The sequence below is a fragment of the Cuculus canorus genome, chromosome 2, assembly GCF_017976375.1.
Source record: "Cuculus canorus isolate bCucCan1 chromosome 2, bCucCan1.pri, whole genome shotgun sequence".
In the NCBI taxonomy this organism is placed as follows: domain Eukaryota; kingdom Metazoa; phylum Chordata; class Aves; order Cuculiformes; family Cuculidae; genus Cuculus; species Cuculus canorus.
Genome location: NC_071402.1, coordinates 50,072,629 through 50,144,717, shown reverse-complemented (window position 1 = coordinate 50,144,717; position 72,089 = coordinate 50,072,629). Strand labels below are relative to the sequence as shown.

Genomic DNA, 72,089 nt, shown 5'->3' with positions numbered 1-72,089 from the left:
TCACTGTCTGCTCCTAAACTGGGGGTTGAGACCCACATATGGCATTGACATCAAGAGTCAAAAAAATGCACGTTAACTGCAGAACAAGTAGAACCTTAAAAAAAAAAATTAAAAAGCATAATGACAAGATTGTTATTTTCCCCATCTTATTCAAAATTAGCTAATTAGGAATTTTCTTCTTCATTTTGTTACACATTCAAACCTCAGAGCAAGACATTACTCAGGCTGGCTCATGAGACTCCTGCTGGGTCTCTGTCCCTCAAACCAAGGAGAACTGGTAAGAACCTCGGGTACTCATGTTGGGCAGAAAAAAGCTCTTCCTTACTTCTTCACTGAGCTTCCCCTGAAGAAGGCTCCTTGCTGTCAGCCCTCTAGGTGGCTCAGGTATCCTTTACAACCAAAGCTCACCACAACAGCTCTGATGGAGGGGAAAAAAACACCTGAAAATATGACAACGCCCATGTTTGCTTATTGCTTGTGGGTAAATGATTGTGAGCCATGGGAGGAATAGAGAACTGGCATGGATGGGGGAACAACATCATAAGACCAACAGGTTACTATGCAAAATAATGACTTAATAGACAATGCCTGTAAGCATTCATTGTATTAATTAACTGCAACTAATCAGTTTCAGCTACAAGGAAGATTTTCATTCTTTTAGAAATGGCAAGTGTTCAGTGAGCCATGAAGCAGCTGAATGTAGAAAATCCTAGCTCAGAAAATCATAACTGCAAGAAAAGAGTGTTGCTGTTAGCTCTTCTTTTTCAGGAGAAAAGGAGCTGACATAACAAGACACGACATTTCCCACTCAGAAAATATGCATGCTCAGGCAAGCTGGAGGACTGTGTAAAGCAGGCAGCTGTAGAGAGATGAGTAAATCACATCCATTCAGAGATAAAACAACTCTCTTTTTTTTCCTTATTTTTTTTTACATAGGGTAGTCTAATGTGGAAACTGCCAATTCTTCTCCTTTCACTACTTCTTTGATGTTCATTTGCTTTAAAAATTTTCCCCTGTGATGAACAACAGAGACTGGGAGTATTTGCAAGCTCAGCAGCAAAGAAGAAGGAACTGAGGATTTGTTGCTCAAAATGAATGCTTGAAAATGACTGTCTACAGTCATTCCCTTCTGTTTGCTTCACTGTTACAGAATGAAGGGAAGCAAACAAAGTATGATGACAATAGCTGTAATAATAACTTGTTAATGTTTACAAAACTTCTATTGAAGGATTGTAAGCTGCAATGTATCACTCTGAAAGGGATACAGAAGAAGACATTTATTTTCTCAAAGCCCACTTCTTTTTACTTATACTTTATGATGGCAACTGATGACTTCTGATGGTAAATTTTGACACTGAAAATAGCCGTAAATGCACCTCAACCAGTACCTTGTTCGTGAGGGTGGGATGCTTTGGCAGGAGTGCAAGAACAGAGTCAGAATATTACAAGACAGTAATATTCCCTCCAGACACAAACCGTTGCACATGTTTCACATGACAAACAGACAGCACAACCCGCTCCTTCAGAAGTCAGCCACCCTGGGGACCCTCCTTCAAGGAGATGTTTCTTCCCCGAAGGAGAAAGGTGCGTGGAGGCACTAGATGGCACTGGAAGCCCTGCGGTTTGGATGCTTTTAGGGTTAGTTTGTGCTGTAAGCGCCATCTGGTGGTGTTGATGACTTCTTCTTGAAAAATCTGGTGATGTGATCCTGTCACGAGCATCCACTACTCTTCACGTTTTTCAATAAGTATACGTAACTAGATATCAGAATACGATATCATGGAGTTTTTCTAAACTGAATAGTATCTCCCTTCCTTTCTTGTTATACTTTTGGAAAGGAGCTCAATATGAAAACTATGTCTCCATTCTGATTTTTGGCTAAAAACATTTAATCAGTTTGGCTTAAAGAAAGGTGAGCGTGTGCTGCCAAATGCAATCCTACTGCTGGATCTAAGAATCTCTGTCCTTTTCTCTATAGGTCTTTGGCTTCTCCTCCTTCGTGCATCCTCCTGAAAATTCAAATGAATAGGTAAAACAAAACAGAGAGTTGGACATGGGAGGCAAGAGCACGAAGATCAAACAAACAAAATCACACATACATATCGTCGTCCACCACCATTCTCCCTCAAAAAAAGAGAGATATAGCAAAGCACTTGTCCTTTGCAATATTCCCCAAAGTCAGTAAAACTATCCAATCATCCTTCAACATGCTACACAAGAACACTGACCACACAGCAAGGTTGCTAGCAAGGGTTTTCTTCTATGCAGTTTTGTTGCAAACCTACTCATTTCTGACTCCTTTCTTAGCTTGTTTAGCCTGAAATTTTTTAGTAACAAATAACATCTTATTTTACACCCATAGAATATTCCTGCCAGATAGAAAAGTATATAATTTATGCATGTAAAACTGTAGATTCTGCTTTACCATTTCCGGCACGGCATCTCTTGCTGGGTTGAAGGCAGTAACAGGTATACATTGATCTTTCCCAAAGCAGGCGTATGTTTCACATTTTGAAAGACTTTTACACTGCTGTAAAGTCTGAGGAGGACTTCATTTCAGTCTTGCTCGTGTTGAGGCTGACAGAAAATTCCCTTTCACTTCTTTAGAAGCATACGACAGTTTTTGTCTTTTGCTCCTATCCTTATAAATTGATGCAGAAACAAGAAATTGCCAAAGAAGTGTGACAAGGAGGAGTAGCTCAGGCCCTGGGATCTGGTGGGTGACTGGTGCTGGGATAGCAGCTGCCTAAAGTACTGCAGACCCTGGCTACAGATAGGGCAGGAGACTCTACTGGTTTGCCTTGAAAGGCAGAAAGGCTAACTTGTTCTTCCTGGGATTACCAGCAGTGGCACACCCAAGACAAAACTCACACTACACTTGTGTAACTTGCCAACAATTCATTTACACTGTTATCATCCTACATCCCATTGCCTGGGGGCAGGGATGGAGGGGGATGGCAGGTACATGCCAGGACATACGGTGGGCAGTGCTGCAAATTGCCTGACCAAGTAGGGTAGCCAGGGGAATTCAGAACGGAGCATGAAACGGTTGACCTACCTAAAAATGAATCCTCTCGCACACATAATAAAGACAAAATTTGCATTAGAAATCCATACAGCTGTTTGGAAAGGGGAACGTTGCCCTCAGGGACAAATCCACTCCCTAACACCCAGCCTTAGCGGCTCCCTCATGCCTGGCCAAGATCCTCCCCCTCATGAGGAAGAATCCTCCCCCCGAGGCGCAATAAGCAGCAGTGGAGCAATCCCGAGGAGGCTGCTTTATTAAATTAAATGTCCTCGTGGGAGGATGCAATTCAGGGGTTTGGGGTTTTTTCCTTTTTTTCTTTTCTTTTTTTTTCCCCAAACGAACCTTCCTTCTCAGAGAATAAAAGAGACTGCTGCTTTTGTGTGTGCAGAATTCAAACCGAACTTTGTCGCTTTGTTCTTTTTTTTAAAGTCAAGCTTGCACAAAAGTAGCAGGCTTCCAAAATCACGTTGTCTCTTCCTTCAGATCTGTTTACTCACTCCAAGTTCATCATTAGGATAGAGTAATGTGGATCCATGTTTTAGCAGGACTTGCCAGCGAAAACAATGAGTGTCCTGCTTAAATTAATACCACAACACGTCCCATAGAAAATGAATAAAATAAATCAAGCCAAGTCAGTTTCATTTAGGCCAAATGTGGGAGTTTTGCCTTGAAGTAAAAACATAGGAATTTGGTCTTGTTCGATTCTAAAAGAAATGAATTTAAGAAATATATCCTAAATAATCAAGACAAGCAAATGTTTTTTACATAAGTAACCAGGATTATATCCTTGAAATACAAATGGGGATTCTTCACAATTTTATTATCAGGTTTTCCATACAAAATACTCAGCAGAAACTCTCAAATCCAATATTCTTCTTTACTTTTTATAGTCGGCATTGTTTTTATTCCAGTCTGTGTAAGCCCTTTAACAACACACTCCTTTTGCCTGTACTATTTTTTGTATGTTGATGACAAGACCACAAATATAAAACATCTTTGTAGAAGTCCCTTAGAAGGTCTGTATTTTCATAGGGTAAGTGCATGCCTCACTTGGTGGATCTGCCAGTTACTTAAATGTTGTTCTCTTTACTGGCCAGATGCAAACGGTATAGTACATTTATGGTCTGAAAAATTATTCTAAAAATACTAACATGGGACTTGGTCACTTAGTGACTTAATAACAAACATTATTTGTTTAAGTTTTCTTTAAAAGATGTTTTTCTAACCTCGTGTAGTAGTAATTCAGAATAGGATATAAAGGCCAAGCTATATTGTCTCAGTATTTTATTGGTGACACCATACACAAACAAAAGCAGAAAGTCGGCTCACGATGCGCCTATGCAGCTTCAGTGGTAAGACTTCACACTATAGCCTGCATGGGTATGGACACCATCATGGTCACTTCTAGACTGCATTTTAAGCTCAGGTCCCAGTCCATGCTTAAACTCAAATTTGTTTTATTTCAAAATAATTTGAATATTAACACCCAAAATGCAGAAGCTTTAAATAAGCAGAGATTTGGAGCCACATTGTTTCTTAGCACAGATTTAAGCATGCACCAACCCATAGGCTACGTTAACTCATGTCAAGTTATCTGCCTCTTATCACCATGCAGCAAAATTACGTGGTCAACACAATGCAGGCAAGTCAGGCTAGGAGCCTTCTGGAAAGGCTGGTGTCTGCAACGAGACACTATCGGATATGTAGGCTGATGAACCGTACTTTAGGGCTAGAACTGCAGACGCACAGATGAGAAAATACGTTTAGTTTCAGGCAGATTTCTATCTCGTGTTCCACCAAGAAAGGGAGATGCACCCTATTTGACCCAGAATTTCTTGGTTCTTTGTAGAACAAATGAAATTTCTGCCTCTATCTGAGGTTAGACATAGCAAAAATGTACTTCAGTTAGAAAACTGACATGTGAATGTTCCTGATTGTGGCACAGGGAGCAGATCTGTTATAAGTTCCATTTTTATCCTATGGCAATTCCACCTCTGCAAGACAGTCCCTGTCATAAGATCATATTTCTTGGAGGACAGAAAAGATATTCAGGATATCAGAAGGGCATGCCAATCTTCTTTAGCCTGGAGAAGAGTAGGCTGAGAGGAGACCTTATTGCTCTCTACAGCTACCTAAAAGGAGGTTGCAGAGAGGTTGGTGTTGGTGTCTTCTCCTGAGTGACAGGTGATAGAACAAGAGGGAATGGCCTCAAGCTGCATCAGGGGAAGTTTAGATTGGATAGTAGGAAAAATTTCTTCACTGCAGGGGTTATCAAATTCTGGAACAGCTGCCCAGGGAGGTGGAGGAGTCGCCATCCCTGGAGATGTTTAAAAGGCGGGTAGATGAGGTGTTTGGGGACATGATTTAGTAGTAGACAGGCATGGGTGGAGTTGATGATCTCAAAAGTCTTTTCCAACCTAATGATCCTATGATTAATTCTTTGTAGATCTTGAAGATGCTGAGCAAAATGGCAATACTCATTCTGAGCAGAGAGAGTGCATCAACAACAGACAGACAGCGTGAACACATCTTCCTACCAAACAGTACTTGCGGTCTGTGTTGTACCATCTTGCAGCTACATTGTTCGGACATTTTGCTGTTAGGAAGGGTTTGTTTTCATCTAATTATCTTCAAGGCTTTCTTTATAACGCAGCTTCGTATAGAGCAACTTCATGATCTACCCAGCTGGGAGAGCTGTGCAAGTAAAACTGGCACTGCAGTATAGACTGGAAAAAATGAAGGGCAAGGTTAGAGGTCAGACCTCATCTACTCATACCATACAGAGCTCTAATTCAGATAAGTAAGGTCACTGATGCAGACTGGGCTTTAAATTACTTGGGCTTTAAATGACTTGCTAGAAAGAAAATTAATATCAGGAAAATAAAAAGAATTTAAAAGTTCTTGACTCTCCAGCTCTGCTAAGACCCACAAGCTCTTTCTCATGCCCTCCTCCAAACAAAAAATGCACCTTAACTTTCTTTGGCATGCAGAAATTCTTACCCATATGAGACTCCAGACTTGCCTCTCTGGCCTCTTAGGGTGTAAACACCTTTTCTGAAAAGAAGAAAAAGGTCAGATTTGTTAAAGACTTCACCACTCTACTCATGACTACCAGGCTGTTGCAATGTAATGACTCCAGGAGATAGGTCTACAGTCCTAGTGTTAAGGAATGCAATTTGAGCCTTTGCCGGCACAGACATGTCACTGATGCTACTAAAACAAAACTTGAGCTAAAATTTATTTCAAGTCTTTACTTGCTTGCTATGGAAAGTTTGCTGGCAGCTGTTGTCATCATTAGCCTTGTGGCGATGTTTTTTTCTGAAGTGTCTTGTGTCTTATTGAAGCTTAATGCTTGTTAAGTTGGGAGGGGACTTTGGGTGATCTGCCAACAGCAGACAATAAAGTGTTCTTTCTCCTGTTGTAACAGAGTCGTAAGTTTTGGTTTATGGATAATGGCAGCTACACACAGTAAATTAAAACACACACAAAAAAAGAGGAAAACATGAGTTTTTTTCTCTAAGTAGTCCATTTAGCCCATTACAGGCCCCCCTAGGGTTTTAAAAGCAATTGTAAAAACACCCTAATTTTTCACCATTAACTATTTTATTTTCCTAGTAGGTTAAGAGTGTGCATTTTCATGGCTACATCTCCCCCAAAAGACCTCAGCTTTATAAGGTTTAAGTTGGATTCCTATCACCCCACTTTGCCATGGCTCCCCAGACCAGCAGTAAAATCTGTCATCTGGAGAACACCTCCTCCTCCCTGCCTAGTTCTCTACAAAGGAGATGAAATTTATCACCAGCTTGTACGCTGTCCTCTGATTTTGCCTACTCATATATTGCTTGGATGGATGGTGGTCTAGCCACTAAATATAAGTCAGATACATCATCTTTATCCTGTAAACTGACAGAGAGCTGAATCTCAAAGTGTGCCAGGAAGCCCAGGAAAGAGCCATGGAAGCAAATCCTGCACCCCAAAGCAGACTCAAGTACCTTGGCCCCACACAGTGAATGAAGCCTGCACACACGTCTTAGGGAGCTCTGTCAGGGCCATGGGATCCACTACAGGACATCAGGTAACTCGTTAGCATAAAACACCAGAACCGTTGAAGTCCACTGGCTTCTGCACAGAGGCCCTCTAACATGCCATGTAAGCTGACTCGAAGGTCCTGTATCACCCTACACAGTCATACAACAGCCCCAGACTCTTAGGTTTAAGTTTAGGTACATTATCATAAAACAGGTCTAAGTGAAGGCTAATCAGATTAAGATAATTAAAAAGCTAACAGGCACCTTCAGGAAAAAGAAAAAAGACTAGAAGTCCAAGAAAGGAGTAGCAGAGTAGCATACTTTGCTCTTTGATTGTGGTTTTCCTTGTTTGCTCAAGCTGCCGGAGCCCTTGAAGTTACCTGAAGCAAGTATGGCCAGGGATTGACTGGCATTGTTTAAGCAGCATGGGGAAATTAAACTACAAAAGAAATCAGTAAGATTTGTGTGATTTAACACAGAGCTCTGTGGGTAGGTTCTGGGATGGAGATGAAGTTTAAATGGGGGATTCAGTTCATTACAGTGACTCTGGCTCCTCAGGGCAACATTGGGCCTGCCACTTCATTTCTCTCTGTCTTTCCTCTTCCTTCATATACTGATGACACACGGATGCCTAACACTTTTCTGCCTCATCTCCTGGAAAAGGGAACTCCTCAGGCTGTGAGCTGCTGGCAGCTGTAAGGCCACCAGCACAGCTTATCGCGACTCTAACAACAGCACGGAGGCACGTGGCACTTCTATGTCACCACACAAGCAACACACAACAAGGTTTGTTGCCCCTGCCATTGTGCAGGTAGAAAGACAGTAGGCAATAACCACTTTCTGCATGCTTAACAGTTTAAACGAGATAATTGCCATGCATAACTTAAACCTTATGGGTAATTTGGGAAAGCGGAATTAATTAACAATCCTGGCACTTAGTCTTGATTCTACTGCTTGTGTGTATTAGAAAACATATAAACATTATGGAAGTGTTCTATTTGTCATGCTGTGTAAAAAATCAGGGAAAGTACTACTGAATAGGGAGCCGACATCTTTCCTCACACATGCTCTGCATTAAGCAATCATCTCTCCCAGCAGGAATCTGAGGCAACAGCATTCCTGTTAGCTGTCTTCCAGTTACGGGGGGCAAAAATCACAGAAATAAAATTCCACTTGTTATGCATCTATCTGCCTTTCCTAAGCAGCCACTGCAAGTAACTCGCTCAATTTAACTCTGGAATCCTAGACAGAGCCAGAAGACAGCTCAGCCTCCCCGAGGTCACTCACCTGGGAGCCTTTTGCCAGGTTCTCAGCACTTGTGTCTTTTCCTTACTTTCTTTCATAGTGTTTGTATGTCTTTTGATCTTCCTGCATGATAAAGCCAGATAACCTAATTTTTAAAAAAAATAAAAGAAAGAAAATAAACAGAAAAGACAATTTAGCATTCATAAAAACAATCTCATTGGAATTTCTCTGGAGGGCTTGTAGTCTGACCTTGCAGAGTCAAACTACTCAGGCTAACAAAAGCGTCCTTCTGCCTGTTCTGACCCAAACATTTACATAAAAGCAGGTTTCTCTCTTTATTTTTTCCCAGCATCAGGATTTTTTGGGAAGTATTTCACACATCAATTTGTACTTTGGTACTGAGATGGCTAACCTCCTTGATGGAAGTGCAGAGGTCTCAGCAGAGCTGAGTGATTCCTCGAAATACAGGTAAGGTAATGGCTGCTCAAAATTAGGCAATTGCCAGGTTCTCAGGGGCAAAACTTTACAAAAAAAGCAGTCTAAATATCTGTCCCAAGGCAGATACTATGTCCTTTTGCTTTTGAAGTGTCTCTAAAGCTCAGGTTGCTTTCCTCTGGTACTGGAGCTCTGTAAGGAGCAGTAGCATATGGATTTCAAACATCAGTCACTGCTGAAAGACAATGAACAAAGGGCCATGCAAAAGGGAGGAAAGAACTCAGAGCCAAATTCTCTCAGGTCACATAGCAGGTGAGATGACACTAGTTCAGGCTGTTTACTTGTCCAAACGAGGCCCTGCTGCCATCTGCCCACATATTTCTATCTTTCTGGTGGTGTTGTCACAGCAAGTCCTTCATTCTTTTGACAAAACGCCACCTGAACTATTGTATGTGTATTGATTTGGTTGATTTGCTGCCTGTGTAACTCAGAGCATCATTAATCTGATACAGAGAGCACTGCTTGAAAGGCTTTGACTGAGTACAATATCAAGTGTCACCCTAGGCTTTAGAGAACAAAAAGTACAGATAGCACTAACAAAAGGGCTACATTCACCCTGGGTTAACCCTTCCAACCTTCCTAACAATTGCCATAAGGAGATTATTCTGAAGTTGTAGCAGAGGAAAATCTGAAGCAGAACAGAAACTGGAAGAAGTTGCTTGGATAAAGGTGTTTACCTGATTCTTTACGCATGCTGCTCTTCAGAAAATGACTATGCAGGCTGCCTCTGACCAGTATTGGTGAACTACTTCATAAGCAGCTGGGTAGCAATATAAACACCCTGGGAGTGAATATATTTAGAGTAAGTAGGAGCAGGCATGTACTTTCATGAGAAGAAAACTTTTGAACTAAAATCTAAATAGTCTGTGTTCTTGCCCAAACTCCTTCCCCCTTTCTGCACCCTGATTCATACCTCCACTGCCATGTCAGCTGTTATCCCTGCTGTTTCTGTGCCCTCCTTCCTGTTCACACTCCGAATACTACCAGTGGTGTCGCCTGCTGCCTTCTCCAACTCTGGTCTCAACAACACTTGTCAACAACTACAGCACATAGTGCTGCTGTAGAGGCTGCTCCAAATGCTTTGGAGAGCACTTTGCAATCCCCTGTGGGATTTTCAGTGCTGTCTATGCACCCTCTGTACCTACAACACATATATATGCATCCACAAGAAGAGGTGAACTATTTTGTTAAGCTAGCTGAAAAAAAAGTGGATGCCAAGCCTCCAAGTGCAATAGGACTGTCATAAAAGCAAAATAAAACATGGCCCCCTGTCCAGCTTTCCTGTTCGTGGTCACTCTTGACATCCCTCACCCCTAGGGGCTCAAACTAAGCATTATGACAGTAACTCCCATGGTTTTACTGAAGCTAAATATTATTTCAATTCTGAGTAGAATCATAAAATCACAGAATAGTTACAGTTGGAAGGGACCTTAAAGATCACCTAGTTCCAACACCCTGCCATGGGCAGGGACACCTCCCACTAGACCAGGCTTCCCAAGGCCCCATCCAACCTGGCCTTGAACAGCTCCAGGGATGCGGCACCCACAACTTCCCTTGGCAATATATTCCAGTGTCTCACCACTCTCATGGTGAAGAAATTCTTCCTAATGTCTAGTCTAAATCTGCCCCTCTCCAGTTTATACCTGTTCCCCCTTGTCCTACCAACACAAGCCTTTATGAATAGTCCCCTCCCCAGCTTTCCTGTAGCCCCTTCAGGTACTGGAAGGTCGCTATAAGATCTCCTCTGAGCTTTCTCTTCTCCAGGCTGAAGAGGCCCAACTCTCTCAGCCTGTCCTCATAGGGAAGGTGCTCCAGCCCTCTGATCATCTTTGTAGCTCTACTCTGGACCCATTCCAACAGCTTCATATTCTTTTTTCTTTGAGGATTCCAGAGCTGGACACAGTATTCCAGATGAGGTCTCACAAGAGATGAATAAAGGGGCAGAATCACTTCTCTCGACCTGCTGGCCATGCTTCTTTTGATGCAGCCCAGGATACGGTTGGCCTTCTGGGCTGTGAGCGCACATTGCCGGTTCATGTTGAGCTTCTCATCGACCAGCACTCTCAAGTTCTTCTCTGCAGGGCAGCTCTCATTCACATCATCTTCCATTGTGTACTGAAAACAGAGATTGTCCCAACCCAGGTGAAGAACCTTACACTTGGCCTTGTTCAACCTCATGAGGTCCTCACAGGCCCACTTCTCCAGTCTGTCCAGGTCCTTCTAGATGACATCCCATCCTTCCAGTGGCAACTACACCACTCAGCTTGGTGTCATCTGCAAACTTGCTGAGGGTGCACTCAATCTCGCAATGTTAATATCATTAAAGATATTAAACAGCACTGGTCCCAGTACAGACCCCTGAGGGACACCACTCATCACAACTTCCATCCGGAGTTAGAGCCATTGACCACTACTTTTTGAATATGACCATCCAGCCAGTTTCTTATCCACTGTACCACCCACCCATCAAATCCATATCTCTCCAATGTAGAGAGAAGGATGTTGTGAGGACCGTGTCAAAGGCTTTACAGAAGTCCAGATAGATCACATCCGTCGGTTTACCCATGTCCACTGCTGCAGTTACCCCATCATAGAAAGCCACTAAGTTGGCTATACAGGATTTGCCCCTGGTGAAGCCATGCTGGCTGCCATTAATCACTTCCATGTCCTCCATGTGCTTTAGCACAGCTTCTAGGAGGATCTGCTCTATGACCTTCCCAGGCACAGAGGTGAGGCTGACAGGTCGGTAATTCTGGTGTCATTTAAAAGAAACTTTGCAAGGCAACTAAATATGGCAAATTTTGTTCCACTGATAAAGTTCTTGTTATTTTAAGAAGGACATTTCAAAACAAGTGGCAGAGGCTGGGGCAGACCCTGTCTAGATTATAAGCCAACAGGGTAGTGGGGAACCAGTGCATGCTTGAGCTTTCACCTTCTTTCACAGTCCAGGGATGGGTCATACATGGTCTAGAAACTTCCAAAAAGGAAAGAGGGGAAATGGAAGTTCTCGGTTTTTAAACCAATTCCAGTACTAGCTGAAATCAACTCCATTGTGCCACAAAATTCACTGAGACCAGAATATCTTTTCATGGTCTTGGTTTTCTTAATTCCTCTGGCTTAGCATTATGAATGGCTATGACTGATGCAAAAAGAAAAAAAGAAGAAAAAGAAAAGAATAAAAAAGAAAACAGGAAAGAATAAAAAATAGAGAAAAGAGAAAAAGAAGAAAGAAGAAAAAAGAAAAAGGAAAAAGAAAAAAAAAAGAAAAAAGGAAAAAGGAAAAAGGAAAAAAGAAAAATACTATTTTCCAAAGAAAAAACAGCTGATATTACTGATGACCCAGGTAGAGTACCTATGACAAAAAACAGCTTCTCTCTGTTTCTTACTGATGTTAAGAAAAGAACCTGGAGATTAGCCATTGATAAATGGTTTATATTTCCTCAAAGGTAAGTTTCCCGTTTTATGCTACAATTCAAACAATTGAGCCTATGTCATATTGTCAGTAACGCGTGACAATAGTTTCCTGTAACAAATAGGCCATGTTCCCGTATGCACATTCCACTTGCATTAATCCTTGTACTGCTTTGTGTTTAAAATATGAGGCAGGTATGATTGGAAAAACAACAAAGGTATCATCTGTGCAATAAGTATATAAGTGTGACGAATTCTTAGAAACCAGCATTGCTGACACGAGGCTGTTCCAGGGCTTCTCAGTATGTAGGGAAGATTGGACCTTAACACTGTAAAAAATTTAGACACAAAATACCTCATGTGTGCTGACAAAACTCAGGAGCTGAGGGTTTAGCCCCTGCTGCTGCAGTGAAGAAAGTTAAAATAGTAGATTGCTTCTGCTAAGGAGACATAACCCTTCCCTCCCCTCCACTCTCACCCCAAAATAGCCACCATCCATCTATTTCCTTGGTTCTTTACTGAGCAGCGGCTAAGTGTCTGGCTGCACAGGGGAGAGAGCAATTGTCTGCATGGGCAACAAGCATTCCCTGTCCTTTCCAGTGCAGCAATTTAGGCAGCAGGATCCTTGCCAACCCAGTTTATAAAACAAGGAAACCTATTTCATTCCTCGGTTCTGTGTGTACCCTCACAGAATAGATAAGGGGCAATTCTTTGTAGAATCTTAAAATACAAACCCTGAAAGTGTAACAAATGAATGAAAGGAGAAAGCACAACAGGACAAATTTTTCCCTCACCTACACTGGGATCATCCATGTCCGGTTGGAAAATAATTTTATGCACTACATTCATCAAGTACTTTGTACCTTAATGCATAACAAGGAAATATGCTTAAATGGTAGCAGAGCCTAGATCAATACCTCAGATGTGGTTTAACAGCTTATACTTTTATTTTGGTGCCTTTTAAAGCATAATGCAAATATCAGTCCCTAAAATTTGTTCTTAGAACTAATCATATTCCTGTATGTGCTTGGATATGAGTCAAGAATGAACTACAGACCTGAGTGTCAGAAAAAAAAATATATGACCTGAGGTACATATGTGCTGTTTGTTCACTATCCCATACGTACTTTAAATTGCCTGGGATGGCGAAGGTGCTCTCTCAGATTTTCATTTAGTCGGCAGGTTTTCATTTACTGAATTCTAAAGGGGTTTGTTAGACAGTATTCTTTGCTGCCCTTGAGGTTCCCATTTGCCACCATTTTACAGAGCACACTGCCTGATCCTGACTGTGTGAGTCAGCCCAGTTATAAGAAGGTGGGTGGAGACTGTGTTTGGGCCAGCAAAGGAGAGTGATGGTTGTTACCCAGTTAGTTTTGGCTCAAAACAGAATATCAGAGTGGGATGGTGGGTTTTTTTCCTTATAAACGTAGTTTTGCTAATTCTAGAGGGTGCATCGCTTTTATTTTTTCTCAGTGTTGGGCCAAAGAAAGCATGGCTTCACCAGTGTGTGTTCTGATTTTGCATTTCTAGGAAAGCTGGACTATTCATAAAGGGGATAGGACGAGGGAGGATGGGTATAAACTGGAGAGTGGCAGATTTATACTAGACATTAGGAAGAATTTCTTCACCATGAGAGTGGTGAGGCACTTGGGTTGCCAAGGGAAGCTATGGCTGCCCCATCCCTGGAGGTGTTCAAGGCCAGGTTGGATGGGACCTTGCGCAGCCTGATCCAATGGGATCTCCCTGCCCATGGCAGAGAGGTTGGAACTAGATGATCTTTAAGGTCCCTTCCAACCCAAACTAGTCTACGATTCTATAATTCTAGATGCTTACATACAAAGAAAATCACATTGCTGATTTGCAAATAGAAACACTCAAGGCCTCCACACCGCACAAGTAGATCCATCTTTATTACTCTAGATCAAATTCCAATTATTTTACTTTCTAAAAAGCACCTGTTAAAATACGATTTATACCCTGAAGACAAAAATACTGGGAGAACTTGCACAAGGAATGGTAAGAAAGTCCCTTCTAGACACCTGAATTACATAGTTATGCAATTCATTTGCACAGTTTAGATGTACAAGGACCCGTTTTAGAGGAGATGCTCCAGGTGAGACTTGCTGACATTCCTACTTACTTTGTGCAAAGCATGGAAGAACACAGATGAATTTCACACACGGGATATGAGCAACTTACAGTAGATTAATTTAGGTCTCAGCTATACAATGTAAACACTGCCGAACAGACTGGGGAATTCCACCAGAGTTCAGTAGCCAGTCCATTTTGAAAGTAGGGTACACTTACACTTGCTACAAGTGTTTGTTCAGCAGTGACTAGGGCAAAGTAGTTAGACTGCTGTTAACTCACACCTTAGCTTACTTCTCTCTAATCTGATGAAAGATGAGATTTTAAACTGATTGCACTGAGCCAATCCAAAAAGTTGTCTGATCACTCAAGTTCACATTCAAACTAGACTTCCTGGCTGAGCTTACTTGATTAGGGATGGAAAACAATGTAAGTGGAGGCAGATGAATTTGGTCTAGCTTAACTGGATGATTTAAAAATCTCTTTTACACTGAAATTCTGTAGTATCTGTTTTCTCAGACAGAGTGATTCAGAATCCTGACAAGCCATCAGATGGATTCTGGTCTTGCTTCAAGTGAAGGCTCAGATAAAGGTGACCTGAGCCATGAAGTCCTGACACAACTGCCTTCTGTCAGTGTTTACAGAAGTACCAGAAAAAATACATTTTCCTTAAGGCAAATTCCCACTTCCCTTGGAGTTTTCAGAAGCTGGTAAGTACTTAGGGAAACAACAATAGCTACATTGTGTCTGTATTGTACTACTTCTTTTGATCACTGGAGCATTGAAAATACTGTGGTGTTATGCACAGCACCGTAACCACAGTGCAAAAAGTAACTTGACCGGCATCATGTAATGAAGAATCACTTCAAAGTTTAAAACTTTCCTGTGCAGGTGAAGAGTTTATGTTTTAGCTATACAGCTTTCCTGAGGGAGTAAAATAAAACTAACACAAAAGACACTGTTAAATCACAGTTACCTTTTCCATGTTTGTTTGTTTGTTTTCCATTGATCTCATTTCTTCAGTGATAAACAATTACAGAATGAGGAAAATGTATTGTGTCGTTTCTAGAATTAGTCCAGCAATGCATTTACATTGTAGTATTAAGTCCGTTATACAGTTTCCTCACGGAATTAAGGACCGAACATCGTTCATATCATATTAAATAAGGTTTTGGTTACCATGCATGTGCTAGTTTCCCAAAAGTCAGAACTCTTTCATATACTGAAAAGATCTGAATATGTGTCCCCTCAGTCATACCGTCATGGATGGCTTTGTTTTAAAATGAAATATAGGTTTTGCTTAAAAAAATAAACCTGTGGGCCTATCATATTTGCCTGTCCTGCCAAGTTTTGCCACTACTTCAGCTACCCTAACATAGGGGTTTTGGCGCTCTACTATTATGATAATTTAATAATTTTGGTTTTAAAGTGTCTTTTGATAAAGGACAAAATTTTTTAACCAGATTATGTCACTGATGTCTTCCAATAAGAAAGAATGCTTTCATTGGCGCAATTGGGAGACAATGGCAAACTTGGTTTTGGGGTAAATCACGAAGGGGAGTGACAGCCTCTTTGTCATTCATCAGTCAGGCCTCTAGCTGGATGTCTCAGAGGACAGAAGCTCTCCAGAGAGGTGTGTCGGGGAAAGGTACTACCACACCTTTTCCGTCTTCCTACTGCTCTTTCCCACCCTCTGCCAGAAGCTACCTCTTCCTGGGATTGTCTAGAATCATAGAATCACAAAACTGACTGGGTGGAAAAGACCTTCGAGATCATCAAGTCCAACCATATCTGTCCACTACTAAACCATATCCTCGAGCATTTCCTCCACCTGTCTTTTAAATACCTCCAGGAATGGTGACTCTGTCACCTCCCTGGGCAGCCTGTTCCAGTGCCTGAAAACCCTTTCAGTGAAGAAATTTTTCCTAATGTCCAATCTGAAACTCCTCCGGCACAATTGAGGCCACTTCCTCTTGACTTGGAAAGTAGTTAATCTATATTTCAAACAAGATAAAGAAAAAATATTGAGTGAGTCATGAAAACAATCCCCTCTGTTCACCCATCTCAATAATGCTGCCACACTAGTGCGAACATTTTCCTTTTAAAGCCCTGAGAGAGATGACAACAAGTTAAGCAATGGGATATTAGTTGAACATGAACATGAGCCAGCAGTGTGCCCATGTGGCCAAGAAGGAATGGCATCTTGGCTTGTATCAGAAACGGTGTGACCAGCAGAAGCAGGGGAGTGATTCTACCCCTGCACTCAGCATTGGTGAGGCTGCACCTCAAATACTGTGTTCAGTACGGGCCCCTCACTACAAGAAAGACTTTGAGGTCCTGGAGTGTGTCCAGAGAAGAGCAGCGAACCTGGTGAAAGAAGAACAAGTCTTACAAGGAGCGGCTGAGGGAAATGGGGTTGTTCAGCATAGATAAGAGGAGGCTGAGAGGAGAACTTATCACTGCCTACAACTGCCTGAAAGGAGGTTGTAGAGATGTGGATGTTGGTCTCTTCTCCCAAGTGATGGATGATAGGACGAGAGGAATTGGCCTCAAGTGGCACCAGGAAAGATTCAGATTGGACATTAGGATAAACTTCTTCACTGAAAGGTTTTTCAGGCACTGGCAAAGGCTGCCCAGGGAGGTGGTTGAGTCCCCATCCCTGGAGGTAATTAAAAGACAGCCAGAGGAAGTGCTTAGAGATATGATTTAGTAGAGGCCAGGTACAGTTGGACTTCATGATCTCTAAGGTCTTTTCAAACCTGGGGATTCTATGATTCTATGATTAGTAGCCCTTAACAAATTACTGTCATTTAGCCTTAGAAGCACTGTCACTAAGGAAGAAAAATAACTAAATACAATGAAGGGCATTTAATTAAAACTGTTCCTACATTTCCTCTTTTCTGACATGTAACACAGTACCTCAACACGTTTCAAGACAAAAGGACACATCCAACACGTGGTGTTACTTGGCAGGCAAGAGGCATGATGGAAAAACCCTACAATGCAGCTAGGGAGTCTGCCACTTAATGGGTTTGTCTGAGCACAAGGCAATGTTAAGCAGTATGATTTCCTGCTTATTGCAATGAGATGCTGCTAGACCTCTCCCACAGAACCAAATTCACCAGAGGTAGATGGTCACAGGATTACAGCTGGCTAGTGATCTGCTGGATGATGCGCTGAACTGACACACGCATACTTCCCGTTCAGGTTGCAGGCTGAAGTTCAAAGCTGGACTTCAAGGCTTGATGGCTCTCTGTCTTGATCTGCTGCTGTTACCATTCAATTTCCAGAAAGGATTCTCAGGTTACAATAAAGCATGGTCCTGTATTCTGTATACTGACTAGTACCAGAGGGGAAATGGCTGCTTAAGTTTATCTTTCCCTCTTGTTTCAAAAAGCAAGTAGCTCCCATAACAGCTCAAGCCAGAAATATATAAAGGAATGATAATTTTTTTCAAAAGATTATTTGATCATTTTATCATACAAGAAAGGGATCATAAGAGGATTAAAAATCTGACTTCAGTAAAGTCATTAGCAAGGCTCCTTCTGATTTCAGAAGTTCAGAATTTTACCTGAAAGATACTGACTGCAAAAGTCTGCTTTTCTTGTGAAAATCTGGAATCTACATTTACTTTCATCTAGTGTTTTCCCAATACTCCTCTGCTCTTGCTGTTTCTAGGTACCTGAGAGAGTACTGGAAGGGGAAATACTGCTACCAAAAAAACACTGAATGAAGCAACAGAACATAAAAGCGGCTAGGTTTCTCTTATGTGCTGAATTCTGAAGATGCTTAATAACAAAGTGGCATTTTAAATTTCTAGCAAAAAAAAATCACTTGCTAACATCAGAGAGAGTTGGGGTTGTTCAGCCTGGAGAAGAGAAGGCTCCAAGGAGACCTTAGAGCAACCTTCCAGTACCTGAAGAGGGCCTACAAGAAAGCTGGGGAGGGACTGTTTACAAAGGCTGTTAGTGATAGGACTAGGGGCAATGGCTATAAATGAGAGAGGGGCAGATCTAGACTAGACATAAGGAAGAATTTCTTCACTATGAGAGGCACTAGCACAGGTTGCCCAGGGAAGCTGTAGATGCCTCATCCCTGCAGATGTTCAAGACCAGGTTGCATGTGGCCTTGGGCAGCCTGATCTAAAGGGACATGTCCCCACCCATCGCAAGGGGGTTGGACCTGGATGATCTTTAAGGTCCCTTCAAACCCAAATTGTTCTATGATTCTATGATCAGATTTCAAACCAAGTATATATTTTCTCATTAATACTCAAAGAATCGGAAAACAATAACTACATATTCATTTTATAAAACAGACCTAGTGAATAATCTTTGAAAAATTTTGTGAGTCTTTCTTTAGTAACAGCTTGATTTAAACTATTATTGCATTTAGCAGTATGAAACAGAAAGAGAAACCTAACATGCTAGAACATTTCAGCAAGCCTCCTGCAATAGAAAACTTTAGCTCTGGAATATAACTATCTGGTGTATTAGTAAAACAGCAGATAGATGACGAATAGAGAATTTACACTGATTTTTCCAAGGTCTTTGACAAAGTATTGCAGAAGAGGCTGTAAGTACAAGCTAAATCACCACGAGGTGGGAAAAGTAGTTCTCATGTTTAAAAAAACTGAAGAGGTAGAAGATAAAATGGAGAAATAAAATCTCCAGTTTCAGCATAGGAGAAGGTAACAGTAAGGTCCCTTATATCCCATGTTTCCATGTCTGCCCGCAGGAATCCTGTTGCTTAATACAGTATTATCTGAAAAAGAAGACAAATAACAGCAAAATATTTGTTATACAGGCCCCTAAACAATTACAGCAATGCCACTGCTGGTTACTGCTTTTAACTCTCTTTACAGCAAATATTCGTTCTTCTACAAAGATTAACCTCCTCAAAAAAGGCAAAGTATTCCTAACTATCTGTAAGAGGATAAGCTGCAATGCTTCATAATAGTAATTCCAACCTGGTCAAATACAGACGGTAGATAAGAAGAAAATTCAATGACAAGAACCATTGGTATTTCAGCCTGTGGCAGTTTTTTCTGAAATAAATAATTACCAATCACTCTCCATACAGAAGAGTGCTGGAAAAGACTATTTGTAGGGAGGACTTCTTTGAATTAGGCAGAAATGGAGGTTCCAGCCATTTGGGCAGTCTCGTTCCAGAGTAATCATTCCAACTGTAATTGTTTGAGGTGCTTCAGCAACTTTCTGTATATCTTTTCTTTCCCTCCTCCTCTCTGAAAGCGGAAGGGAATGTTGAAATTTCCTAGGAATTAATTCTTCTCTTACATTGCCTCACAACATTCTTGTAGCATTACAGCCCATGAGTAGACCTCTGCACACCCAGAAGCACACAAAACTGATTTCCCACCTTGAACTTCTGAACTGGACCAACCGTTAAAGACAGTTTAGTGAATTGTGGAGGAAGAGGTAGACTGATACCAAGAAGAAAACATTTCAAGGTTTTTTTCTCTCAGAGAAAAATTGCCGAGCTAGTGATAGTTCTCTTGTAATATTTTTTTATGTCTTGCCAGTGCCCAGCCCTGCTGTCTCAGCTGAGGTAAATGAGAAATTGTCATAATCAGAAAATTAGTTGCACCAAATTCTAAACCTGTTCTTGCTCAGAAAAGCATGAAAAATGCTTTAGGCTGCATCCTTTGGCTCATTTGGAGTCATTTTTCTCTAGCAAGCCTCTAGGTCAGAAATTAAACGCTGCTACCTCTCTTCCCTATTCAAGGTAGGACTTGGCCTGTTTTTCAGTTTGCCCTTTATGAACCAACAGTCTCCTTGTCCTCACACTGCTACACAACCAGTCAAGAGGAGAGAGATATTACCTAACTCTGATAGGGGTGTGGGGGCATGTGTGTTATCTGTTTGTGAAAGTACTAAGCAGCTTTTGATAGCTACGGGGAGGTATGTTGTAAACTTTCTGTAATGAATACTTGTAGACATGAATGTTTGTGCATACCTTCACTATAAGAACAAGTTGAAGCCTGCACCATTTAGATTGTCTTACTTTTAAGAATTGCACCTCCCTGAGCCTTTTCTGCTGAAGAAGATTTTATATGATCATTGTATAAAATGGAAGAGTTCACAGAAAAGCATTATGTGACTTTTCTTGACAGATGCTGGAGATGACAAACAACGTATAATTTATTCTTAATTGGAAAAGCACTTAATAAGAGGTTTGGTTTGAAAGAGTGTTCATCTGTAAGATCCCTTTATTGCAAATTACATTTGAAATACGAGAGGATTTGGTACTTCAGATAATTATATTGTCTTCTTTAGGAGGAAAAGCAATCTGTCTCACAGAGAACTCCAAGCAGGTCTGATACTACCATGTTAACTTCTGCAGTACATGTATTTTTAGAACCGTCATGAGTTACAAGGCTGAGAACAACAGTCAAGTGATGTTCCAAGAATATATTGATACATACAATGACTTCTTTGTCCTATACCTTTGCTTTTTTACTTATGAAAGTAAATATGTAACTTATGGAAGCGAATATAAAAGCACAACTTAAGGTCTCAGCCCTGCCAGCAACCCTGTATGAGAAACTGCTACCGATGAGAAGCCTCTACTGAACCTGTAAGGTCTGTACATGGTGGGTTTGATTTAGGTGAGTGAGAGGCTGGAGAGGATAAAAAGTATTTAAACTTTTCTTTAAGTAATCAAGATAAAGGAAGAGATAGTAAAGATCCCTTTTAAGCCTCTACTTTTCAGCCTCCATTAAACAGTTAAGTGGCAAGCCTAATGTCTTTTAAAGGCCCACCATTCACTATAAGACTCCATGTTTAATCCATAGGAAAGTTATCAAGAAAGCTTATCTAAAAACAGTCAAAATTTTCTTTGCTCAGCCCTGGTGCTGCCATGATGACCACAGGATGCAGGACAAAATTTCAGGCAGTGTCTTTCATGAGATCAGCTGACATTGCTGGAAGGAGTAGACAAGCTTTGAAGAACATGCACTCCTTAAGTTTATCATGTGAACAGAACCTTCTCCACATTGTATAGTCTAACAGTTTTTTTGGGTGGTAATTTACCAGATATGTAGTTTATCCCATGATGTGACACTCATAAAAAGATTGTAGGCAGACATAGTACATTCACATTGGACAGGAATTTACAGTTCAAGATGTAGTGCTTGTGGAAAGGGCCCGGAAGTCTTTAAAAATTTTATACAGCACCAAGACTGTGGCACATCCAGAACCCAATGCCTCCGTCACATTTGGCATTGGTGCCCGACTATTGAGTTAAGCCTACTGAATCACCCAAACCACTTCCTGCAGCGGACTTTTTGTAAATCTCTTATCCAAGTACTGACCAAGCCCAGCCCTGCTAAGCTGTGTGAAATCATAGCCTAAGGTGGCGTGACTGCAAGCATAAACAGCGTACATCTGTCATTTCAGCTCAGTTAGTAATCCAGTTGCCTTTTCCAGAAATAAGTGTTCGTTTCAAGGCTGTCATAAGATGTGCTTTTATAGGAAGGGTTACTCCCATGTAGCAAAATAATCTGAGTAGAGTATATTTAAAAATCAGCATTTCTTCTTTTATGTATTCTGGTCAATGATGAAAAAACTGCCCATGTTGCACAATGCTGATTGAAATTGATGGTAACTTCTTGTTCTGATCACTAGTTGTCCAGTAACTATTATTAAAATGGGTAAGTAAGAAAAAAAGATATAAAAAATTGATAAATTATGTCACTGTGGGACCATTTTATGAACAAGCAAGGTTCTTAAAGTTATGCAGAGCCTTTCACAACATTTAATAGAGCCAACTTTTTCAAGTCTGAATGTTTAAATTTAGATGCCTAGATAAAAACTAAAGAAACCTGTCTAAGCATAAGTTTAGCAGACTGAGTGTATGTACCCATGATCAGATTTCCATAAGTGTTAAGCTTCTACAGCTCCTACTGATCTTCCTCAACATCTCTGACAATCTCAGCAGGAGATCTGAAAATTATGGTCTGTATTTGTATGTAAAAAAAGAAAAAAGATGTAAGTTTACACAGATGCGGGCTTCTGTCAGGGCATATCTTGATCTCTGCCTACATCTTGAATAACTATGACATATGGACTGATGTGCAAGTATTCTTGCCCCCCAGGTATGAATAAGAAGTAGCGCAGCTGCTGCTGAAGCCCATGTACTATTGTAACAGGGCAGTTGCTGTACCCTTCAAAGAAGCAGGATGTTGCCTCACAAGTAGTTCCTCATGGTTATGGAAGCATGTCCCATGCACTCCATGTTCTCTGACCTGTTTCACCTTGAAATATCCTGTGCAGCAATTCAGGGTGAGTTTGCACTGACCTAGGGCTCCTCTGAATTCACAAGATGGGTATTCCATGTGCAAGCTCCCAGTGTCCCATCTCCCACCTGTAACAAAGCTATGCTGAATCCTATTACATATGGTAGGTATAAAGACAGAGCAGGTCTGGAAATGAATCTGAATTAATCATAATTTGGGTGGGGTTTTTTTAGCTGGTCATAGTAAATGTTTGGTGTTATTTGTTAATAACGAGTCTGTATCGTTTGTGTTGTTAAAAAAAAAGGTCTTTTCTTTCCTGTTTCTCTTTGTGCTTATGCTCGGTAAGACCTCTAGCCCAGTGCATCTGCATATAAAATGAAAGAAAATTTATAACAATAAGATCTTGCTACACTTAACAAGGATGCATCACTCCCCCACCCCTCAGTAAATTATTTTGCTGGAGGCTACATCATTCTCTCTGAGTAGTATATTGGGAGTTGACAGAGGCGTGAATAATTCACCGTGTATGAAGCCTCCCGAGCTGAGCTGAGCTGCAGCATGTTGGGCTGTCCTTTGATGCAGACTGGTTGGGCAGGTTCCTGGGCGCCCCAGGAACCGGTCTGACGGGCCTGTTATGCCAACAAATTCTGGTATGATTCCATGCTCGCCAGAATGCAGAAACCTGCCCAGCCAGTTAAATGAAAGGCATATTAGGTTATCCATTGCACATTGTATATATCTTAGGTGCAGCAGATCTCCTCTCGGCATTCTCTAGTGTGGTCCACAGTGGCTTCCTCATCTTAGTTACACTTGAGGTTTATAGCTGGAGGGGAAGTCAATAGTAAATATTTATCACCCCGATCAAGAACAGAACTTTTCACAATTCAAACAGAAGGGTGAGTTTTGAAAGTCTTTCTTTAAAATTAATTTAAGATAACCTTATACAAAAATTTCTCTTATGCTTGAAGTGGTGTAATGGCTATCTCCTTAACGTGTCTGAGTACTGCCAGTCTCCATGGCACGTATTGACAGTATTTTTGTGAGTGTAGCTTTTTGACCTTCTGTGTGCAGCTCAACACCATCTGCTCTGTCTGCAAGAGTATTTACCGGAGAGGCAGTTCAATGAACTAAGCACAGGAGTGAGAGAAAGAAGCTCCGCTGCCAATGACTTGGTGTTTTGAGTAGGTCATTTTATTACTGCCTGTTGGTCTTGTCTTTTATACAATGTTTTTATAATCCCTGTCTCATAAAAACATTGTTGTGACAAGGCGTAGTGCCATTACAGCAAGATGTGTGGTTACTAATTCTTGCCAGACTAACTTTTTTAATTGCTCAGTTTTATAGAGTGAGTTAATTAAGCCTTGATTTACATAGTCAGAATTGGCTTCACGGTAAGATAGGAAATGTACTTGTCATTCTTACTCTTTTTTTTTTAATATACTTCTTAGAAATTTACCAGTTTAGAATGAGTAACAGGTTGGGATGGTAACAAAAAGTAGTCATAATCATAAAGAATAGGCAGACCTGGAAGTTGAACCTATACCTGCAACTGAATCCATTCACAGGTTCTGTGTCAAATAAGAAAAATTAAACAGTGTGAAAACAAAAGCTGTGGAATCTGGTAACTGATTAACTACTGGAGCACTGAAGTACTTGCTGAGCTGAATAGAAAGGAATGAAGACAGGTTTTGTCATGCCTGTTAGGACAAAATAACTCTTTAACTCAAGTAAATGTGAATCTTCTCAACATCTCTGTAACTACATTTTTTAAAACCTTCACATAGCTACTTCCATCTCCCTGGAAATCTTAATTTTACCTGTATTTAAGTGAAAAAAACTGCTGTTCTCTTTCATGATGTAAAAGAAAATAAATCAGAGTCCCCAGTGGGCATAAACCACTAGATACAAAATATCTACAGAGGATTATGCAAGGCTTTATAGTAGTCACACAACAGGAAGCTTCAATTATGAAGTTCTTTATTGCCAGCTATTTCCAAAGTTGATGCAAAATTGAACATTATCATTCTTTTCTGGTGCCCATACAAAGGCCTCCTGTGTACCTTAAAGACTCAATGAATAGCAGATTGAAATGACCTTTTCATTAGCAGCACCGTATCTCTGTAAAACTTTTTCTTCAAAATATGGGAAAATGGCAGAAAACATAGGAAAAGTTTTGTACTCTCACAGAAGCTAAAAATATTCATCAGGAAAAAATGTTTAATTTTTATCATCTCTGTTGATTTTGCTATCAAACAGGAAAGAAAAACTCATTAAAGAATACACCATTTTCAAAAGAAAAATCTATAGGTGCCGGAACTGTTTGGTTTGCACAGCAACTCTCTGTAGAGCCTGTAAAATGCTACAAGAGAGCTTGCATTTCTACAGCTACAGGATTTTAACACAGCACATTCTTAAAATTCAAACCAAAGAAATCAGGTTTTCAAAATACTGTTTGCCACCCTCTTTCCAGTTTATGTGTTCTGTTCTATTTGGGTTTTCCTCAGCAGCTTTTTTTTAAGAGGTAGGAAGGGCCGGGACCACTATTTGGGATTTTTTTTCCAGAAAAAAAGGTAAGTAAATTATTATTTCCTATATGTGTTTCTCTTCTGCTTGTTTTCCTGTTCTGAATTCTTGTCATTCACTACAGCAAAAGGTAGGTGGCATAATTTTGTACACAGACCTGTAAACTTTTACTTCAGTCTTCCAAGCCTGAAACAACCTTCCAAGGCTGACATAAATATGCATAACTATTCAGACTACTCTTGTTAACCTGAGAAATATCCGTAGGAGCAAAATATTTCCACATACAGGTAACACAAATAGGTGCTGCTTCTTAGAGTCTGGGGACCAGGAACAGTACGCTGCAGTCCTGCAACAGCATCCCTCAGGCTGAGGGTATTTTTTATTTCATCAAAGCTCTCTAAGAGACCGGAGAGTTCCAGTTGAATAAATCCTGTCTGGTTTTTACAGATGAGGAGCAGTGAAAACACTTCAAAGACGAGGGTTTCTTAAAGTGAACAATGCTACTGGCAGCAGGGAATTTGATCTTGGCTCCATTTCAAAAGTGGCTACGCAAGCAGCTTGAGAAGAATCAAATTCAGCTAGTGGGGGTGATGGAGTGGCTCCTCCCTATTTTTCCACAGAAAGAACTACCTGTGCCAGACAGCAGTGGTGTGCTTTGTGGACCCTCCCAGCTGTAAGAAATCATACCATTCAGAGGACTGACAGTTTCTGCACTCCCAGTTCAAATCCCGTCTAGGTAGCAGCTGAACTAGGTCACCTGCTCTTATTTGCTGCATCTGAAGTTCGGCTCCTTTGATATCCTTATTGGTAACTGCAACATAAAGTTCATTAAGTCAACATGACCAGAGAGCTATACAATATATTTATCCTTTGATGCAGTCTCGTAAGTCCAGGAGGTTGTAAGCATGCTGGCCATGCATGTATGTGTGCAATCTACTAAATCTCACATGAATTAACAAAAACCTCACTATTTTACATACACATATATATGTGTATATTTATTTATACATACAGAAAAAGAGTGATATATTTAGTACTGTGTTTAAAGCAATTAAAATATTTAAACTGGACTTCCCCAGTGTAATTCAAAGTTGGGTTTAATCTATACATCTGAATTTGATGTAATAGAATTAAAAAAATGTAAGCTTCCTGCTAATAAACCCTGTTCTGTATACATAAGTCACCTCCTGCTACCTCAACAGTTAGAAACTGCTGCAGCCTCTGTACTACCCCCTAAAAAAGGGGTGAGGGAAATTCAAGGCTATCTTTTTATTTTATCTGTACTGTAACACTGCAGTACTCTTACAGCAGAAGTTCAGTCATTAGTTGGTTTGCTGGTAAATAGCCCAGTCATCAAGAAGGAAGGTATTACCAACAAAGCATGAGTGAAAATCAACAGCTTCCCATACAACTGCTAAAATTAAACATTTCAGACCAGCCAGGACTAAGATGGGCTAGAATTAAATTAGATTTCCTTTTTGCAGAGTTGCTCATGGATAAGTATTCTGTCACCTAGTTTAATGTGCTATATTATGGGTTGCTTTGAAATCTGGACATGAGCCATACCATAGAAGGTTTCGTATCTGTTCAAGCGCAACAATGGTGAAGTGTTTTTTCCCACATTTTTATTGTCTAGGTGTGTGTATTTACTCTTAGGAGATGAATGAGATGCAGTTCCAGTTAGACTAGTCAGCTTAAGACATCCAATATAGGTGAATGTGGAACATCAGACTCTTCAGTAGTTTTCTACCACGTTTAACGAGCCAGGGATCTATTCAGTAATTAGTGGCCAAGTATGTGACTACGGAATACATAAAATCAAATAAATCTGGAAGAGAGATAACGTTCAACTGCTGGTCTTAATCCATTATCACTTATTGTTGAGTAGATAAGAATAACACTGTGGAAGCCAATGGATTTATATTGCTGTAAGGTTCAACATGAGAGAATATGAGAATAAACTGCTCACGCAGTTTGTTGGAAAACAGAATGGATGACATCATTCATTTCCAAGGTGCTTCCTATAAATACAAAGAAAGGTCCAACCTATGATAAGATACCTAAACAACCGGCAAGAGAGCAGTTTTATTGCTACTTGTCAGATCTATGCATATATTTAAGACATCTGTTTCTCTTAACTGAGGAAATTATAACTTTCCTAGTCCAAAAACTTCTAGGTTATAGAATTTTCAAAAGTAGAATTAAAACCACCAACAAGCGTTATTTAAGAAGACTGGAGTGCCTATCACAACCTATTATGACCATTTCTTCCATAGGATGTAGATAATTGTAGTTCTACCATAAGGGTACTGATACGAAAACGGATCAAACTTACAATGTAAATAATCTGCTGCTGAGCTAATGAACACTAAACTTATTTTATTTTGTTTGAAAAATAAGTCATTAAACAATGGTTAGGAATGAGCAGAAAAGTTAACTATGAGATTTTTCAAAACACTTCAGGATTCAAGGTACATATTTGTCAGCAAATCAGGATTATTTTAACAATGGTGAACAACAGATTTAAAGCCTGCTTAATCACACTTTGGCTTGGCATCCTGTCTGACAGTATACCAAAATACTTCAGAAATATCAAAATCGTATTTCAGATCCACTTTTACTTACACTGTAGATCCATATTCACGATACTTTTCGGAGACCCAACTGATCTAAGTAATGGAACAAAAGTAAGATGGAACAGCTACTAACAGTTACTAAATACCAGAACACCTAGCTTTTTTCATATTGCCATTAATAATCTAGAAAGCCTGTGTTTGCAGCCCTGGCCCTTGCAATCTGATCACCACTGTGTCCTCTAATCTTGCCACTAAGCTGTCTTTGCAATTGTTCTTAGACATAATAAAATGGTCCATTGGAATCACGTCAAAGCAGAATAGTAACAGCGAAAAAGCTCTATTTTGTTTCTTTTTAATTACAAAAACCAGAACTACTAAAAAGACTAAAGAATTACTAAAAAGACTAAAAATCAAGGGGGTTATTTCATGACAGATAGCAAGGTTGGTCCCAGTGAATGAAAGAGCATTGATCTACAACTTGGGGGAAAAAAAAAAAAAAGTTGGTAAAAGTCTCAAAGTGACACCAAAATTCAGCTATCCTATGCCATGCTAATTATATAAGCCTAAAGGTTTCAGGTTTTCATATTCACTTAAAACATTAAAATACGATCTAGGCTGTTCTGCCATATGCTAAAAAGACAAGCCCCTGTCAAGATCAAGAAGGGGGTGGGAGGAGAAACACTGCAAATACATTTTAATCTCTGTGTGTAAACCCCAGCAGCCAGTAGACTACAAATCCTGTGGAAAAGGCAGATTTGGCAGCATACCCTGAATACCTGCAAGGCCAATTTGGTCACAGGAGTACTGAAGAACCTCTTTATGTCTAAATCACCAAGACCTTTCAGGTAGGCTCCCCCTATATGGGCAGCACTTGCTTTAATGCACATTCGTACACACACCCTTGCTTTTCCATGCTTTGTACCTAGAGAAGGCTCCAGGGAGACCTTATAAGCAGCTTTCTATTACTTAAAGGGAGCCTACAGAGAAGATGGGAAGGGGCTCTTTATCAGGGAGTGCAGGGATAGAACAAAGGGGAATGGTTTTAGTCTGAAAGAGGGGAGATTTAGATTAGTTATTAGGAAGAGCTTTTTTCTGTGAGAGTGGTGAGGCGCTGGCACAGGTTGCCCAGAGAAGTCATGGATAACTCATCCCTGGAGGTGTTCAAGACCAGGCTGGATGGGGCTTTGAGCAGCCCACTCTGGTGGGAGGTGTCCCTGCCCACGGCAGAAGGCTTGGAACTGGATGGGTTTTAAGTTCCCTTCCAACCTAAAACATTCTATGATTCTGCTCTATGATCCTATACCTGCTTCACTGCAGCAGCTGCCAAGACCTTGCTCGATATGCCTGGGAAGTTTAGGTTGAACACTAGGAAAAGGCTCTTCACCCAGAGGGTGGCAGAACACTGGAACAGCTCCCCAGTGCATCAGTCACAGCACCGAGCCTGACAATAACCAAGAAGCATTTGGACAATGCCCTCAGACACATGGGGTGAATGCTGCGGTTGTCCTGTGCAGGGACAGGAGTTGGACTCGATGATCACTGTGGGTCCCTTCCAACTCAGGGCTTTCTCTCACTCAGGTTGTAGAGAGGAGGGAGCTGGCCTCTTCTCCCAAGTGACAGGTGACAGGACAAGGGGGAATGGCCTCAAGGTCCGCCAGGGGAGGTTCAGGCTGGACATCAGGAAAACATTTTTCATAGAAAGGGTCATTGGCCACTGGAACAGCCTGCCCGGGGGGGTAGTTGAGTCACCATCCCTGGAGGTGTTTAAGAGACAGGTAGACGAGGTGCTGGGGTACATGGTTTAGTGGCAGATACAAATGGTTGGACTTGATGATCTAAGAGGTCTTTTCCAACCTAGTGATTCTATGACTCCCCAGCTGCTCTCTGGTGAAATCACAGAATCATAGAACAATTTCGGTTAGAATCATAGTATAGTTTGGGTTGGGAGGGACCTTAAAGATCATCTAGTTCCAACTCCACTGCCACGGGCAAGGACACCTCCTACCAGATCAGGCTGCCCAAGGACAAGGCCAGGTTGGATGGGAACACTTCCAGGGATGGGTCACCCACAACTTCCCTGGGCAATGTTATGGTTGGAAGGGATCGTAAAACCCACCCAGTTCCAACCATCGTGAAATCCCAAACGCTTGGCCAGACAGAGGCACAGGAGCGCAGGGATGGAACAACTCCTGCCGTTCCCCGGAGGGCTTCCGAAGGGTACCCCCTCCACCCCTTCCAGCCCCTCCGCGCCTCCGCCCCTCCAGCCGCAGCACCACCCAGCCCCGCCCGCGCGGGCGCCTCGCGAGACCCGCGGGGGCCACGCCCCCCTCCGCGGGAAACGGGCTCAGACCCTCCTCCTCCTCCTCCCTCCCCCTCCTCTTTCTCTTCCCGCGGTTTGGCGCGCGGCCGTCGGCAGCCAACCAGGTAACGGCGCGCGCTGCCCCCGCCCCCCCCGCAGAGCGCGCGCTCCCTCCCTCCAGCCCCCGCGGGGCGCGTTGCAAACACAGCTCCTTCCCGTCTGCCCCGTACCGTGAGCGGCAAGCGCTGGCGCTCAGTCCCCGCTGCAGTAGGGCAGGGCTTGGCCGTGCCCCTACCTCCCTTCCCCCGTTTCGGAGGCTCCGGGCACCCTCGCTGGGGCGCGGGACCGCGTGGTCCATGCCCGACCCCCCGCCCCGTGCCGTCCAGCTGCGGGGCGGGGGGCGGTTTTGGGGCGGGTTCCTGCATCTCCCGCCCGGCAAACGCCCGGGCATGGCAGGATTTCTCCGAGCATCTCGGCATGTCTTCCCAGTGAGTTTCCCGTTCGTTGTGCAAAGGGATAGAGGGGTAAAGAAAATCCTCGCTGCTGAGCTGGGGATGTGGAGCAGAGGGGCTGGAGAGGAGAAGTCTCCAGGGAGATCTTAGAGCAACCTTCCAGTCCCTGAAGGGGCTACAGGAAAGCTGGAGAGGGACTTTTTGCAAGGCATGGAGTGATGGGATGAGGGGGAATGGCTTTAAATTGGAAGCGGGAAGATTTAGATCAGACTTCAGGAAGAAATTCTCCACGATGAGGGTAGTGAGGCACAGGCACAAAAAAACACTGAATGAAGCAACGGAACCTAAAAGCGGCTGGGTTTCTCTTGATGTGCTGAATTCTGAAGATGCTTAATAACAAAGTGGCATTTTAAACTTCTGGCAAAAATAAATCACTCACTGATGTCAGAGAGAGTTGTGGTTGTTCAGCCTGGAGAAGAGACGGCTCCGAGGAGACCTTATAGTGACCTTCCAGTACCTGAAGGGGCTCCAAGAAAGCTGGGGAGGGACTGTTTACTGAGGCTTGTAGTGATAGGACTGAGGACAATGGCTATAAACTGGAGAGGGGCAGATTTAGACTAGACATAAGGAAGAATTTCTTCACGCTGAGGGTGGTGAGACACTGGCACAGGTTGCTCAGGGAAGCTGTGGATACCCTATCCAACCTGGCCTTGTCGTTAGGCAGCCTGGTCTGGTAGAAGGTGTCCCTGCCCATCGCAGGTGGCTTGGAAATGGGTGATCTTTAAGGGCCCTTCCAACACAAACCATTTTATGATTTTATGCAGCTGGGGCTTAGGCTTTTGCGTGGTGGCCAGGGGTTGAGGAAGCTTTGTGCTCTCCTGAATCCCAGAGAGGTGATGTGTTTCTGCCACCGATGTATGAATATGGATAAGCAGCTCCAGTGCTGTGTTGGTGCCAGCTGCCATTCCCGATGGAGCTATGGGTAGGGGAGCAATTGTTTAGGAAGTTGCACAAAGTCTTAGGAGCAAGAAATGTTTAGGTTGTTCTATGAAAGCGTTGGTCTCGAGGATAGGAGCAAAGCCCTGTCTGAGAGTGCCCAGCTCCCTGCTTGGGCGCAGCAGCAGGACTTTCAGGAGAGGGGCTGGCATTGTGCTTCCTTCCCCGCTCAGGCAGCTGCCAGTTCTCTCCCTGCTTGGGGGTGTCAGTACATCCAGCTCAGGCGTTTGTTTGGTTTTTTTCCCTAAGGGCTGGAAAGCCCTTTTTTAGGACTAGAGAGTCAGTTCAGAAATGCATATCACCAGATGTCTTTCACATCTGTGCAAATGCCCAGACCTGCCAGGTGCTCTAATTGTCTTTGAATAGAGAGCCCCCAACAAGAGTGCAGGTTGAACACCTGTAGAAAGCAATGTATCATTTTGTGATCTTGAAGCAGGTGAAGCTTGGGAAAACTTTCTGCTCTTTTTCCCTATTTGTATTCAATTGATGTGCTAATAGTTTTCAGGAACTCTGAGGAAGTTTTATAATTTTTTTTCCTAAAAGTCATCTTTGTGAGGATAAAAAAAAGAACCCAAACCACTAAGGACAACCTTTACTAATTCTAGAGTCAGATTGCCCTTTTCTTGAAAAATATTCATCTGACCTACTCAAATCTAAGACAGGAAGCGAGAACAAGTTTGTTGCCTTCACTGCCTCAGCGCATGACAAGAAAAGAGAAAAAGATGGTTCCTGGTATATTTCTGCTTGAAGGTAGAAAAATAGGAGTTTAAAAGACATTCCTAGTGTCACTAAGCAATCGGTTCCACAAAGAAGCATTGTAAGATAGCTTAATGTGACTGCACAGGAAGTGGAGTGCTTCAGCTACAAAGATGCAAGCAGAGTAATTCCACTGACGGGTTGTGGGCATGGTAATTTCAATAGGTGATTTTATTTTCTATTAAGGACCTCTTTTAATATAAGAACGTTAGCTACTTTGAAACAAAGTACTGAAAGGAACATTGAATTTTCTACAGATGGAGCATGGTAAAGCAAATGTGGAGCTAATGGCTACTGACAGTTATGTCAGCTCTGTTACTATAGCTTTTAAGTATCGTTATGCTACAGAAAAACGTACAGTTGAAGTGTCCTTGCGTTGTCAAGAATAATACTTTGCTCCATTTATCTCACTATATTTATTCCATTTTAAAGACAGACAGACTGAAAGAAAAGTGACTTGCTTAAGACTGTGCATAGTGATATGAGAAAGGAGATTGAAACCAAGGGCCCCAGGCCCTACAGTAAGTCCCTGACCACTAGACTTAACAATTTATTGTGGTGAATCTAGAGGACCTGCTAAGCCAACAGCTGCATTCAGGTGTTCTAAGTCGCTTGAAAGTTCTTCAGATTGGAAATGCAGCTTCTTAACGAATTGTAGACCTTGTATCATTTGAAGTGCAACTTTGAATTGTGCCTCAGAAATTTGAGAGCTGATTGCTCCTTTTAATTGTCTATATAAACATTGTAGTTTACTTGCTCTGGCCACTACCTTAGGTATAGTACAAAGTTTACCTTAGTTTGGGTAGGTGGTGGGGTTTTTTTTAATTATGATTTATGTTATAGAGACAGCCATGTCCACCTAGTCATAAGATGGTCTCTGTTCGAATGTGTTTGTCTAAAATTGACCGCATAAAAATGGTGAAAACTTAGAATGTCCGCTTTTACACACAAGGAACTGAAGAGCAGAGAGATTTTGTGAATATTTCAATATTTGACACCCAGTGTCAATAGACTTGAATCTTACCTTGGCTCAGCTCCAGGTCCGAGTGCCATACTTCCCCTCTAGTTTACCTGGGGGCATCGTCTGTGTGAAGAAAAACCCTTCAAAACAAATAAGAATTGTGGTTAAGATTGTTCTGAGTTGTGTAGGCAGTCTGATTTTTAGGATGGAGCTGTCTGACTGTGATAGTTGTCCTCAAATACTAATATCTTGGCTGTTTATGAATTTTGAGATTTCTCTCCTGTTTTCATTTCATCAGGGAGTGGGAATAACTTCAATGTAGAGTCACAAAGACTTCAAGGGGATGTGAGGTTTTCTTTGCAGAAGGATGCCATTTGGATCCATGTTTGTGTAAAGGTTATATGTACACAAATACATCCCAGATAAAACTTGTTTTATGTATTGCTGACAGCAATATTTTGGAAGCATGGGTTACTTTTGTAAACCAGGAATTCTGTATAACTGTAGCTAAATATGAGAAAAGAATCTCCTAAGCATCTTAGTCTCATTTTAAGTTGATAGCTGTTTATGGGGATGAAAAATTCAGTTAGTTTCGCATCTTCCACACTTTAAGGGTGACTGTCAGTGTTGACTCAGTATACAAGAACAACTTGACAAGGATAGGCAGCAAGTGTTGTATTTCATCCGTGGCTACAAGTTATACTCTGAAGAACACAAACGTAAGTGTTGTCGATCTGTCATTACAGGCACACCTGTCTTCAGAAACAGCTTCATAACTATGTAATTTAAAACTTGAAGTGTGAAAGTGAGCCGGTTCTGCAAATAAAGTCAAAGAAGTTGGGAGCAGAAAAAAAGCAAGATGAACGCATCTGGAGGAAGCTGTGGGAGCCCTAGTTCTGCAGAACCTACAGGAGATCTCTTCAAGGACTTGTGGTCCAAACTGAAAGAATGTCATGATAAAGAAGTACAAGGTAAATTGTTACAGTTTGGGTTCACAGAAGGCTGTCTGTTGCCACAGGAAAACTTTGAACCAGAGTACAATTCCATCTGAATGGAGCTAAAGAGATTTTTAATGTTATGCGGGAAGTTGGACTGGATGATTACAAATGATCCTTACAGATTGACTGCCTAAGCCTGGATTAACAGGATTAGATTTAAACTATCAAGTATAAATAATTTGCCAGGTCAGTGAAGAAAAAGTAACACAACGTTAGATGGGATCTGTGTTTGCTTAGGAAATATTTAAATGTTATTTTACTTTCAGTGGATTATGATTCAAAGTTTCCAAATCAAATTTAGCAGTGGATTTTTTTTATTTTTCCTTTTTTTCCCTTTGAGTTTAGTCACTTCAGATATGTTAAAATGGTTTGCACTGTTTATTCCCTCTCACTTCTGCAAAATATTATGATTAATATTACAGAAGTGAAAGGAATTTATTTAGTTTTTAGTGTGCTAGTATTCTAAGTTTTCTCAACAAAATATAAGAGTTGCTTATTCCTACATTGTATTTTGTGACCTGTGATATCAGTTTCACTGTAGTGTCTGTTCATTCTTCAGTAGTGCAGGAAATGAAGAACACTCAAAGATGAATTGTTGCATCACTGATTTTCCTATTATAATACTGTTTTACAAGTAGTATTCATAAATGTTTTGCTAAAAATACTTCCTAAAAAGTTTAAAGTTTTGTTCTGTTAATCTTAAGTCACATGTTCCATTCTTTTGGATGGAATCCAACAAGCATATCCTCATGCATGAGATAGGTTTTATGTTAGGCCGGTGAGTTTTTGTGAATTAAGAGCTTTAGTAATGCAAGTGGATCTTTGTAGCCAGGTTATTTTCACTAGCCTCAAAACAGTTCCTGGTCTGTCCGTTTAGGCCCAGTTATATCACCACTTCTTGATTTCAAAAACTCTGGGAGATTGTTTTATAATGTATAGATGGTTCATACCTCCTACTGAAAGTCTTGACTCAACTATTTGCCTTCATACTGCATTAGTAATTTAAAAGAGACATCAACCAACCAAAAAAACCTTCCATCAGTTTGGCAACAGAAAGAAAAGATGTACCAGATTAGTAGCGTTCTGTTACATTAAAAAAAGTACGTCTAACCATGTGAGATAAAATTTTATATTGTGTCCCAAAACACACAAAAAACCCCGTATTTATATTTTCTGTTTTTTTTCTTTTTCTCTTCTTTTTTTTTTTTTAAATTCTTGATGGTTCTTTTCTGAGTGGGTGTGATGTCAACTGCAGATAAATGCAAAAGTACTGACAGGATGGGATCTGGCAATCTATGGCATGTCTGAACAACAAAAACTGAACAAACAAAAAGCTGTAATGCAGAGGGTAATGTTAAGTGACCCCTTCTCTAGTTTCTTGGGATGTGCAGCACGTGATTTTAAAGTTTTGGTTTTCTTTATGCAGGTGAAGATACTCTTTAGAATGCATGCTGGGTGGGGCCAGATAATTTTGCCACTAGGCAGTCTTTTTCATGCCTAGCCCTTTGTCAGTATGTCCCACATCGTGTTAGGTAAAATTAGGTCTTCCACGATAACATCAAAGACATGCCTGAAGGATGGTTAATTTTTTCAAAAGGTGGGGATCCTCTTATAGAAAATGGTACTGGAAGATATTTTAGAAACATCAAACACAGGCTTGCCTGGACTTTGCTTGTTTCTGAAGTCTATAAATAAGAATTAAAATTGACTCATCAGTTTCCAATCTGAATGTCAGCAAAAAATTATTTTAAAGATGGTGGAAGGAGGATTAAGGGAAAGTTAGTAGCTGGAGAAAAAGCTTTTTGCGTATACAGCGCACAATGTATTGAACACTGTAATGGTGGAATTTTTGTTACAAATCCATGAAAAGTAGGATTTATGACACATACTCTTGAAATGGTTGAGCATGTTATACAAGTTACAATATTTATCTATAGAATATAGACTAGAGATACTAAAAACTCAGCTTGCGATGGATTTTATTGAATTTTTATGTTACTGTATTGTAAAGGGTGTATTTTTCTACCATGTTATCTAAACAAACCCAGCTGCTTATTCTTTTAAACTGATCACTTGCAAAAAATTCTGAATTTTGGCCCTCTTCAAACAAAACAGCTATTGTTTTCTCTCAAATTTATCATGTGACAATGAGTAGGACTCCCACAGCCAATTTTCCAAAGATATTGGGCATGGTAAATGTCAGTTGACTTTTCGTGGCATTCAGAAGTGCTCAGTAACTTGGGATAATGGTCATTCAAACTATATTTGCCTTTATTTCCTGCCTGTAGAATGTGTGGGATACTTGCGTAGCACTCAGAAATTAGAAAGGAATTTAATAATGTTTTTTTAAAGTCACTAATTTTTGCAGGTGTTAATATTTGCATCTAGCTCAAAATAATTATATAGATACTTGCTATATGTGGATCTTATCAATATGGTTCCTCAGGATGAATTCAAGTCTAAAGCTCTCTGCTAAAAAAGAAATTTATTTCAGTGCAGAAATGTGAGGAGAATTTTGTGTACAAGAAATAGGTTGGGTTTTTTTCAGTTATTCCTTGCCTCGGAAAAGCACAAGATCTCAGTAGGGGAAAAACTGTAGTCATAGATTAAAAGAAAATTATGAGGAAAGCAATCTCATTGATAGACTGCTGTAGGGAAGGAAATGGCTAGAAGCTCCTCAAAAGTAAATAATCATAGAGCACAGGGCTGGAAGGGATCTTGGGAGGTCATCTAGTCCATCTTCATACCCTTAAGGTAGGATTATGTCTGTGTTATTGCTGACAGAAGCTTGTTCAACCTGTTCCAAGAGAACTTTAGTAATAAAGAATGTGCAGTGTCCTCAATCACTGTCTATTTTAAGAAAGTGTATTTAGTGCATTTGAAAATTCATCAGAGGAGGAATTACCATAGCCATTCATTGAAATATTATAGGTACATAGTCTGCTAAAGCTGCAAGTTTCCTAAGTGTTGTGCATTTAATTAATCTGCCTAATGACAGTTTAAAGATAGTTTAATGGGGACAGTGTTTCATTTACTAAAGCACTCGTGACTTTTATCTAATACACATTTATATAGTCTACAGCTTGTCTATTCCATAGGAATATTGTGTGAAAGGTAAAATTAAATTAGGAATGTACAGTGTAGTTTCACATAAGTTTACATTGATTGTTAAATAAGGAAATGTGAAAAAGCAAAGCTCTTTAAATGACTGCTTAAAACCTCACAGTGCTCTGTGAAAGCAAAAGGAAGAGATTACACATGATGTAGTAATTCAATGCTCTTGGATAAATGTAACAAACTGGTTTCCTGCTTTCCTATTGCAGTCATTTGAATTAAGTGAAAATGCAACCTTTAAGTAACTAGTTTGGTTCCACCTGAATTCAGGTGAGAGGGGAGATAGTGTTACCTGTAGCACAGTACTGGGCCTTTTGAGCTCTGCCTCTCCAATTTGTGGCTCAAGTTGCCAATGTTACAATCCTAAATACTTGCTGAACAGACTACCTGTTCATACAGGAGATGCATTGTTGTGCAGCTTCATTCCTTCTGATGGGCGTGGAGCAGCATTAAAGCACTCTTTATAGGGGTTCTAATTGCAGATGCCTAATTGACTTGATGAATAGCAACTACTTAAAAAAATAAACCCTCTTTCTATGCTGATCTGCATGATAGAACATAACATCTCACAGGTGTTGAACGCTTAGAAATAAAAGAAATCTTGCTGTATTTCCTAACAATTTTTTTCTTAAGTAGTTTCTCTGCATTTTTATCTCATTGTCTCACTGACATCTTGTAGCAGTCTGTGGGGTGGGTTCACTGAGGTGACTGTTACAATGTAAGTGGCCTGAAGAGTGTACCTTCTCAAGCAGGTAGTTTTGCCATTCGAGCTGTGGTAGGGAGAGAAAAAAGGTCTATTAGCTACCTTAACCTGCATTTTCTGTAGTAAAATGTCGTATTTGGTATGTGTTTTGGTTTAAATTAAAAAATGTTAGAAGCTTTCTTAAAAGTGTTCTGGTTTCGTAAGTTTGTCTTATTATCCTAAATGACTAATGCGTTTGCAAGAAAGTTCACAAGACACCTTATGTTCAACTTGAAGTTGCTCACAACTCTTCATAGTTTGAAGATAATACGATGTTAAGAAAAAAGAGTTAACACTGTTTTCTGATGTCTTACAAAAATTTCTATTGGATTTGTATATAAAAAAATGTTATAGTGTTGGAGTCTGATTATTTACACCCATTTACTTAGGATAGATATGGCCAACTTGTGTATGGGTAGCATCACATGAACTTCCATAGTGCTGCGTCTTACTTATTAAGCTGTGCCGCACTTAAAGCACCTTTGTCTTCCTGCCTCTGTGCATGTACACATGGACCTAAAACCTTGCAGGCAGACTGGCTGGACTGCAGTCTAGCCCCTGGCCTGCCAGCTGACCACTCCTGCCAACAGCATTGGTTGTGTTTGTAAATCTTTTGTGCTTCTGCGCAGAACGTATGTTTTAGGAGTGTGTGGGCCTCAGTGGGAGAAGGGCTATAGATGAAACATCATTCCTCAGTCCACCATAAGAGGTTCCAAAGAAGCTTTGACTGAGGGGGTTTGGTAGCATGCTTCCAGTAGAGAATAATATCCTTCTGTGCTTTATAACCCTGAATCATGTATTTTTAATGTTTCCTCTGTGCATACAGATTGTAGTACATTTTTCAGTTCGGTGGTTGGATGCTGCATTTTCGGTGTAGTATTTTATACTATTTATTTTCATTGACTAGGCCGACATATAATGGTGCTTGGTATTCACAGGGGGGTTTTCTGCAAAAAAAATATTTTTATACCTGCTTAAGCAGGAATCTATGTGTTTAAGTCACTGTTTCCTAGCGATCATAATAGCTGTATTTGGTTCCAAGATGCTGTAGAAGAGACTCAATCCAAAATCAACCATTTTCTCTCCAAATTAGTGACATTTTTTTTCCTCTTTTGCAGGTGTCATTTCACTCATTTGGTTGAATCTGATTTCTATAACATGTATTTTCTTCTTTCCATTTTCAGGCCTACAACTGAAAATATCTAAGCTGAAAAAGGAAAGATGCTTGTAAGTACTCATCCTAATGATCTAATTTATTAAAGGAGAATCTGGATACCATTAACGGGCCATAATTCTTGTAAGATTAATTGAGGTTTCATTAATTCTTCCTTCAGACATGTACAAAACTCTGCTCACTTTAATAATTCAGCTGAAGTCATCTAATGGTATATGTAACTCTGTAGGGTGTGTAACCTGAAAGCTGGGTTTGCCTTCCTTGAATGAATGACTGATAAGGTTTTCTTATCTACAGTATTTCTAGGATGTGTATCAAGATGCTGGCATTTCTAATACGAAAGATAATTAGGGAGACGTTTTAAAATTGCTATCAAATCTGTAGGAAAAAAAAGAAGTTAATGACAGGAGAAGAAAACATTTTAATTTTCTTTCTACGTGTTTGCCTTTAGTATCAGGTATTGTGCCTCAACTTTGCTTTCAGTCATTCACTGAAGATTCTGGCATTAACCTTGATAATTTTCATTCAATTCTTATATTGTAACACATATTTAACTTCTTTTACAATCATTATTTGCTACTAATTTCTAGTTCTGCTCATTAGAAGTGAGTTGGGGGAAAAAATCTGGATTGCAAGATTTACATGTACAGTAGAATCACAATATGTATTTACAGCATTAAATGAGCTTTTATTTTCCTTCTGCTGACTAAACTCATATTTAATTAAATGATAAGAGATATGCTAATGTGATTCTTTATCCAATTTTGACTTCAGGTTTAATGAAATTAATTTAATATTACGTATGACCTGTATGATGAGTTGCACTTTATAATGTGCTGTGTAGGAGGAATAAGAATAAATTACTTGCTCTTTTTCCACTTTGGAAAACAATACCATTTTATTAGATATGCTACAGAAATTAAACTGTTATGAAAATTCCATGTTTGCATTCCCAGCATTACCATCTGAAATCAGATACACAATCTTAGTTTTAAATTGTAACCACAGTGTTTTCAAGCATAGTTTGTGCTTTTTCAGAATTAACATTTCTATCATTGTTTAGTCAGTTTTCTTCCTCATTAATTCGGGTTTTTTAGTTGTTTCTTGTTTTTTAGTTATATTTTTCAAATTGTGTAAGCAGGAAATAACCCTTACCTAGTCTAGAAAAATTAGATCCTCATATGCCTTTTTTTGTACAATAGCAAAGCAAGTAGGTCTGTAGCATTTTTGACAATTACTGTCAAAACTCCTCAATGTGCTTTTTTTTTTTTGAGAGGGAAACAAAGGTATCTTTCCATAGGAGTAAAATCCCCCTAGTGGAATCCGTCTTTCCTTTTCCAATAACACGAAATATGTAAATGCGTCTTAAAATGATACTGGCTTCTATAGTGTGATTTGTTCATACGTAAGTCTATACTTAACTTGCTGTCTACTTTTGTTGTAACTGTTCTATACTTGTAACTGTGTCTCCCTTCCAAGAACACTGTTCTTGTTTCTTTTCACTAGGCTTTTGGAAGAAACTGCCTTCAGCAGTGTAGTGCCTCCCTTCCCTAGATATCTTTTTGGAGTTTGTTTATACTCAAACCTCCTCTGAGCTCGTGTTTTTATTTCAGTTGCGTATTGTTCATCCTGCTGGCATTTGATAATCCACAGTAGCACTTTGAGTCTGCATAGTGTTGTTTTCTCACATTTCAGCTGCATTTGTGTGGATTTCATCTGTGAGGGCAAATAGATAATTGGCTATTATTTTGACTTTTGTCTGCGTGGTATTCCTGATACTTGCTGAACAGGTGCAAGTGTTTTCTTTGTGCTTTCTGAGGACTAAAGGCTGCAGAGAAGCTGCTGGAAGATAGCAGTGGTGGCTGAAGGAACAGTTGAGGGCAGGATCACAAAAGGAAAGATGAATTAATCACTTCCATAACGGCCTCCATCTTTGTCTGGTACCGTCAGGATTCCTTGCATTTACTGCGCAATTCACCAAACCTATAGCAAGGTTTACAATTCCAAGAGTATTTATGTGGCTAACTCCTTATTCCCCCTCATATGCACCTGCTCCTCAGGATCAGAATTTGTCACCTTTTATACAGCTTTGTGTTCAGTCTCCACACTAGCAGAATGTAGTGTATGCTCTTTGCAGCTGCTGTTGTGTGTAAGAGTTCACAAAATATTTGGGGGGAAAAAAAGTGGCAATAGGGTAGAGTTGCTTATTTGGTCTGTCAGTGAATTTTTAGTCAATTAGAAATATGAACTTTTATCAAGATTTTGAGTTCAGGGTATATCATGGGATGCTGTGAGATCTTTCATTAAAATCCAAACACTATGCATCTTCACATTTTGAAGATACGCTTTCTGAACATTGGTTGATATTGCATTATCACGAGGAGTATATTTATATTAGTAGACAAGATTATATTAGGTTATTAGATGACTTTCAGTTAGCAAATATTTGGTGCTGTTTTACACTTAAAGGCTATACTAGCTTTTCTGGACAAAAATCAGTATAATATCTTTATTTGTTATGTATAATTCATAAATGAAGTAGTTATTTCAGTTTTAGTCTAAAAGGATGAAATTATCTCTTGCTGTTATTGTGAAGTTAACCTGGTATATCATGAGTTACTTCCACTTTCTGAAAAATCTTAAATTGGTCAGTTAATTTTTCTAGATGATATGTTATTGGTGATGTGACTGAATATATACTGAATGGTTTAATTTTTGTTTGTTGGAATCTTTTTCAATTAGCACATTGTAGATGCAATACTCTTACATAGGAGGTCTTGTTCTCCTTGGTTCATCTAAATACCTGAGGTTTAGTATTTCAGGCTTGGTAATGAGCTGACAATGAGCACCTTATTTTGTACCCCTCTTCAGCTTTGGAGCTAATGACTTGTAAATGCTAGGTCAGAGACCGTTCATTATGTGGAGCGCTTTCATAGCCAAAAATGTCTGTCCTGTTTATCAGATGCACTGAAATTCTTAGGGGGGGAAAAAAAAAACAGTCAAACCAAAAGAAAACAAACCACCTCAAAGAAACCCTAGTTCCTTCTGTCATTTTACTATTGTAATGTGACATTTTACAGGGTATAGGTGGAAGGCATAGAGTATTGGTGTATGTTATTGTCTTTTGTTTTTTTAAATAAATAATGCCATAGAATGTCTTGAAGGTATCTTGAGAAAATAGTTTAAAATATCATACATTAGACCTTCAGTAAGTTGCAAAACTGAAAAAATGAGATTTTTTTTTTTAATGCCGTAAATGTCAGAAAACTACAGAAGATACAGGCTGCTTTTTTCAGACTACATGTTTTGCCATAGCTTGGCTGTACTTGGTTGATGAACTTTAACCCTTTGTCCTCTCAAAGTGAAAGCGCAAGTCTTTAATGGTCCTTTGTGCCATTTGCCTGTAACTGTTTTATATGTTTTATATGCAGCTGAGAAGAACAATATTGGTTTGGATGGTAATACAGAAAAAACAGAACGTCTGTTCCTAAATTTCATTATTGATAAAATATGCCTATGATTGTACACCGTGGCAGCTTCTGACTGTCCCATTCACTTTACAACCCATGACTGTTAATTTCTTGTGTTACTCTAATACCAGCAATATGAAAATGTGTTGACTCACATATCTCAAAAGGATAGTGCCGATTTAAAAGTATGTCTGTAAAAGAATCTTATCAATGAGTTGGTAAATATGTTTTCCTTTGCTGTTGTGTGTGTGCTTAGCAGCTTTTTGTCAGCCAATTTCATAGCTTCCTCAAATAATCCATCTCAGACATACTGAAAACAAGCACCTGCTTTCATGGAATGTACAAAGGATACCGTGGTAAAAAGAAGCTGGGAATGAACTTCTCAGAAGTGAGTCATTCTCCTGAAACACGGATTCAGCTGCATAGCTTTTACGGAAAGTTTATTTCCTTGTAGAAAAAAAAAAAAACCAAACGTATGCTTCTGGCACCTACCTTGTTTGCATCTTGAAGAGATCTTGTGATCTGATAATAAAAGTGAAGGGGATCGTCTCTTTCTGAGGATTTGGAGGAAGTGAGTTCTCTTCCCCATATTCATATTATGTGAATCCCATGTTCTATAGACTCTGAGAATTGCTTCTTGAGGAACTAAATTCTCATGGATCTAAAGGCTTGTCGGAGCTTTAGAAACCTAATGCGGTTTGCCACGCTGCAAGATGCACTCATTGCTAAGACAAGTGACTTGATTGTGAAAGCCCACAATTAGGTTCCCAACAGCTCAGCATCGCAGTAAAGTAAGAGAACTTAAGCTTGAGCTTAAATTCCCTGAAATCGTTGCCTGAATGCTACTAGCTTTCATGTCTTGACTACATTCAACAAAAATCAGATTTATAAACAGAAGCTCAGCTGTAATACGAATTAGAAACTAGCTGCTACTTTCCTAACTCGGACATTTCTGAATTACCATTGATCAGAAACACTTGCTTCATTTCTTTTCAACTTAATATTTGTGCTGATGATAACCGCATTTCCCAAGAATATGAAAGAAATATACCAGAGAGAATTCTCTGTTGAGAAACTAATAGCTGTAATTTAAGGCTAAAACTAACTTTTTCTTTATTTGGTTTCAGGGATGCAGAGAGGCTTGAAGAGTTTTATACCAAGAACCAACAACTCAGAGAACAGCAAAAAGCGCTTCATGACACTATCAAAGTTTTAGAAGACAGGTGAAATAGTATCTTTGAGCTTTTGGGTTTGTTGTGTTTGGCTTTTACAGAATAGCTCTGGATACTTTGTAATTTGGGTGGTTCCCCACCACAGCCTACTTCCGCCCCTGCTCCTAAACCAGTCCTTTTCTAATACAATCCAAATAGTGTGGGTTTTTTTTAAAAAAAAAAGTGTAAAATTTAGATTCTTCTGACTGAACTAGATTTTTTTGGTTTGTTTTTTTTTTAAGTGCTTAGCTTGCTAAGTTCAGTTAAGATAAATAGAAGCTAAATAGATCAGTTTGGCAGGCAGACAGGCATTTTAAAACACGTTCTTTTTCATTCAATTTTGTAAAGGTGTTTGGTATCAGCAGAGACATCATACAAGTACAAAACACAAGGCAAGCTATAGAATATACTTTGAAAGTCGTGAAATAACTCACTAGGAAATCTTTCAGATGGATCTGTATCAATTGCCTGCTTTACCTTAATTGAATCACAGGTTCTGTCTTTTGCCTTCTTTTGGACTTAGATGCTCTGATCACCTTTTGTCCTGTTCTGCATTTCCCTTATTTGTTCCTGTTTGATGTGATATAGGAAAACAAAACCAATAGACAGGAAATGCAGTGCATTTTGTCGTCTTGCAAAAAATGATGCCTATTTTGGGAAGTCTTTGTCAAATTTGCTTCTAATAGGCTTTCAGAAACTTTCTGGCAACAGGAGATAAATATGTAGTAAATTATTTTCCCACTTTCCTGTGTTACCTTAAATTCTAGAGCTATGATACTGAAATTTTGCTTTCAGCACTGTTTCTCTGTGAAAGGCGTTAGGAATAAACTCATAACCACGCAGATAATAAACTTTCACATCACACAGAGACATTTGCAGAGTGAATGGGCTTTTCTAATCCCTTAGTAGATGAAGTACATTGTGGAAAATAGAAAGACTATTTAATATGGTTTAATACAAGGAGATGATAGTACTGTGTTAATCTGACAGTCAGATAAGCCAGTATGAAGAGGCATTTCGGTATTTTACTCTTCCCATAATTCCATAATATTAAAATACCTGTAAATGAAGATGGCTTTTGCTTCCAATATTCAGTGGTGGAATTGGAAACTTAAATGGTTTGGGGGGGACGTATTTCTAATAATTCATGTGCTATCTGCAGCAATGTAGGGCTCTTAACCAATTGGTCTCTTATCTAGGAGTGTGGTTTTCACTTCAGTAATAGTGTTAGCTTTTTGTATTGTACCAGAAATAAATATACTCCGGTTATCACCTGTGAGATGAACACATGTGAATAAATGTGTCAAGAAAGATGCAGTGATCATAGCAGATAGGCTTTAAATACTTTTTCTAAACAGTGGGAGACAGTGGAGGCAGTGCCTCATATTGATTTTTGGATCCACTTCTAAGTATTGGTGTCTAGATGAAGCTGAAGGATTTCACCATTTGCTTGGTATTTGTTACAGAGCAAACTTTTTATTTTATTACTTGCTTAATGACAGTGATAGAGACTTCTTAAATGAAGTAGTAATTATATTTACTGAGATGATTTGCTTATTTATATTTACTTGAATGAGCTTTACTTATAATGAATGGTAATTTATATCTGACAAAGCTGTTAGTACGACACCTCAGAAAGGCTTTCAGTGGCATGGTGTAGCACGCTCCACTTTTATTAAAATAATGCATGTTGCTTTAGAAGTATCCAGTACCTACAGTCATTTGTGCAAATGTTTGTACATGTAGTATTAGATCGTTTATGTTGCTATGTCAACATTAAAAACCACAGCACTTAGTGGTGTTTTGCATGGTTGTCATGAATTTTATGGTTTTCATTGTTCAAAAAGCCATTAAGAGTGGAGATCTGCTTCGTGTATGACAATATTTTCTTAACAGAGGGACTTTTTTTCTCTTAATTTCATTGTAGATTAAGAGCAGGATTATGTGATCGCTGTGCTGTAACTGAAGAACATATGAGAAAGAAGCAGCAAGAGTTTGAAAATATCCGGCAGCAGAATCTGAAACTTATCACTGAGCTTAGTGAGTTTTATCTGCGGGTCTGACGGCAAAACATACTATTTTTAGAACTAGTTCTTCATTAATTCCTGTAACTTGATATCATTTATATACGGTGTGTTTCATAAGCTCACATTTAGTAGAGGGATACTTAATGCTACGGTCTGAAAATATGTAATGTACTAATAACTAGTCATTTGATCCGCCTTCTTAGATTGAAGTTCTGATGCTGAAAGAGAACTGACGTGGAAAATCTTAGTGTGAAGTAGCTACTGTAGACAAAACGTGGCTGCTTCTGTTTGTTCCTGTAGCTAAAGCACAGAATGACGGATCAAGGAAACCCTGACTTCAAAAGTAACTGGTGATCATAAAGTAGCCAGTTCAAACAAAAGTTCCCTGGGTCCAGCTTGTGTAACCTAATTGGTCTTGGAGTTTAACTGCAGTAGCCCATAACCTTGGCATAACCCTCGGAAACCACAAAAGAAATGTTTCATGCCACACAGCTTGTAGCCAGCTTGTTTTGAAATCAGGAAGTTGTACATATGGGACAGGAAAAAAAAAACTGTTCTGAGTGACTTGAAGGCAGGGCACAGCAAATGTCTTCTTGAATAGAGTTTGGAAAGATTGATTGTATAAAGTGCTAAAAAGATACAGGACAGGATTTGAAAATATTAATAGTATCGTTAGCATTAATTAATTATTTTGTGTCATTTAGTTGTTGTGCTTGAAGAGCAAGCAGACATTCAGTGAGATTCAAAATATGGGAAATGCCAGGCAGAAAAAATAGTTCTTAAATGCTTAAACTATAGAAATATTAGATTCTGTAGTAATATAAAATACATCCATTTTAAAAAACATTTAAAATTGATATTTCTATTAAAATATTCTGAATTCTTGAGTTTAATGATAAATGACAAACAGGGTACAACTGATCTTTAAATAATGAAGCCTTTAAAAATCAAGGCGAGACCTATGAGGTACAAATCTTCTTGAACACTGTCTGACAGCACAGTAGCCTTCTGTGGGTTTGGAATAAGATCTATATGACCATTATGTATTTTCTGCGACCAGCAAAAAAGTCAGTCAAGAATAATCCAGAGGTAAAATATACAGCAGAAAAGTAAGAACAAGAAAATAAAAATTGATCTAAACAGAAAAGCAGGGAACCATCACTACATTACTTTGGGACAGCACGGGGAAAAAGGCTGAAGGTGGTGCAATAAGCTTGTGAGCAGTATGGTCAAAATTAATTGGAAATTAAGGAAAGCAAATTAAAATATTTTAAATATTCTGACAATATAGTTAACTGTTTTTTACGAAATTCCCTACCCCCCCCATCCCCAATTAGTCGGTTGCTTTATTGGGTAAAGCCAAATGGTTATTACTTTTTATTTCATAGGCTACCTTCAACCTAAGGAAGCAATCTTGTCTGCTGAGCTGAGTGAGCAATTAATATATTTTTACAACACAGCCTTGCTCATTATGTATGTGGAGAAAAGCAGTTAATGATTTTTCTGGTATTAACATTATGGTCCAGTCATTGTGAAACCTTTGCCATATCTAACACATCATTTTACAACCTTTTTAAAGACTGGCTCGAAAATGCATTTTGGTAAGCCATAGAGGGTGTATGGTATTATGCTTCAGAATTGGTTCTGTTTCCTTAAAGGACCTTAATGGCAAAATTACAAATTATATGATGTATGCATTGATTTTTTTTTTTTTTTTTATTTCTGTCTAAATTGCAGTGAACGAAAAAAACAACTTACAGGATGAAAATAAAAAGATAACTGAACAGTTCCAGCAATTACAGAAGGAGTTGGAGTAAGTTTTGAGGGGTTTTTTATATCACTCCCCTCCATTCCTCAGAAATTGTCTAGTTATATAAATATCAAATTTTTAAGTCTTTAAAACATGAGCTTCCTCTTTTTCAGTTGATTGTGAAAAGATAGTCTACAGTCACTATAAAACCACAAATTTAGCATCTTTTTATATTGCAGATTTTTTTACTGGTTTTAACTGTGATAATATTTTTTTTTCTTTTTTAAACCGAGAGAGAATTTCTCATAGAAATTCGGTTCCACTTAGTGATTTTTCAATATTATTCTAGTCGCAGTGCATAGCAAAACCTTACATCTCATTCTTTTATTTCTCTACTGACTCTGCCAATTCTTTTCTCCTAGGTTAAGACTAGAAAAGTAATTTCTCAGCTAGTCAAAACATTGCAGGACATCGTAATAATTTTTTTAAAGTAAACTTATGATAATTTTACAATTTTTAAAAGAAAAAACAGCATAGTAAAGCTGGGGGAAAAAAAAGGTAAAAATAATGAACCAAGAAGAGACTGTCAAATTGCAGTGTGATAAGATAGGAAGAATGTGCTATATACCATTGTAGTTAATATGCAGATATGGTGCACTGTGCAAGACAGAGGTGGTAATGCTTTCTTCTATAGCTGTCTGTCGTCTGACATCATCTGAAACTTGCCTCATTGTGCCTATCTGTGAACAAGTTGGGTAGGTGCTTGGGGAGAATGGGACAGGATGTGTGCACTTGATGTGTAAGGCTTTTTCTGTGTGTAATTTTTCTCTTGTCTTTGTCAGAAAGTAGCTTTGGTAGAGGAGTGAAACAACTTAAACCTCAGTTCAAGATAACTGTGGTTCTATTCCTTTGAGTTTCTTGGTTTGTCTCCCATTGTTTGCACCTTAATCATACTTTCTGTATGAATTTCACCTTCTCAGAGTAACATATTTCATGACCCTAAGAGTACTGTTTAATACCAAGTAGGAACAGACTTCTGTATGCTTCCTACTGTGTAATTGCTTCTCAATAATGGCTCTTCTATGCAGCTGGACAGCAATTGGGACATTAAAAAAAATTATACCAGGCCGATCCATCCAAGTATATTAGTTTGATCCCCGGTCTTGCGATTCAATTTCCAGTAGAAATCTCCAGCCACTATAGGAAAGTTGAGAATGAGCAATGTAACACCATGTTATTTGCTTTGCATGTTAGATGGTCATTTAAATGAATGTGGAGTTAAGTGGATAAATGGTAATTAATGTGGATGGTCCACTGCATTTGGTTGTTTTGGTTGAACTACAGTCATGTTGCTTTACTTAGAACGAACAACTTAGATCAATATAATGTCATCACACAGAGGTAAAAGATTATTCATGGTACATGACATAGAATTCTATTTTTGCAGTCCTCTGTATTTTGTTACCAAGGTTTAATATGTTAGGAAGAAAAAATCAAGATCCTTTATAATAGTGAAATCAATGAAATTTTAGAACACTTCTATTATCTAATCCTTTATCAGATTAGAATTTCATTACCCATGGGTGCGAACAGTAAGGAAATTTCTGCAGAAGTCTTTTTTGGGATCTCGGATAAATGTTTCAATTATTCAGAAATTATTTATTGCGTATTTATGATGTATAGTATGTATGGCAGCTTCTTGATTTGGTAGTTTTTTGTGGTGGTGTGTAGGAACTACCTATTGGTTTGCTTCTGTGTGAGGCGCAGAAATCTGTTTAGAGCCAGCTAATTTGTCATATGAGCTCATGTGTACAAGTACATTTGAAGAGAACTCTAACAGTTCTCTAACTCTAACTCTCTTTGTAAATGTACTAGACAAGAGGAATTGCAAAATCCCACAATAGGATTCGTCAAGATTCAGAACATCAGTGCATCAATGATTGTCATTAAGTTATCATCATTGTTAGCGATGGTAAACAGCCTAACTGCAAAACTGTTTGTTGTCTCAAACCAGGCAGCTTTCTGCAGTTCTCTATCATGTTATTAACTTGTTTTACGTAAGACTTTGCAGCTCATTTCAATGCAAGCAGAAATATATCTGTATTTCTTCCAGTTTGTTTGGATCAAAACTGTACGTCTTTCTCTTTGTAGTTAGGGAGTTATCTATTAGCCCCTGTTTTTTCTTCAGTCGTAAGGGAAAAAAGTGTTACAGCAGACAGATGATCAAGCAGGCCAGGTTAGATTTCTTTGTGCTTTTCTTTTACTGCGTCTTCCTTTTCTCACCGCCACCACAGGACAGGTTGCAATGTGCAATGCATTCCTTAAGTACTAAACAAACTGTATTTAAGTTTAATAGAACTGCAATTAACAGCTTTTTTTGTGTTATCTCCTTGCTAAGTCTACATAGTTTTTGGAGACAAAAGTCATAGTTACTTGTTATGCTAATTTTTATGTACTGACTCTGCAACATGCTTAGGGCTGACTGTGAGAGAACATAAACTTCATAAATCATGTTATATTTTACATTACTAGTTTTACATGGTTTACATAGCTTTTTACACTCCCCTGTGAAGACTGTTGTCAGGTGGATAAGAGGTATCATCCAATGGTCTGGAGAGTGTTTTTAATGTAGTGCAGTTCATTACCATTAAAAATTGTCCAAAAGCTTCTAGTTTTAGTTAGCATTCTTGGGGTATACAGGGACTTCTGTATAGGGAGAGAGACTCTAGCCCATTCACTTCAGCATTCTTTCATTCAAGTCGCACATGCTTCAGAGGATAAACTAGAAATACTACAGTCCCTAGTTTCTTCCAACGGGAAAGGCTTCCTTAGTACTTTAGTTAAATGTGGACTTGAAATGTGAAGACCTAGGGCTGTATGCCACTCTTGATGGAGCAAATGTGAATTTGTTGTTAGATGTGTCTCAAAACTAGGTTCTGGTATTACTTTCTTACACTGTGATCTTGTTGAGATAGCTGAATTTTCTAAATTGTTATGTTCTTGAACCATATGATTGTCCTTCTTTCTGAAATGAAAGCTCTTCATCTTGCTGACTTGGGGTTTTATTTGACCACCTAATTTGGTCTCCAGGGAGCAAAAGCCACAAGCAGTGGAGTTAGATGAAGGACTCATTCCAGATTCTCCAGTTCTGACTACTTCATTTTCTGTGGTTAATCGTATGAAAAGAAAAAAAGAAAATAGGCATATCCGATACACAGAACACAGACACCCAGATTTGGAACTTGGAGGCAGCAACAGTGGTAAGAGTATCGTATTTTTTACTTATTAATTTTAAAATCCATTCTTAAGGGCTAAAGAAAGAAAAAGATATAAACTTGATTGCAGAAGGTGAAAACAAAAATAAAGTCTAGGGTTTTTTTGTTTGATGTTTCCATTTATGCTATAATAATATGAGTCGGGGAAAATTTCTTTAGCAGTAACTCTTTGTATCAGTGATGTGCTCAAAGCTTTTCTCAGCCTCCTGCTTTTCTACATATACATGCAAATATAACAGTTTCCCAATTCCTATTGCTTCTGTAACTAAAAAAATCTACTTGGGTTTGACTTGTGCATACAGCTATGTCACCACCTAGTGGAGAGTGAAATAAATGTTTTGCCACATTTAGGCATTACTCTGCAACTGGAGTAACGTTACTGATAGGTGTCTTAATTCTAGCAGCTAAGTGATCTTTCTTTTTCTGGTACTGATACACTGTTTGCATTTTTGTGTGTCTATGTCCAGAAGAATCACGCAGATTTCACTTTTCAACTTAATTCTGTAGTGTCATAGAAATAGCTCTTAATGTATTTTAACTATAAAAAATATTTTTGTGAAGTAAGGGACTATGGACTTGTATTTTAATGATACGCGAGAAATACGATAAACAATCCTGGCACTTTTAATGTGTTAATTTATCTTGTGGAATTAAAAAATGTATTTTAAATAATATGTGACTACCTCTAAATATAAGTCTATTAAAAGCTTCTTCCCAAGAATAAAAGAAGCACAGCTGTGGAGTGAGAAGGATGGCATGGTTATTCATGCCCTTTATTTTGTGTTTGTATTTGTAGTACTGTGAATAGTTTCTCTTTTCTAATCATACTTACTTTTCTCCATTTTCTGAATAAAAAATTGAGCTACTAAATTAAACTAACATTAAATAGGTAGGAAATGTGGTAAATACCCATGAGAGCTAATGACCACGAAAAAGCTTTTGGTATCCAGATTTGTGAAATGTCACAAAGTTGGTCATGATTAAAATCTCAAGGTTTCCACCTTTTCATTACCCTAGTTGATGCAGAAAACTATTCCCTTGGATGGTTTACTCTAATAGTTTTGTTGCCATATTAACAGCTCAAATATACAGCTCAGTAGTATTAACCACTTTTTATGTGGTTAATAAAAAAGATGTCAATATTGTTTTATGGCTGACTGGCTAGGCTCATACTTATGAGAAAAAGGATTAATATGAGAAATTTGTGACTAGTTTGTTATAGTGAGACCTCAGAAGTAAAATAATCTGATGTGCTTAGATTATTAGATCTACTAACATATCAAAATTCACATTCAAATGCTTTCAAGATGAGGATCGTTGTCTGTGTCTACACAAAATGATCACAGCAGGATACCAAATTTCACTGTCTGACGATGTTTCTACATCTCGTAGAGTTTGGAAAAATTCCACTGTATTCCACACAAGTCAACAGTCACCATGGAGAAGAAATACTAGTGGCAGACACCTGTGATCAACAACTATCCCCTATACCAAGTGAGTGTATTAATAGATGTAGTTCTAATTCCATTTAAAATAAGGCAAAAATGTTGTAAAACTGAAGGTTCATGAACAACTGAGGGTTGATCTCTTTAAACACAGGACCCAGAAAAAAGATATTGTATTTAATCACAGAATTGCTGCTGAAATGCCTGTCTTGTATTATCTGTCTGTATCAGGGTTAGTAAAGAAATTAAAAGAAGCTTGCTCAGTGCAGCTCTTACATTGCAGATATCTTATATTTTAGGCAACTTACCCAATTATATCTGATTTTCCAGCTCTGCAAGAAATAAAATATCCTGAGAATTGCACTTCTATCTGACATGAATATGTAATGTTTAGGAGCACTTTTGCTAATTGTTCCCTTCTTTGCAGTTGTGAATTGGTAGAAGTCTGTGTCTTAAGTCTTTCTCCATAAACAGTTCTTTGATAAGATCTTTCAATTTGCTGTCATCAGAAATTCTTCTTTTGACCTGCTTCTCTACTTACCATTTCCAGATATGATTTTTATCCCAAACAGGTCAAACTGTTTTCATAGTTACCAATTTTAACTTTTTATCATTTTAGTTCTGTGTTTGTACCATACATGTGAGTGGAGTAAGATGTTATAATGTATATGTAACTTATTGTGAGCTTCTGTCTACTCATAAAGATAAGCCAAGGATGGGAGGCTATCCTGTTCCAAAGCCATCTTTTAACTTGGCTGCAGTTGTGGCAGAAACAATTGGACTTGCTGTTCAAGAGGGGTCGGTAAGTAGTATTCCCAAGCTTCTTACATTATTAGCTTTTTGTGCCAGTTGTTTTTTTCTTTTATATTAAAATTCTGCAAAAGTATTCAGAGTTCCAATAAGCTCACTTAGATTTGCTTTTGCTTACTCATTACAGAACTGCTCTAGTAAGAAGAAATAGAACTGTACTGACCTGTCTGGAGGTTTTGGGGGAGGGTAGGGACACGGTTCCTGCTGTGTACACAACTTTCAAGTTTGACTATGACATGGAACTAAATCCTTGGGTTTGCCAAACACCCCTTTGTACAGTAATCAACTCTAAGACACTAAAAAAGTTTATTAGGTGAGGAGACTGGTGACTCCAGTGAGATAAGTTGATCATTTTGCGTGGTAACTACAGTGAAAATAATAGTATGCAGACTATTTTTCCTCTGTGTGTGCATTTGAATGATGATTTATTTTTTTCTTTAAGTTGATCAAAATTTCATTTCTCTTGTAGCTTTTATTATTTTTCAGAGTTTGAAGTTCAATTTAAAAGGGTCTTCAGAGTATTTACATGCAAGCATAGCATATTTCTGGGTTTTAATACAGCTTTTTTTTAATAGCTTCTCACACATCCTTTTTTTGTTTTCCTTCACCACTTGCAAGGAGTCCCAGAGTGTACTGAGTCCTCCCCACATTAATACTGTTATGAGCCAGGCCCCAGAGAACACGCAGTCTGAAGACTCAAGAAAACATCCAGCTTCTGAATCAAGAAATGATGACAACAATTTAGGGTGTGTTGCCACTTGGTTATAATAATATTCTTTTAAACAGGCTTATAAAATTCTAGTCTTAATAGAATGTAAAACCTTGAAACAGTTTGCTCTAAAAGAACAGACACGGAAATAAGTATTGTCACATCATACAGGCTTCTTTCAATTTAATAACATTAGAAGCAAAGGAGCTGGTATAATGCAGAACTGTGGGCTTCTTCATTCTCAGACCTCTGATTTGAGCTTTCTGTGTACACAGTCCCTCCCTCACTGTCATCTTTTTATTGTGAGGCGTCTTCTGAGGCCCATAAACCTGGTTTTAAGGGACCTGGAGCTGGGGTAGGAGAATGATCATAAAACTTTTCTGCTGACTAGATATCAAATCAGTTTACTGTTGCCCTTCCCACTCTCCTCAGGATGCTGTGGTCTAAACTGAAATATTTTTTAGCCTCTATTTGTAATCTTTGTTTTACTGATGACAAGTAAAATAAAAAAAAGAGTGCCTCAAAGAAGCTTGCACATTTTTCCTTCACTTGCAGAAGCTCTGAGGATGTGTTATTGTGGTTATAAGATCTATGCAAGAACTTAGAGAGATACTTGTCACAACCATTCTCACTTTCTTCTATTTCACTGCATTGAACGATAGGGAGTTCTTTGTTAGAAGAGATTCCTAGGTAGGCTTGGTTCTCAGCTGAATGTGGAACAGAATTTCACACCGTACTAAAATGAAGGACAAGGTCTGTGTTTTGTTTGCCTTTTACAGCTCTAAGTGCAATCATACTTATTCCTAGGCCAAATTTCTGTTTTCTTCTTCCATCTGTTTTCAGTTGACGCTATCAACTCTGACATCTTTAAAGCAGATCACTGATAGTAAACTTAAAATTATTGTGTATCCCTTTCTCTCCTCTCAGCTCCCTGTGTACTCCAGAAAAACATCTCATCTCTCATTGTATTCAGTCTTTCAGATCCAGCTCAGAACACTCCACCACATGTTAACTGGGATTCTCAGGTAGCCTCTCCTGTTTTTGGAGCTTCTAGCAGTATGAAGAACAACTCAAGTACAAGTCATACCTCTTGTATTTTAGATTCAGGATTGAAGCCTAATCTGAAAACCAACCTCTTCAACAATCCTTCCAGTTCCAAATCTCATAAAAGTAGATCAAAATCTGAAGATGTTGCTTTTGTTGCACCACTGAATCTTGGAGCTGAAATGAACTCTGTTATCAGCCAGGCCAATAGGCACATGGTTGTGAAAAAGAATACTAATGAGGCTGTAACCTGTGCTGGAAACACATGTGCAGCTAAAAATGAGGTGATCAAGAGTGATTTCCTTCTGGTACACCAGAGGCAGCTAGAAAGTAGGTGTGCTAAGAGAAAGAAAGCTGAAGATGAGCATGCACTGAGCTGTGAAAAAACATCCTTCAACAAAGAGAACTCTGTGCCCTTTCGATTAGACATTCAGCATATTAATGGGGAACATACAGTTGATAAGCCCTTGGATCTGTCTGATCGCTTCTCTGGAGTTCGTTCTCAAGAGAAAAAACAAGGAAGTGAGGAGACCTGTAAAAACAGACTGAAACAGGTGACTCTGCATGACATTTTTTTACAGCTAGGGAAGCCCATTCCTGAAGGTTCATCATCCATTCGAAATGCCAACGAGAGTTGTTTGTTTGGTGGAGATTTACAAGAGGAATCCTATGTACAAGAAGCAGTGCTGGGAAAAACATTCCCAGATAAGAAAAAACAAATCCAAATGAAAGAAGAAGTTCCTGCCTTCGAAACCGTGCCACTGCCAAGTTCTGCAGAGACAGAGCAGCTTTTTGATGACGTGAAGGTATGCTTTTCTGACTTTTTTTCTTTCTCCTTTGAAATAATGTATTTAAGTTTTGAGAAACAGTAAAGTTGCAATATGTTGTTAGGTTGCCAGTGGCCATGTGCCAAATAGAAAGAAAACAAGAACAGGACATGGAGAGTCTGAACCAGCATCTGTACTTCAACCAAACCCTTGTAGACTATCAAGAAATAAAGCACTGCAAAATGAGCAAGGTAACTTTATGAAAATGTGTTCCTTTTATTGTCCCCCACCCCTCCAGCCTGTGCTATGGGTGAATAGTATTTTTTGTATCATCTTTTCTCTGACTTTAATCACTTTCTCTGTTCTGCATCTAACTTAGTTTCATTCTGTTCAGGATTTCCCTAGATCATCCCTGACATTTTCAGTCTATCTCTTCCTGACATTCTTTTGCCACTATATAATAAATATATCATTGGCATCCAGCTGTAAACTCAACAGGCTAGGAATCTTCTTCTTTCTTGTTTATTTAGCATCATTGTTTACTGCAGCACGTGAATAACATACTGAAATAAAATCTCAGAAAGTTTGAGTTTTAATTGTCTACGTCAAATGCTTGGCAACTACACTTAAGTGTAAGGATAAGCCATTTTGTCAATGTTTTTATTATTCCTGATGATCTGTTAAAGAAATTTGTACCTTCAATGATAAAGAACAGATGCAGCCAAATACTCTTCCTAGCAGTTGTATCTTCTTTACTGTTAAGTGGTCCCACTCTGAAAACTTTTGAAATGGGATTGTAGAATCGCTGCTCCTGTACTCCTTATCTGAGCTGTTACACTACATACTTTATTTTGAAATATTTGCACTGTGAATTTAAAAAGCGTCTGTCAGCAGCTGGTGTGGCCATGTAGCTTGGAATCCAAACCTCTACTTCACAAATAAATCAAGAGTCATCTCTAGAACAACATCCAAACACTTTTGTACTGTTTTATCTTCTAAGACCTGTTCTTATCAATCTAATGTCTTCAATCCGGTATTATTACTGCTTGATTTGCAGAATGTTGATTTTACTCACGGGAGTATTACATACCTCATGCAAACAGAAAGGAGTGGTGTACTTCCTGAATACAGCAAAACACATAGATCTATTTCTAACTCTCCACACAAAATATGATTTACACCAAATGAGCACATTTATTATTTGAGAAAAATCAATCCTTAAACTTAAAGATTAACTGATAAAGGGAAAGCTGACTTACAATTTAGATACTATAGGATGCTGTTGTTAGAATTGGATTGTGATTATTTGCCTTTTTTCGCATATTCTCCACATCTAGACCTGAAAGATAAGCCTTTAGAAAACCTACAGTGGAGCATAGATCCAGGAGCTGACCTTTCACAGTACAAAATGGATATTACTGTGATTGATACAAAGGTAAACTTGTGTAACAAGTGTGCATGTTCTAAACTTACAAAAGTAGTATCGCAAAATTTATTGTGGGCAGACCAAAACCACTTTTTAACAAAAATCAGCTCGTTTGATATTTGTTTGCACATCTGAAATGTTTGTTTAATACATAGTAAACCAGTTATCCTAAAACATTTCTGCTGTCTAGTTGTATTTCATAAACTCAGATATGAAACTGATGAATTTGGGGGTGGTTTGGGGTTTCTTTTAAAACAGTAAAAAAAAAAAGGACTTTGAAATCTCATAATACTTCTTGTGAAAATGTTCGTTGTGATATCTGTTTATGTTAGGAAATATACAATGTGCAGATAATGACTATTAACTTTCTTTGAGTTAGGTAGGTGCAGGTTGATTATTAAGATTTCTGAGAATTCCCCTGAAGTCTGTTTGTTTTGTCTCACTTAAAGGCAATCTTAAAATGTATTAATCTGACTTTTTAAAAAAATTTCTATATGCTTTATTATTGTTTTTTATCATTCTAGAATTTAATATGAAAACTTCTAAGGTATTTCTTGTCCATCTAGTGTTGTAATTCACCAAATAAATGCTTCCTATTTGAATTTCTAGACCTGTTATTCTGTTACCTAGACTTTAAGTCTTTATCATGTAGACATTACTGAAGAGAAAACATCACAGAAAGCGTCCTGAAAAATGCAAGTAACTGTTGTGAACCGTTTCAGTTATACAGGGATGACACTGACTGCACCAGTTGCTTCTGAATTGAGTTGTCATGTTTGCTTCTTTTATTTAGGGTGGCTCTCAGTCAAGAGTCGAAGGGGAAGTGGTTGATATGGATTACACGTATGTCAGTGAAAGTGTGCTATCAAAAATGAAAAATCAAGAGCAAAACCAGGAAGGCAGTCCAAGTAGGACTCTTTTTTCTTTTTCTTTTTTTTTATTCCCTTTGGTTTGCTTTTCTTTCGGAGGAGGAGGAAGGAGGGAAGGGCATTTCCAGCCCCCCACTCCTCTGTATATCTAGGGGAAAAGGGGTGCACTGACCTATTTTCGTAGATTAAAAAGATTATTGTTTCCTAGTAGAATCAGTGATTGTTATTGAGTTTTTTTTAACCTAGATTAAGAAGACGATAGTATTTGTGCTGAGATAAGAGCCAGTAGCTATGCCTTTACAGTATGTGAAGTATGTTAAATATTTAACCATATAATAATTCTGATCTCATTGCAACAGTCACTCTTAAAACAAACAGCTCTGGAAGTTTGCTGTGTAGTCATATCAGACTTCCAATGGGAAGACTAATTTAATTTTTAATGGCATATAAATAGAACTAGTTTACTTAAAATAAAACCAAATGTATTTATATCACACTTAATTTTTGGTATGTGGTGAATCACGGCTGCAGGGCAGTGACTTTTAACAATGTGGTTTGGTTTTTAAAGCTGTTGCAACTTGATCAGGTTTCCATAGTTTATCTCCTACCCACAAAAAATATTTCCTTCTGCTTGGATAACTCCATAATTGCAAGAACAAAACTTTCATGTACCCAATATTAAGATTGAAGGTGTATCAAAGTGATTTAGTAATTAATCAGATTTTATAAATTGAATCAAGGTATTTTTATGAAAAATAGATGAGCACTGGCCGCATTTAAAAGACTGACAGAGAAGTTGCAGAAAGAGTAAATGTATTACTGGTGCTGAGTTAAGCAGTACTGGAGCAGGAAGTAAATATTAGTTGTTTTGATACACATTCAATTAAAATATGCTTTCTTGACCTAGATGGTTGAGAGACTGATTTGTATGTTCATTGTGCTTTTTATGGCAGGAGGAGAAAAAAACATGAATGATACAATAACAGAAATGTTTGATCGGACATCCCATGAAGAATATGAATCCTGCCTCCCAGAAGATAGTCCTTCTGGATGTGATGAAAAAGAAACTCTCCATGACGAAGAGCAGGATGAGGGAATAACAGCAACAAACAAGAAACTAAAGAGTGGGATTTAATTTGTTTTGGTTTTATTAGCCTGGTTAAACTACAAAAGTTGATTTGAAGTCAGTCTCTGTTCTCTAGGAATAAATATGCCAGATGAACTATGAGTTCATTTTTCATAAATTTGTGGCAAAATTTATTCATTATAAGGACATAAGATAAACCAGCATGAAAAATATGTTGATAGTTCGTTTATATAGCCCCTACACAAATACAGGATGTGTAGTGGAATTTGGCATAGGAGCCATAGAGCAAAATGACCGTTGCAGAAAACCAGCAGATTCTGGCTGCAGATCACTTTCTTCTTTTTTTTCTGTCTATCCTAGGTTCTGTCAAACATTTCACAGTATTTTCAGCAACCTTTCCTTTACTCTTCTGCATATCTTTTTTATATGTCTCACTACTATTTTCCTCCTACCCCAGTAATACTTTTGATCACAGGTTCAATCAATTCTCTTATTATTTTTAGTATCTGTTCGAATCTATTGTCTCAGGCTGAATGTACATGACAGTTTTGTGTTTCTTAATAGCTGGCTAATAACTTTATGGGCGTTTCTCCAGACATTCTGTTAACCTTACATGACATGTAATTTTTTTGGTTTGCATCTGTATTTACAGAACACGAGGATAAACAAGATAAAACCAAGCAGAAAGCTTTTGTGGAGCCATATTTCAAAAGTGATGAAAGGTAATTCAGTTTGTTCTGTATAGGCATTTTAAGGCTCTTTATATCCTCCCTACAGGGAACTTGTTCGTCCATAAAATAAATGTGTTTGTGCATAATGTACTAGTAGCTGAAGATGCACAGGTAAAATATCTAGTGGATTAGATAAAAGCCTGAGATAAAAGCTGGGGTAGGGAGAAAAAACTAAACACATTGGTGTGCATGTCTATCACATTTGCTGAAGAGAAGGGATTGCCTCTTCTGCTTTTTGTAATTTTACTGTATGCGGTATTTAGTAATCCATGTTGTTTCTTTCATGTGTGTGATCATGCTTGAATTCATGAGCAAAGAGTATAAGTTGCTTGAACAAAGAGAAACATTTCCTTCTTTGGCATTTTTGCCCCTTTCTCCAGGCAGTAAATGAGAAATGTAATAACCGCGCCTCTTAGTGCTTCTTCTGTTGCCTTTCTGTATAATCATCATTGACAGTCTGAATCTTCATTTCATAATGATACCAACCCCTTCAGTTAAATAGTTGTTAGCTTATGTTTTACCTCAGTCTGTTTTGTCTATAGAGGAAATACTTTATTTAGTGTTTTGTGAGCAAAGAAGTTGAAATGAATCTATTAGTTCTGTTTTTGAACGCCAACATAACATTCCTCCTGGAGAAATCAATGCCAGTACAACTGTGTCTTGGAGAAAATAAATATTCTACAGAAGATCTGTATTTAACTAATTCTGATCTATTAATTACTTTCACACTATGAAAAGCCATAATGAAGAGATGCATATCGCTGTTTACTTAAAAGATCATATTACATTAAAAAAAACCCTAGAAGTGTTTTAGTTACAAAAATAGTCCTATTTGGGTATGAAATGGAGTATGATTGGGTTTTGCAGGCATTTTGTGATACTACTTCTTTTCTTGAGACTCTTTTTCATTGTATCCCGAAAACTAAATATTTCCAGACGTGTAGGAGAAATAACATGCTAAAGCGTGAAAACATTTTTGTCTTTCAGAAAGAATACTGTTTTAGATTTTCCTCATATTGAGGTTATTCGAAAGAAAGAAGAAAGAAGAAAATTGCTTGGCCATACTTGTAAGGAATGTGAAATAGTAAGTAAGACTTTAAAAATTGGTCAGTCTTTCATTCTTCTAACTCTGCTAGTATCTAAGCTCTAAAGTGCTGTTGAATTTATGAGTCTGGTTACATCATCATCAATACCTACAGCAGCAGAGAAGTCAGTGTTTACCGAAGCTGGTTTACCAAATTTTGGGTTGGATTGGTTTGTTTGTAACTGTAGTAGCTGCATATAACTGAAAGTCTTATTTTTTGTGTGTATTTCTGTATGAGAATAGAAACTTCTCACATCATGCTTCCAGTAGAATTTTTATTAATAAAAAATAAATTAGCCAGTCAAAGAATGATTGCAGGTTTCTAAACTTTAGCTCAAAAGCTCTGGAATTAAGTAAGTTCTATGTTCTGCTTTACCTACATATAGAAATACCTTGATTTGGAGTTTTTTTTTCCTTGTTTTTTGGGGTATCTGCACTTTCAGACAATTGCAGCAGCATAGATGCCCATGTGTGTATACATGCAAATGTATGTAAAAAAGTTAACATTAGCAGGTTAAAAAGTATGAAAGTTTAGATTTCATGTTACACTTTTTTCCTGCTTCTCAAATTACTGAACTGCTTTCAGATACTTGGTATAGAGATAAAATACTGAATTAGTTATGTGGGTAATAAAGACATATTTAATTTAGTCATTAATAGACTTCCAGGCTGCTATTAATTAGGCAGTTGTGTTATACATTCTTACTCACCAGCAGTTTGGATTAATGACTGAATAAGGATGGGTTCTCTGGCATGTTTCACTTAATTTCCACACCTAGATAAACCACTGTTTTTATAGATTCTCCTGCTATTCATGTTGTAGTCAAGTCTTGTTTACTTAGCTGAAGAAATATATTAGAGTATATTTTTAACAAAAACATGCTTCTGAAAAATAGCTTTGGTAAAACTCATTAAATGATGAAGTTTTACAGTATAAATGTCACTTTCAAAAATGCATTTGATTTAAAGAGTTTGAAAGAAAATGAGATGTTGGGAAAAAAAAAATAACAAACTCCCTCAAAATACCAAACTTTCATTCTATTTCTTGGCCCAAGAGACATGTGTGAAATGTTTTAATTTCCTGTCTCTGTAAGGTATAGATCTTCCTCTCTCAGCAGATCCAGTTTGCATTACTTTCTGGCAAGTTAGTGTGGTGACTATAGTGACTGGAAACATTTACAGCTCCAATTTTACAATATTAGGTTTCTACATTAAACTTTATAAAAGTTTGGGTTTGGGGTTTGGTGTTTTTTGAGTCTATGCCATTCAAGGTGAATGTCTTGTAGTGTGTGGAATGCTTGACTGTGTCATTGCACCATAACAAAACTAGCTTTGAATGGAACGCCTGTGGAAAAAGGGAGTATTAGACAAAGCATAAATGATGCTTTAAAAGTCTTGGCTTACTTTTTAGTCATGCAAGTTTGAAAAGTCTCCGGAGTCTAAGGAAATACTTAGGGAGTGGGTAAAAATCAGTAAATTGTTTCTAGTGACGTGCTGCATGCAGTATGAGAGTGGGGAGAGTGTATCTGTCATTCTGAGAAGATACGAGAGACTTAACTTCTGCACATGCCATAACAGACTGATAACAAACTCCTTTATAAGTCCTTATCTTAAAACGTTATGGAAGCATCTCCTTCACTTTGCAGGGCCGAACACTTGATAAGAAATCTTGTTTTGGTTTGTTATGATGTGATCAGAGAAAGATTGTATGCAGGAGTTACTGGTAGCTTGTAGAAGTAATGGGTTTTTAGTATGATTATTAAGCCTAACTATGCTTTAGATAAGTAAGAGAATCAGTCAAATGGTTTTTATATATATTTAGATTATAGAAATGACTCTGTTAGTAACTTTGTGCTAATTTCTTTTCATTACATACTGAGCTTGATTATTCGTTGGTCTTTGTTTTCTGTTCCTAGAAAACTCTACTGCATTTTTCATTTTCATCCATAAATATTCCTTATCAGTCATAAACATTAATTTAAAAAAAAAAAAGAAAGCAGCACACTGTGAACTTTCAGTAGGCCGATCTCTAAAATTCCAGGCTATTTAAAGGATAAACATAAGGTGCACTGCTAATTATCCCTGAATAAGACTTGGCTATTAATCTATTTGGTTTACACAGATGCTGTAGAATTCTCGCAGTCAATTTTGTTGACTTAACACCATGTCATTTCTTATTTTTTGTCAGTGAAAACTGATATGTACTAGATGATAGTTACTTGTTCCTCTTCTTTCATTAGTCTCTGGATCTTTAACTGAGCCACACAGACTTTTTTTTCCGGCCAAGTTTCATTTTCAGAGCTATGATTACAATCATAAGTATTTATCTCTCAATTTTTTGGAAGAGTATTTTTATGCCTATTTTATACTTTGTCTGCCATGCAGTAGGAAGGAAGGAATTTATTGGTGTGCTTCATGATTCCAATAAGTAGGCGTTCTGAAATCCTACCAGTATGTGGAGACAGGAAGTACTCTGTTGATTGAGATATTCCGTTCCTTTCTTGAATACCCCAGTCTTCCGAGCTGATTGAATGAGGTTTTAAACTTTAGTTTGCCTATTTGAATTGTCATACTGTAATTTCGGTACAACTGTTCTACCACTTTTATGACCATCGGGTTTCTTGTGCAATCCATAGTGATGACTGTTGGCTTGCCACTTGAATCAAACAGTGCATTTGCTTTGAAAATATTTTGGTAGTCTACAATATCTAAGTGCCAGATTGCTGTTTTTAAGAGTTGCTAACAAGAATCACAAACTAAAACACTAGAAAACTGCAATGAAAAAAAAACCCTTATCTTTCTGTGATGCTACTCATGGGAACACCGAGGAAAAATCTTTGAGAGTGTCCATATGCTTGTGGCAGCCTCCAGTACAGTTGACAAGGTTGAAAGAGTAGCCAGCCAATTTACTGTATACTCTGGAGAATGCCCACCTGGCAGATAGTTTCACGTTTTTTCACTTTTCTATTTTATTTGTAAATGTGAGGTGAAACTTCGTTTATTACAAAATTCCCATCTATTCCAACACCTGTGCTACTTAGCTTTGTAAACTCAGTCATTAGAACTGTTTACATGAGTAATTGTACACATGCCTATAACTTGTACCTGTGGTATGTTAAAAGTTATAAAGCTAACAAACTGGCCATCATAAGGTTATACTTAATCTGTAAACTCAGTAAGCTTTTAGGATAATGGCCAGATGTTTGTCATTTGGATAACAAATCTCTACTCTTGGCTATCCTCCCCATTATTTTTTAGATAACGTTGTTAATAAAAAGTGATTGACAGTGCATTGTGTAAAACAGTTGCTTTACATGTATAAATTTGTTAACTTGGATTATTTTTTTCCCCCCCTAACATTCAGTATTATGCCGACATTCCAGAAGAAGAGAGAGAAAAGAAACTAGCTTCCTGTTCGAGACACAGATTTCGCTACATTCCTCCAAATACTCCTGAAAATTTCTGGGAGGTTGGATTTCCTTCCACTCAAACTTGTGTGGAAAGAGGTTTGTGCAAAAAAGGCTTACAAATCACTTTTAAAAGCTGATTTTTTTAGGTTTTTTTCTATAATGGTTCCATGAAATTATCTCTCGTTCACCCAGTCTTGTTGAGTTCTGTTTGCTTATCAGCAGCCAGTACTGTCTTTTTTTAGCAGCTTCTGTACTATCCAAGATAAGTGAATACAAGGAAACTTTCTTAAAACCTAGATAGAGAAGGCAGAAATAATTGGGATTTTCATAGAACTTAATTAAAACCTACAATATCTTTGAATCAAAGCAAGAATTGGGTCAATGTTTTCAAAGACTGAGAGATTGTACTTAGTGAGGACTGTTAATATCCTTTGTATCTTTAGAGCTCCATAATACCACATGACAATGGAAATGTTGAAGGTATGGTGAGATTAAATTGTTTTAAATACTTCTACGCTGCTTGTTAGAGATAATCAAGCTGATTGGTTGGGGGAGTGACTCATCTTCACAGTGAATATTTTGCTTTCCTAAATAATTCTTCTAATCCTAGAGTATAAAAATGAGTTTTTACTAACAATATTAAAGCATGGTGAGTTTGTACTGTACTATATGTACATTTCTTCAGTGAAACCCTAAGTTAAGGAGCCCTGTATGAACTCTTTGAGTTACTTGTATCTTTTTTTATGCATATATTATTAGCTGTGAAGCATTAATCTTCATTTATTTTTATTTCATGACAGTTTAAAGTCAGGCATAGGTAAATGTAGCCAGAGATGTGTGTGTGTTCTTGTGTGATAGGGTTGCGGTATCATCCTTAATCTTTAGAACAAGGAGCCTTGGTTTACAAGGACTTACATAACTACTGTAGTGCAAATTATACTGCTTAAGCAAGATATGCTGAGTCGAGTTCATTTAAATTTAAAGCTGTATTTCCAAGAAATATGTGTGTCTCAAACACTGTGTTCAGAACTTTAAGTCTGCTCCCAGTCGTGGGGGACAAATGTCACACTTGCTCTTGAAGCTATAGTCAAGTTCCACCTTCTTAAATATCTGCTGCAAAGGGATATTTGTAGGCCATTAAGTTTCCTGGGGCTTGGCTAGGCTTCAGGATAATGGTTCTTTTTTTTTCCATCAATTTGTCTCTGGTATCACATAAGGGAAAGTGAATCCCTCAGTCCTGCACCTAAGGAATACTGCTGAATCGCCACCTCAAAAAGGTGGTGATTTAACTACTCAAAAGTAGTAGTCTTTTTCCTCTCTTATAGAGCCCTTGGGCCTGGCTGAGCCTAATCCATTCGTGTATCTTAAGTAATGAGAAGTTCTCACCACTCTAGAACCATATTTGATCATTATCTTTAAAGATTAACATATCTAATCCTTCCTCTTCCAACCTGCTTGCCTCTTACATTTTCCAGCTCATGAGAAAGCTGGTCTAAACTAGATATGTCCATTTATAACTTAAGGTGATCAAGATACCCTGTTAGGGAGGTTGTTACTACCCATTTGGAATCTGCTTGCAATCTTGTTAAAATTAGCTTCTTGGCTATTTCCTTGTTCTGCTAGAGTAAGAGGTCTTCAGCTGTTATAATAGTCCTCAACAGCGTATCAGAAGCAGACCTTAGATGAGCTCTTTCTTAGTAAAAAGTCATATTATACAAGAGTGCATCAAGAGCACTAAGATGTCAGAGAGAGTTCCCATGATGAGCAATTGCAGCTGTCCCTCAGAGTAGTGAGGTACAAAGGATGTATTTTCTACTTCTTATTGGAATCTTGAACCCTTTGTGATTTGTGTTGGTTTATTCTTTTTAAATAACTGAGTTGCATGGAAAGCGTTTTCCGGCTACGAAGTAGGAATCTACCACTTTCACTTCAGTGGATGTTAGTGCTGATAAACAGTAAGGGTTTGACAAAAACCAGGTATTAGAACAGATTTGTATAAGATGTCTGCTTACTATCAGCGTTAGCTAAGTTGAGCATATTACAGACATTTTCTATACACTTCCCTCTTATCAGAGAGCTTTCAAGGTGTGTTTGATCTACAGGTTCATGTTTGGCTTTTTCCAGAGGGACAAGTCTTTAATAATGAAAGCCCTCAAAACAGAAGGATACTATTTAGTTATGGCACCCTGGGATCTCTAATTTTTGTCAAACAAGAAACAGTTGCCATAAAAGGAGAAAAAAAACCCCAAACCTAAGTTATTTTTTGAGGGTAAACAAAAATTTAAGCTAAGGTTATGCCTGTTTTTATGTTGCATTTCTCACCTTGGATTTGTTCTTATTCTTTTAAGGATATATTAAAGAAGATCTCGCTCCCTGTCAACGTCCAAAAAGACGGCAACCATATGCTGTAATGTTCTCACCAAAAGCCAAAGAGCAGAAGACATAAAGGGTGGGGAAGTAAGGCACATCAACTTGAAGAGATCTTTCCTGTCCTTAGATATTTATAGTTAATATAAACTTGAAATAAAGAAACTGTGTTTTCCACGATGATAGATAAATCATTAAATATGTAAATTTTATAAAACTTGTTTGAAAATCTGATATACAAGGAAACAAAACTATTTTTGTTTCACATTTTGTTAATACATTTTGTATTAATTTTTGCACCTGTCCGACAATGAGTCTCCCATTTTTTTCTTTGAAGTCAACACCTAAAATTCCAGCAAATCCTGGACTTTGTGTCAGTGAGTCATAGCTCTGAAGTCACTGAAATCAGTCATTCTTGCAAGGTCTAAATGCCTGTCAATGGGAACCAAAATGCAGATTTTGTAGGATGTTTTTATTTTGCACTGGATTTTTTTTATATATTCTTTCTCTTTTGGCAAAAATGGTTATATCTACTTTGTAATAAAGCTGTATTAAATATGAAAGGTATCTACTGTTAATAGTTTGGAGGTATAAAACCCATTTAGTCTAAGTGTCTTTCTTAAATTTTTGTATTAAATGTATAGCACCACATTTTTCTCAAGATTTAAGTTAGAATATTCAACATTTTTTTCGCTAATTTAGATTTATTTGTATATCTGTGTCTCCTTAATAAGGAGGTAAGCATTGTTATTTCTGAATTTGGAAGACAGCTGTGCTCAGGAGTTCTAGGTGAGAGCCACTGCTGTCCACTAGATTATGAAGGATTCTCCAGAGGTGTTTTACATTAATTCCTCGTTGCAGGGGATATAGTTTCATACTTGTGTTTGGACAGTAGAAGCATACATTATCACAGAGGCAGAGTAATGCTTTTTCATATAGGCAGGCTAAAGATCAGTATAAGATGCTTAAGTATAAAATAGCATTCTAGAATAGAAGGCAGTGTTCAGACAGTGGACAATCAGAATTGGGTTCAAGCAGTGAGATTGCTCTTTAAAAAGAGATCATAAAGCAAGCTACTGTTTAAAAGCCTTAAACCAAAGTAAAAGAACAAAGTACAGATATTTTATTTATATGGAGAGAGTAAAAAAGAAGTGTTTGTACTTTCTATTTTTGTTTTTTATATATATGTTTGTGTGTGTGCGTGTATAAAAGGTATGCATTTAAAAACTTGGTGGAAAGGACCAATTAATTCCAGGCATAGTTATTTAGGAGTGTCAGTAGGCTCTGCTGGGGGAGAGGTTATGACATTCTCCGAAAAAGAAAAGTAAAAAGAAAATTGATTATTTTAACTGTAACAGTAAGTAACAAAATCCTCTTAGGCTGAAATCACAGGCCTTGCAGAAAAATAGAAGATGATGTGTCACTAGGCACTGTCCCCATCCTACCTGCTGAGCTGATTGATTTGTTGTAGCATTTCACAGGGATATATCCTAAGGAGTAGTGAAAGCATACAGCCAAATAACAATGAAAATCTTTAGTAATTTGCATATATATTAACACATGCTGACAATAAATCGCTGCATACTGTAAAAGTTCAAAGAATCCATGCCAAGGTAAGTAGTTTCCTGAAAATTAGAAAATATCAAAGAAAATTAACAGGTGCTGCCGAAAAGGTGGAATTCTTGCAGTTATCTTGAAAATTGTTTTAAAACAACTATTACATGCTCCAAATAAATATGTATCAATGAAAAAAGTTTTGACAAAGAAAAGGTGGTAGGAGGCTGCTTTTACTTAGGAAGAGCCTTTACAAAGTAGAAGTTACATCCACAAAAAGAAAAGCAGAGGCACGTTGTCACTCATGAAATGTAAAATTTGCTCTAAAGCAGGCTATATGAAAAAGTTTATCTTAAAGAATTAATGATAAATCCTACTTTTAAGAACTATCAGAGTAAACTTCACAGTAAGTTGGCAGAGTAAATGACCAAACTATAATGGGAACATTTAAAGGTAAGGTGGAAAAAGCTGGGATTTTTTGCACTGATGTTCATTTTCGAAATGCTAAAGAACCTTCCTTTGCAGGGAGGGTGGAAAATGCAGAAAATGTCAAGAAAATGTGCCAGCAAGCTAGTTGGACTGGGGGCTGCTTCCCTGGATTCGAAAATGAGAAGAAACTGCCAGCTCCCGACTGTAGCATGGATCTTGTCATTTAGAGCAGTTTTGATGGTCAGGGAGTACAAAGTGACAATTCTGCCATCAGGTTTTTAAAAGTCTTCAAGGTTAGTGGAGATGCAGCCTGATCGGTTTTATGGAGTATTGGAAACAGTGGGATAATTGGTAAAAGCATAGTGTACAAGATTTGCAGACCTCTGGATAAATACAATGTGTGAAGAATCGATGCTTTTTAAAGGCAAGTTATCCTGTTTGTCTCTAGAAAGAAAGTGTGGTACAGCTGACAACTCATAGTAGAACCAACCTGTCATAATATAAACATAGATTTGGTCATAGATTATGCCTGCTTAAAGGTATCTCTAATCACCACATCAGAAGAGAATTACTGTGGGATTCTCCTAAGGCCTGTTACATTCAGCCCATTTATAAGTGTTTTGAGAAAGGGTGGAGGGCAAAGTAGAAAGTTGATTAAATTATTAACTGTGCAGGTAGAACTAGAATATAGAACAGGACGGAATCTGCAGAGCTGAAGGTAAGATTTAGTCTGAAAAGGAGACGCAGGAGAAGGGGTACGATAGATGCCAATTAAGTCATGAAGTGTGGAAACTAAATAGGAGGTGTTGCTCACTAAGGGGCAGCAGGCAGCAGGTTTAGTTACAAGCAGAAAGGAGCATCTTCCTACCTAACATAACTGAACCGTGGATTATGCAAGGAACTGCTGCAGGATGTTACGGACACAAAAAGCTTGTGCAGGCTAAAAAGAATATAAAGTAGAAGTCATTTAAGATGAGTTAAATATAGTAACACTGCCCCAGGAGTTTTTTTCAATTAGCCTACAGGAGGCTAAGTTCTTGGTATGTAAGAGCTAAGAATGTACTACAATTGAGTATTTTAGTAATACACACTTCTTTTCTTTGAATGGCAGTTAGTGTCGGTGAGGATAGTACTGCTCCACTAGAGGACAGCAGGGAACTGGTTTTGTGTGTAAAACACTGTAAGAAGTGCCCTTTATTACTCTTTAGTTAGCCATTTTTTTAAGACTTGATTTACCTTTAAAAATTTAGATTTCTTGTCTAATTCATCCAACGCCAGAAAAAATATTTCACTTTTGAAAACCAAACTTAAGCTTGACAAGTAAGAGATCAATTTAAAAAAAAAAAAAATCTAAAAACCAGAACAGAAAGAGAACAGCTGAGATAGGAATTTCTCTTACCATAGCCTAAAGAAATGCCAGAAGCCTGAGCAGCTTTTATGTAATTTATGGGTATAAACTGGAGAGGGGCAGATTTAAGCTACACATTAGGAAGAATTTCTTCACTATGAAACAGGTGAGGCACTGGCACAGGTTGCCCAGGGAAGCTGTGGATGCCCAATCCCTGGAGGTGTTCAAGGCCAGGTTGGATGGGGCTTTGAGCAGCCCGGTCTGGTGGGAGGTGTCCCTGCCCATGGCGGGGGGGGGGTTGGAACTGGATGATCTTTAAGGTCCCTTCCAACCCAAACTGTTCTATGATTCTAATTCTGTCTGTGACTATGTCTCGGGATTCAGATGTATTTATATGCTGCCTCTTCTTATTTTATTAAAAAAATGAAAACTGAGGGTAATTAATGCTATATTTTTTTTTAACGAGGCTGTAGATATCTCATGTTACCACATTATCCATGACTGGGAGAATTTGACTTCACGATCACATGGCAGCCTCATCCCACTTCTCTACAGATACAGAAATATCTACAAACCCATCCATTTGACTTCATCAAAGATGAATCCCACCAGAATGGCTTGAAGTGGTTTCTGAAAGTCAGCTTTTCTTAACTTGGATCCAAGGGTCCCAACAGAGCTGCTTCTTGAGTACCGGGGCATAGAGTGTTGCCCACGTATTCCTAGTGGTTCTTAGCATATATTCAAGTTTGGGATATTGAGACGCTGGCATAGGCCAAATGGTGGTGCAGCGTTCAAGTCAGTGGCCTGCTGTCATTCTCAAAAATGTAAAGATGGCAAGTTGACAGCTTTGGCATGTCCAGAGTGCACTCTGTCCAACTCGCAGACGGATCTTGGTCCAAAAAGCAAGCCTTTGATCATAAACCATTTCTTGGGCTGCTTAGAGAACAGAAGTGAGACAGATTGTTGTTAAAATGTCCACAGGCTAGCTGCGCTTCCTGCACTGCCTGCATGGCCAACTTGGTCATTAGTTGCTATTAATTAGTTGTGCATTTGAACTTTGCCTTTCTTGTGCAGAAAGAATGAATGGTTTGTCCCTAATGAAGCAGGAAGAAGGGAATGTCTGCTGATTAATGGAAACTCCTGTCAAAAAAAACAACCCCCAAGAATACAAGAAAACAAAGTTACAGGCGAGGGAAAAGAATGGTGAGGTGCTACTTGTTGATACCCTGTAATGCATCAGTGGACTCTTCTTTTTAGACATTGGCCTGGTTGACCCCAATCTCCCCCAAAAAAGGCTTTACTGCACATAAATACATCATTTGTGAAAAATCTGGAAGAAAGAACTAATTATACCTTCTCTTGCATGTTTTAGTGTAGAGAGACTGCTCAGTCTGAAAGGATCATATAATAGTTTGGGTGGAAAGGACCTTAAAGATCACCCAGTTCCAACCCCCCTGCCATGGGCAGGGACACCTCCCACTAAATCAGGCTGCCCAAGGCCCCATGCAACCTGTCCTTGAATACCTCCAGGGATGGGGCATCCACAACTTCCCTGGGCAACCTGTGCCAGTGCCTCACCACTCTCATTGCGAAGAAATTCTTCCTTATGTCTAGTCTAAATCTGCCCCTCTCCAGTTTATACCCATTCCCCCTTGTCCTATCACCACAAGCCTGTATGACTAGTCCCTCTCCAGCTTTGTGTAGGCAAGAAACTCTTTGCTTTGTTTATGCACAGAGTGAGCATTAGATTTCCAGCAGTGCTCTCTGTGTACGAGCTACGGAGAAGAAGAAGCAAAACAATACAGAAACAAGCCTATAGTTTGACTCAGTAGAAGATGGCCCGAGCTTGCTCCATGCCCATGTAGAACACTATTATTGGGTAAAAACTGAAATGTAAACCATTTTCCTCAGAATTCCTCTTGCTTCTTTAGTCTGTGCTTTGCATGCAGTTTTAGAGGACAATTTGCATTCTCATCTATCAGCACATGGGAAAATTATGTGCTGTAGATGATAAAAACAGTGTTGTCTTCTGTGGATTGTTTTACAGGTTACAAAGTGGTCGGTCAGCACAGGTTGGGTCTCTGTGTCTTAGAGCAAGGATGTGCTGTAAAAATACACAGTGCATTTTGACCA

General features: G+C 38.6%; 1 protein-coding gene across 3 annotated transcripts; it reads left to right on the top strand.

Moving 5' to 3' along the window:
- The first annotated feature begins 23,297 nt into the window (after nt 1–23,297).
- On the top strand, nt 23,298–70,157 carry RBBP8 (RB binding protein 8, endonuclease). Of its 3 annotated transcripts, none has more exons than XM_054057100.1 (19): nt 23,298–23,448; nt 33,862–34,086; nt 39,154–39,196; nt 43,741–43,836; nt 45,752–45,864; nt 47,589–47,664; nt 50,692–50,861; nt 52,269–52,370; nt 53,026–53,123; nt 53,750–53,877; nt 54,814–55,690; nt 55,776–55,902; nt 56,989–57,086; nt 57,871–57,985; nt 58,900–59,070; nt 59,686–59,755; nt 60,752–60,848; nt 64,213–64,354; nt 66,607–70,157. In XM_054057100.1, the coding sequence occupies exons 2-19, from the start codon at nt 33,975–33,977 to the stop codon at nt 66,702–66,704; spliced, it is 2,733 nt and encodes a 910-aa protein (XP_053913075.1). In that variant the 5' UTR covers nt 23,298–23,448; nt 33,862–33,974; the 3' UTR covers nt 66,705–70,157. The 3 variants fall into 3 exon arrangements, with proteins under 3 accessions (XP_053913075.1, XP_053913077.1, XP_053913076.1); XM_054057102.1 differs by lacking the exon at nt 23,298–23,448 and adding an exon at nt 29,971–30,075; XM_054057101.1 differs by lacking the exon at nt 23,298–23,448 and adding an exon at nt 30,149–30,438.
- Nucleotides 70,158–72,089: the final 1,932 nt, after the last annotated feature.

What these genes read in the sequence shown, in the direction of transcription:
- RBBP8 (XM_054057100.1), top strand. Translation starts at nt 33,975, where the DNA reads ATGAACGCATCTGGAGGAAGCTGTGGGAGCCCTAGTTCTGCAGAACCT. An exon ending in ACAACTATCCCCTATACCAA is followed by an intron (nt 52,371 to 53,025) that starts GTGAGTGTATTA and finishes CTACTCATAAAG; the next exon opens with ATAAGCCAAGGATGGGAGGC. An exon ending in AATGATGACAACAATTTAGG is followed by an intron (nt 53,878 to 54,813) that starts GTGTGTTGCCAC and finishes CATTGTATTCAG; the next exon opens with TCTTTCAGATCCAGCTCAGA.